Raw genomic sequence first — 72089 nt, 5'->3', positions numbered from 1 at the left:
GTGTGGGCTCGTAGCTACATCGGTAAGACAACGGGCTCTCGATTTGTTACGCTATTAGTTCCAGGTTCGATTCCTGGCGGTGCTAGGAAATTCTTTTAATTGTTCGCGGGAGTTTTCTGTTGACACCAACGGTCGCGAAAGAACGCAGTGTTCCCTTTGAGGGTGCTACTCATATCTAGGCGTTCTTGATACTGCCCTGAAGGGATGAACGCGGAGGAGCTCTGTGACGCTATTCCAGAAGACCCGAGCTAGCTAGTTCCCAAGTTTCCAGCTGCTCGAATTAACAAAGTAGGGTTATTGTAACATCCGATAAACCTCGAGCGAAACTTGAGAAATCGCGCGCAGCACGCGTGGCATTATGAGCGCGGACAGTTGAGGCCGCTCACGTTAAAAAACGGCCGCCCGGCGGACGGACTTTAACTTTTTCGCGCCACCGAGGCGGCCTATGGGTGGAGTTCAAACCCTTGCTCTATAGGATACTTACAGGGTTTCATAGTGTGCGGCGCTCAATTCTGTGCATGTATTGGGCATGAACCGGGTCCAAACCTACCGGGAAAACAAAATGAACAAAAAAAAAAAACATTCAAAGCACCGAAGCAAACACGGCAAACTTATAGTAGCGTAAGTGCAGATTACAAAGGGGCGACCAACGCGGTAGGATTTGAAGCGCTTTCTCTGACAACCGCAGCCGGTGCACGAACGAAGAAGCGAGCGGCGGTGAAAGATGCGGCGAACTCGAAACTAAAGCGTGGCAAACTGTTCGCATGGCGACGCAGTGAAACATCCCCCTCGCAAGGGGCACGATCAAATGCAGAGCATTTCCGGGGGTGCACGACGTTAAGTAGTTTGCGTTACGTTAATGTTGTTGCACTTGTGGCAACTGCTGACGAGAGAGCGCTCGTCAGCAGTAAAATTGGCAGCCTCGGCGCACGTTGAGTCCGAGAGAGGGGAGAGAGTGTCCTTGAAACGTGCCTGGGCGCGCTATCGAGTGTTGATCGCACCGATAGCGAAACGCCTGAGCCGGGCATGTCGAGGCGAGCGATGCGGACTACTACGGACGCCTAGAACGAGTGACATCGTGAGTTAAAGAAATGCTGTGCATTTAAAAGCACGGCTTGTGCAAACATCCGCGTGCGGCGCCGTCTAGAATCGAGTTTTAATGTGTACTCTCTTGGGTAAAGCAGCCAACTCCGCTCTTTCGTTTAAAACTCCGGCCTGGCACCAGCCTTCTTTCGAAGCTGCGCCATGTAAACGCGGCGCGGGGCGGGCCCGATTTTCTCGGTGTTCAGTTGTTACACTGAATTGTGTTGGCTACATGATTTGAGGGTGACTCCGCTGCAGCTCAGAGCAAGCCCAAACCAAGTAAGCGAAGGAGTTCACTGTAGCGAGGGGAACGCGCCCATCTCATGACTGTTAAATGTGGCCGACTTCGTTTACTTGCGGAAGGCGGGTGTCGTGTCAGAAATCGCCCATTTCAGCATGTCATGAAGCTGTTTGAACATTCAATAGTATGTTTTAAATGTTGAAATCGTGTCATCAGTCATCGATTGCATTTTTTCACTGCGTATGAAGACGGCTGCTGTGCGTGGGAAAATCTTGGTGTCTTGGCCGCTCGTATCGTTCGGACTAGAGCGAACTCTTCGTTCGGACCAAACACCCCTGCAACTGTGGCAGCATTCACTGACGGTGGCCTGGGGACTTCGCTCATTGTTTGCTGTTAAGCTTGGGGCATCAAAAACAAGAGACTTCGTGGCTATGACGCTACCCCACCGCTAAAGTCGACGCCATGGTTAGGTGGGGCTTCGGCCACTCCGCCGCGTCTGTAAACAGTCTTCATGGGTGTTTTCATTGACACGAGAACTCGGAAGAAATTCGGGATTGATTTTGCACGGCTGTGTTGAACTCATGAGGCTCGTGTTGGGCTCTGCTGCGACGTAATTCGTTGTTCACTGATGCCTTAACAGACATATTTCTATCCCGGTAGATCATTTTACCGTGAGCTATAGTGGCCGAGGTTGAGCAGTTTCACGTGGCTCTAGGAGAGCTGTGCTGCGCATGCGCAATGAGCAGTGATGTCTCACGACGCGCAGCTGGCGCGTCGGAGCCGCCGCCACCGTGATTGGACTGGATTGGATTGGATTGAATTTGAATAAATTGGATTGTACTGGACTGGAAATCGTTCTAGCAGCAGTAAGCATGATAATCAGCTAATCCTAGACAACCAGGAAACCTAAGAATAACCAGCTTAACTATAGATCACGCTACGTATAACCTTGCATAGCCGAGCTAAGCCAGTGCTATATTTTTTCGTCAGCGGAGTAGGAATTTCGAGCTCGTTCTCGTTTTCGACCGATTCCCTTTCCGACGACTTCGAGACGGCTTCCGCTCCATGACCGCCGAGGAGCAAGTGTTGTGTGCGCTGCAGTTTTACGCGACGGGCATTTCCACGGAGTCGCTGGTACCAGCAGCACCAGCTGCTGCTGCCACTAGAGAGTCTGCCGGTATGGACGCAATAAGGTCGCTGCAGAGGTGTTTTTCGCGTTTTTAGGTGGTCCACCGGACATGGCTTCCGCAGGTTCTACCTTGCATGTCTACGTATGCAGCCGGAGCGTGCGTTTCGATTATCGTCTGCTCGGAAAACTGTTTCGAACGAGGCGTTGCATGACCGTGCGTTTCAATGATCGTCCGCGCGGCAGATGGTTTCACTTCAGGAGTTGCGTGTCGCACCGATCTTAAAAAGCGTTACTGACAGGATATTATACAATAAACGGCGTACATCTGTTATCGGAGACGATCTCTACGCATTTTAACGGGTAGCGTTGTCGTCGTTTGGCAAGAAGCAAAGCATGCAAAGCTTGTGAAGGGGAGAGTTGAGACCGAAAGTAACAGCGTGATGCCAGTAGGAGGGTGAGCGAGAGCGTGAAGAGGGGATTGAACTCTATAAAAAACAATCACTGTCGAGAGCTTCATGTAAAATGAGCAGTAAAGAGCAAAACGAAATAAAGAAAGCGAATTTGAAAAGTTGTAGTTGTCGCTATCCCTTTCTTCGTAGGCCATACCCACTTGGTAGATCTGCACGAAGTTGGGGGCTTCAGGAGCTAATGTTTTTTTTTTTTCAAAATTGTGAAAACCTGGAATTGGAATAGTCAAAATTGCAGAATATTGTGTGACAAGTGAACGTGATGGCGCGTGAGAAAGACAGGTGCACAACTGCCAGGCAGAACCTGGATTCTAGCGACGCTGTTGCCGGAATTTTTGCTGACGTAGTTCACTACGAAATGAAAGAAAAGAAGCCGACGCAAATGCGGTATAGCAAAAAAAAGGCGGTGGTACCAAAAGACAAAATAACGAAAGCGAGGACGCAAGTACAATGTATCAGTAAAGTTGTTGTTAATAAGTATCGCGAACCTTTCACCATGTGAGCAAGTCAGCGGCCTTAAGTGCCCAACAAAACTATGAATCGAAAAGCGGATGAAGGGTTTTCATAACGTAACACCGAGTCGCAATTTTTTTATTGTGGCACGCTTCCATCACCCACTTACTTTTTTGCGATTCGGCCTTAGTTACGCGACTGCTTTGTCTGCCAACGACGGCGAAGCGGTCAGAAACAACTGCTTAGGACGACAAATTTCAAACAAAAACCTTATATGAACGCCTGAAACAAAAGATAAATAAACTTTGTAGTGAAATACAGGTTAATAAAATAAAAGCGCGAGAAAGCGAAGTAGTCGGACTTGCTTGCCCCTTGTAGCCAGCAGTGCAACAGTGAAGCGGGAGAACGCAATGAAAAATGCTCCTCGTCCTAGTCGCTCTTCCTTGGAGCGCGCTCCCGTGGACCGTTTGCGTAACCTCAATAATCCTCAAATAGCATGAATAGTATTTTTAAAGCACTTGAAATACGTCTCGAAATATTATCATCATGTAACGTGGGCGTCGCGAGAGCTCATGTCTTCCGAGTTCCGCTCAATCTCGGGCCTTTTGGCATAGCACCCTTGTTGTCTGTCGTATTCGTGAAATCATTGGTTCGTTTTCCTGTCACCCCGTCCTGTCCACGGGGGGGGGGGGGGGGGGGGGGGGGTGCAAGGTTGTTTTCTTTGAAATCGGCCGCACATAACCACCACCACGATCACCCGCGTTTTACTATACTGCTAGCAGTCCAGTTGATAAGCATTTCGTTGTATCCATTAAAACACACTCTTTGCCGTCCTCTTTGATTGGACTAGTACAGTAACCACAATTGTGAACGCATGAGCATAGCTCGTAGCAGGACGAGGTAATGCGTTCATGTGAAAGGACGTGGTACCTGCACCAATTTTATGCTGGAAATGTAGGAGCATTGCAGGCTGGGGCTCCAAAACGGCTCAAGGCGGACAATAAAAATGGCTGAACAAGTACGATGCGGCTATTGACTGATGTGGCTGTGGCTTCTTCAAAAAAAAAAAAACGTACGTAGCTTGGCCGTACTGTTTGTCACTCTTGCTGCAACAGGTACATAATTACAGGCTGGGTCTTTAGAGTAAGAATGCGGGCACTATGCGCAACGAGAACTTCAAAACTCTATCGTCTAAAGGCTGCACTTAAAACTTAGATTGCGGTTCAAATGTGGAGGTGGATGGGGTGGAGGAGCTGGTTCCATGTAAGCACTTAAACTGGAGCACAAACGTAAACCATCATAAGCTCCTCGGTCTGGTTTTGTTGTAGCAACAGAGGCCGAAACGAGCCACAGCTAGTGAAAAAGAAGACGAGTAAAGGAAATCTCTCGCACCGCAGTCATGGTAAGAAAAGTGAAAGCTTCCACTCTGGGAAGCTGCCGTTACTTTGCCAAGTGTTAGGGAGGGCCCGGAAAGGCTCCATAACGAGTTCGTCCCCGCCTATAAACAGTGGGTGTTGTCCGCGACTACAAACACTGCTGCACACGATGGTAGGCGGCAAAATGATGTCACGACAGTATTCCGGGCATTAGGGGCACTTGACAAGCTACTGACTTAGGATGGGCCGGAAAGAAACATTTCTTGCGGTAACCTGAGTGTCGCAAAAAATAAAGCCATAATGGCGGCTATTAAGGGCTGCTTGAAGGGTGGGGAACATAGTTTTATTTCCATTAGGGCGTGTGGGTGACAGTAGCGAGCGCACGTACATAATAGAGTTGGGTTGCACCTCGGGATGGCCTAGAGTCGCGCAGAAGCAATTGAAACTCAGTTCAGGAAGCATTATCTCACTAAAATCATGTTGTGATCTTATGGTTATCTTTTGATAGACTACTTCAGCTCATTGACAAAACAGACTACTACTCCTTCCCTTTGTCATTGTTCTGAATTTTCGCATAACTCCAGTGTCGCAGATTGCTTTTGATTCTGTAGAGTGTGGGTGATAAAACCTGTAGTATAAGGTGAAGTTCCCTCCATGAAATCAGTTCCAAGAGCCAGCAGTTGAAAACGCGGCTTAACGGCACATATCTGAAATGTTCAGGAAAAGCCTTTGAATGTTGCCAGAAATTTCTTCCGTGTGCTTTAGAGATGTAAGGGTACTTAAGAGCTGTGGAACTACGGAGTAGCTCTAATTTGCAAAAAAACTGCTTGCAAACGAGCAACATAATTCTATGCGTGGGAGCCGTACGTTTTATAACTAGATATACATACCAAAGCAGCGGTATGTCGCGTAACACGCTACATAGCAAACACCTAGATTAACAGCTAGAATTAGATTGGTTTTCTCTACACTATATTGCATTTTCATGTTATCAGCCATTACCTGTGCAATTAAGCGGAACACGGGAAACCTGTACAGCTTTTTTTGTAGATTACAGAATCGCTCAACACTTCAAACGCGATTGTAGAATTCGGACTTGGGTTGTTTAGGAGATGTTGCCAAGAATACTGAAGAGGTGATTCGAGAAGCTTTCTCAATGGGGAGAAAACATCACGCGTCAGAGGATCAGAAAAGCCGTTTATTTTACGGCCAGCTGAGAGGACCTGTTTCGCCAATTATTGCAAATTTATACGAATCAAGGGGATAAGGATATGTATAAAACTTGAAATTAGATATGAACATCTTCGGGCTGAAGGATACAGATGGCACATGCAAAAATATTTGTATTTTACTTACGTAAGATTTAGTGGTTCGGCGAAAGATGCGCTTGGAGAGCAGGCAAATGAGTTCGCCGTATACTCGGAAACTCGACATGAAAAATTTTGTTAGACGGTTGAGACAAGGACTGAAGCTACGTGAATGCATCTTTTGCTTAAAAATGTTTTAGAATTATTCACTGTTATTTCATTTAACGCTTTTAAACTAGTTTCCCGGTCCCCTTCCTTGGAAGCATCAGGTATATTTCGGCTTTCGTCGCCAAAATGTATGCGGAAAGCAAGGAAGCATATAGAAAAAAGCCAAGCAATGTAAAACTACCCAGCTTTAAAACAGGCAAAGCTTTAGTAAAACAAATGAATACTGCAAAAGGTAGAACAGTATAATTATCTTGTACAATCATATACTAGAAAGAACTAACGGGAAAAAAATCTCCAAAGGAAAGTTACAACACAAAAGACACATTAACTTTTGTTTTAATACAGTGACTGGTGGCTTTGTGTGCTTCCTCGCCATTTAATGACGTCTAATGCAATTGTACATGCTCATAATTTAACACGTAAAGCACAAGCTTATCTCAGCCATTTTCTTCACAATTGTTGTCTTGTTCTCACATGTGGTATGCCACCAGATAACGTCTCTGTCCTCGCTGCCTACGGGACGAAAGCATAATTTTGACCCGCTAAAACCTGCAATTTGTCTATTCTGTTATTCGGCAACCACGCAAGCGAGTTTCTTATCAACCGTTACGAAGTTGCTGAAATTCACTTCAATGACGTGTGACGCAAGGCATCACATTCCGAGAAATTCGGTATGTGGGTGCCACGCTCATCCCAGTACCCTTGCATCGTTTCTACGCTTATCACGTCGAACTGGTGACCTAGACTGGCGTATTCGTTAACTGTATATGTTAGTCTAAATGATGCAAATCAACTTGTATCGTGCCTAAATATGAGTTGAAGATCCGGCAGTGGCCATCTGGGAAGTATATTTCAAACGCGAAGAATTATGCCACTCCGTAAAAAAAAAAAAAAAAAGAAAACCAGCGCAGAGCATGCATTCCTTCACTCCACTAAATTAAGTCTGTGGTAATATATTCTCACAAAGCGAACTTACAGATAAAGAATTAGATCAACCCAGTGCGCTATCATGCGTCCTATCACTACTAGTCAAGTGGTACGGGCTGGTGTTTCTGTCGGTCAACGCTTCGAAGCTTTAGCCTAGGAGGTTTTCAGCTGTAGGTACAAAAAAAGAACAGTTCAGCTCGGCCATATTCAGCCCAAATTTTATGTACTGCAGAAAATACCTGATCGCTGTGGTCAGCCTAAAGCTAAACAGTTTGGTTGTCGAAATGCGAACTTTGGTACCTTTTCGATATGACAGATACGAAGAAACATTTTTATTGCATTCAAGGCTGTAGGTGTGCCTTTACCTCAACTAATCGCAGGAGATTTACAGATTAATCTATAGGAAGGTGCAGCAAAGTAATAATGCAAAAAAAGCTCTGTAATTATCCCCCAAATTTTATCTCATTTCAGGCTCTTTATGCACTTTTTCTCGATCTATTGCCTGCTAATAAAAAAACTGTCTGCCTGTGTGTATCAATAAAAGGTGGTCGATTTTATGCCAGGGCGTCTGCTCTAAAAATACGCGTGTAGGGGAAATTGTGACCTTTAGCCATGAACGGAAGTAAGGATATCGTCTTGCGGCCGTTGAGTCAGCAAAGAGAAATTGACGCCTGAAAATCCAGCGCCCAATTGTTTCTAGGTCAAATGAGCAACGTCTCTTATGCAACTTATCAGCGCCTGCTTATCGATCGCTTGTTTCATGGAGTAACCCAGAAAACGGAAGGCGCACCGTCTGAAGGGTTTCCTAAGACGTCATCGCGCATTCAGGATGTTTCCTACCCGCCAACGTTTCCTTTCACAACCACTTCCTGCAACCGCATTTCCCGCTTTTTCTTGTCCGGCTTTGCTCACGGGGTAGAGAAAAGAAATAAGGAAGGAAAGAAGACTTGCCACTCGCTTTCCAGTTTTATAAGGTTACCTGGCGATTCTTAAGAAACGCTTCCGTTTTTCAATGAATGCATGGGCTGCACTCTACGTGTCACTGCTTGGCGCTCAACGTGGGTTCATTATTCATGAAGAAAGAAAGGTGTGTAATAGAGCCTCAACGCAAAAACAATTTATCCTATACCCTACAAAAAAATCTTTTTGGCTTTCCCAGCTACAGCGGCATGCCGAAACCTACGTAATAATAATGACACCATTCCACGTCATGAATCAAACCCTAATCAATGAATACGTGTTGGCGCTTGGAAGCGTTGTAAAATATACTTAGGTGCCGCAATGTACTGAATGAAAAACGGCTGAAGGGCATCAATCGAACAGATGAAGGTTTTCGTACCTGCACAAGAATCGTTATGCGGAAATGTTGATGTTATAGAGGTTCACAGTACAACTTTATGTTGACTTTATCGTGATAACTGTATCAAGGCGATTAGGAGACAAACAATGTCATTTATCAATACGCACTGTTAACACTTTCAGGTGATCACCGCAGAACGCGGAACAGGTTCCCAGAGGCGTTTCTCCAAGGCGCCATGCGGGCCGCCCGGACAGTACAGGGCGGTGGGGGCGAACGAGATGGAAGCTACGTCCGATCTGCCCGGAAACGCCGCTCTCACTTCCTCCTTCCCCCTTGCCCGGTTCTCCTCACGGGTGCGACCCCAATCGCGGGCGGCGGCGAAGTCGGTCGTTTCACCCCTGGCCGCGGCTCAGACGGGCCTATTCAACGCTGTGCCGCGGAAGTGAGCTCGACTGAAACCGAGGGCGCACTCCGCGGTTCCGAGGAAGCAGCGGCCGCGGCGGACACGGAGCAAGCGAGGATGGAGTCTTCTAGCGGTGTTACAGCGTCCGTCACCGAGGCATGGCGTTACCTGATGTCCAAGAGGGACCCCAGGACCAAGGACATGCTCTTCATCGGGGACGTTCGCTTTATCGTGGTCGTGCTGGGACTGTACCTCTACATCGTGTACCACGGCGGGCCGAGGTTCATGCGCAACCGGCCACCGTACAGCCTCAAGCCAGCCATCATGGCGTACAACTTTTCTATGGTGGTTCTCAACCTGTTCTTCATGTTCAGGTTCTTCCAGTACTCGTTCTGGTACGGCGGTTACAGCGTCTTCTGCCAGGGAATGACCCACTCGACGGACGAGAACTCACTCATACTTCTCGACTACTCCTGGTGGTACCTTTTCGTTAGGATTGGCGACTTTCTGGACACGTTCTTTTTCTTGCTGCGCAAGAAGTTTTCGCACCTGACGGCGCTGCACGTCTCTCACCACGCCCTGGTCGTCTGGAGCGGCTGGCTCTGGTTGGCCTTTGGGAGCGACGGTCAGGTGCTCCTTGGCGTGGTCGTGAATTCTGGCATGCACGTGATAATGTACTCTTACTACTTCCTGGCCACGCTTGGTCCCTCTGTGCAGAAGTACCTCTGGTGGAAGAAGTACCTGACCACCATGCAGATCACGCAGTTTGTGGTGCTCCTCGCGCACATCTGCATCCCGCTGTTCTACGACTGTGGCTATCCGGGCATAATGATCGGCCTTGCCTTCGCCCAGGGACTTCTGGGTCTTGTGCTGTTCATAAACTTTTACGTGCACGAATACATCAAGAGGAAAGGAATCAAGAGCGCCGCCAAGTCCGCCGCCATGACCGCGGGACAGACTGAAGTGGTTGGACGGCCTGTTGGAGAAAGGCCGAAGAAGGCGTAAAAGTGGCCAGGAGTTTTTAAAGAGTTGTTTTGTGTTACGATACTGTAAGTAATGCGTCGGGGACGCTTTTTCATGATTTGTTCACTCGGTACCGGCCTAATCTTTTTTTTGGCTCTATGGATCTTCCCCCCACGTGCAGTTTTTATCCTGGATTGTTGTACCATTTTGTACTGTATTTCACATGGCGGTGAGGCTTGTAAAATTAGGACGCTGAGCTGTCAATAAATCTTCGCAAACGGCACATAGAGCACACTGTTAGGTTTAAATTTCCGTCACAGCGGCACTTGCGGGTAATTCAGAGCTGGTTTACTTGAGAAGATCGTGATGTAATGCATTAGCTACTACGACGGTGCTCTTGCTGTAACGAGGGCTGTTAGGCTTCTTTGTCAATAGTTTACGTTTTGTGTTAATAAAATATTGAAATATTTTGGTTTCTTGTATTTGTTTCTAACGTTAACTTAGAGGAAAAAGATGAGGACATACATGCACAGTCAGCAAGTTCCATGGCATCAAAGCTACTGAATACAAAAATCCTTGCACAAGTGGGATAAGCAACCTTGAAATTTAACATTGTCTCTTTTCTACAGTGAAGGCCTAATATGGGAGCTGGGTATCAGAAAGAACCAACACCTACCTATGGGGAAAAACCGGCGATATCAATTTTCACATAATTTCTGCAACATTACATACGTAGCTCTTGCTTGGTCCCAGCACTATAGTTCGCAGTCGGGGCGCTCCGAAAGGAAGGGAGTAAGTATGTATGCAGTGATGGCGTATGTGACATCTGGTTCAGTGCGTCGTTTGTTTTTTGTTTGGTCTTGTCCGTACACATGTTTTTAGGAATTACGAACACTTCGTTTATTGTTTTTATGGCTACTACGGCGTTTCACTTGTTAAAACCTCCTGATGAAAGGCTTGTAGAAATGTGATTAAATTATCTACAGTATATACCCCAAAAAACCTGTCTTCAGCAAGTAGGCTTTAATCAGCTCGTTAACCACAGATATGCAAGTTAATATCAGAATGTAATTCCTGCATTGTCGGGTACACGAAGAACGCAATTTTCCATGTCAGCATTTCCAGCAATAGCTTTTCTTTAGAAACCCCGCATGGCGTAGTGTTGTAAATGTAGCACCACTTTCAAGTGAGGGAATATAAAATTTGATTAGAAGGTCCTTGATTGTCACTGTTCTTTTAGCAGTCAAAGTGGATGTAAATGGTTCATTTCAAATTAGACAGCAAATAAAGAGTTGCACATTCAAGTGCAAATGAACAGCGGTGCCAATGAAAATTGCATTGCCAGCGAAATCGCCCGGACGTTTATTTTGGTAACTAATTAGCTAATTAATTTCGGTATAATTAAATATGAAAGCGGTATATCGTGAAAGCACTTTACAACTGGTTCGAAAAGAATCAATTGACAATAATGGCGGCGATATCTAAAATATATCCTGTGTTTAGAAGCAATTTTTCAAAGGTTGATGACAAACGTTCGTAAAATACATTTAAATAATTCATGTGCACGTTCGCTCATGGCTTAACCTAGTAGAGAGGGGAGGTGAACAGCCCGTAAAACGTCTTTGTTTTCCAGAGCCGGTCATGAACCCCCTGATTGTTAAGCATGCACTCTATGCGCTTCGCCACAGTAGCGCCATGTTTTCTATATGCAAAGAGTTGGATGTCACGGCTGAACAGCGCACGTTGCTGTGGACCACACGCTGGTGAAGAAGCGCGACATTTGCTTGAATGAAAGCTCATTGAGTTAGAGTGATTCAGACGTCACAGAGACAGGGAGTTTCCGAGGCTTTAGGCCACATTTGTCATCGTGATTGACCTGTGGAGCACACGTTTCACGGATGTAGCACGACTGTATTGCGGTAATTTGCCTGTTGGCAAATAAGGCACGAAAGCAGCATGTTAGATGCACGGGCTTTCAGTGCTGTAACTTGGAAATACAGTTATACCCGGATGTAACGAACCTATATGTAACTAATTCGTGGATATAACGAAGTTTTTCAATTCCTCATTGCCACCCCCATTGAAGCCCATGTGCTTGCGACGTCTATGTAACGAAACGTCGCGGCAATTAACCTCGATGTAACGAAGTCGACCAGCTGATCAGTCGTTGTTTTTTGCCCTTTTACTCAAAAATCTTTCGGAGAAATGAACTAATTTAGCAAATGCTAGAACTGCCGTATGGAGCCAGCAGCAATTACAACGTCTGGAATCGCCTAAACACAAAATTCACCATGATGATGATGATGATGATGATGATGATGAACGAAGGGGCTAGCACCATCCCGTGGCTAACGTAGCAGTCACTTCCGGTTCTGCTTGTGTAGCCTGACACCACCCCAGTTAGCAAGTGTAACAACCCCTCACGTTTTTTTATTCGCCAACACCGCAAACTACCGCGCATTTCCAGGTGTGAGTGCGGTTGCGGTTCCTGCCTTACGTTTTGAGGTGCTAGGCCGTCCTGTCGGCATGCAGTCGCGCGTCTCTCCACTTCTATCTTTGGTGTCGGTTCGTCGCCGATGAGTGCTGCTGCCAGAAAAAAAAACAGTTGCGTTTTTTCAAAAGGAGCGCCCAATTTTAAATGCCTCTTTGCTGGCGAGAATGAAGAATGTTGCCGCCTTGTAATTGTATCCCAGCTAGCACCCTCTCAACAATTGTGAGTGTGGTAAAGAGCATCAAGTTCGCAAAAAGGCACCCTTTCAGCACAAGGTTGGTTCGGGTAACGCGTTAAGGCACCGAAAAAGGTCAAACGACTAAAGTGTTACTTAAGTTACGTCTGTTAATACGGGGTTAAGTGACCTTGCTTCTTTAGGGCACCGTGTAGTACTCCAAAGCGAAAGCAGGAGTCGCTACTGACGCACTTTTTTTTCAACGTTTATTGAAATTTAGAAAAAAACACGCAGGGGTCTCTTGCTAGTGCATCAGACCCCCTTAGGGGTAGCGATAAGTTAAGGTTCACGGCGGGTAGGGGTGGGAAATAGCAAGGGAAAAATAGTGGGTTGGGATATGAAATGCAGGAGAGTGTCCCACACTGCCTTCGCTAAATTAGGTGGGTAGGAGGGACGCAGGAGATCATTTAAGGAATTTGGTTGGAAGTTAGCGGGAAGGGTGTCTAGGAGAACCTGTCTTTCAGCTTGAAATCGAGGGCATGTCCAAATAATGTGTTCACCCTTCATGAATTTATTTAACAACGAAAAAGTGCGTCTGGAATTTCGCATGTGTATCCCCTGTGAAATTCCGGACGCACTATATTCGTTGTGAAATAAACCCATGAAGCGTGAGCTCACCTTCCCTGATTTTTAGCATTTTGGATTTGTTTCTACATCATGCCGGCGATCCTTAACTCGAAACCTGTAAATAACGATAACCTGGAGGTAATGAAAAATTGCGAACTTTTGTCGACTTCCTTGTATACATGTTTAACTGTACTTGTGTCCTTCGCAGGGAACTGACTGAAAATGTCCGCTGTTCCCCGCATTATGGGCCTCGGCGCTCATAAAAAGGATCACAATAGACAGAGCAACGAACAGTATTTAAGGATTGCACCCCCCCCCCTTCGTGGCCAGTTTGAAAGGTGGACGCAGAGGCCGTTTTTCATTTCAAGCATTAGAGCAGAAATCCAAACCAAAGTTGCCGTCGCTCACAGCTATCGGTTTTCGCAACCAGAAAAAGACAACTTTTACATTCCTTCGTTGATGTGGCAAATTTACTTGACGACTTCAATTACAGAAACTCCACATCACACCCCCAGGCAACGTGACGATGTGTTAATTTCTTACCTAGCTATAAGAAGCAGCTGCAAAAACTGCTGAACTTTAGGAGGAGGGGTGAGCTCTGCAGACGAATTCCGCGCAGAGATCTGAACGGGCTCTACCGCGCTCGATTTATTAAGGACCTCTACTTTCGCAGCGTTTCGTTTTTAGTAAGTGCCTTCAAACACAAATTGGACTAAAACAGTAAATTACCTACAACTGCGCCTTTCCTACAAGAAGCGTCTCTGGGTATGGCAACTATTTCCGTTTTAATCACCACGGCCAGACGTGGCGCTTATCGTGTAAATGGTTGCTTGCAAAACTTTTGCAGAACTTTTACAGCACATCTGTGAGCGTTGCCTCAGTGCCTGATTATGACTGTCTTGGCACCATCCCCGTGACCGATCATCGCTGTAGTAACCAGGAAGGCGTACGATAGCAGATTTAGTCGATGGGCGGGCTGTCGTTTTGTTCCCCGGAGTGACGTTTCTGTGAAATCGCTACAGTTGTCTAAGCGCCACAATAGAAGCGTTATTGGTATGATAGCGCGTTAGTCCTTTAGAGTCAACAGTCACAGTAGAATTGTGGCTCTTTTCGGCGATGCCCGCGAACCAATACTGCTTTCTTTTTATCACAGTCTTGTATGTTCACACGACATCAGTGAAGACGTCAATGTCACTTCAGTGTTTGACAAACAATAACGTCCTCTGAGCGCATTAATAACGTGATAGCACCTAAATGTTCGAACGCAATGTTTTCATAACGCCATCATACATGTATACCCATATTACTGCAAGATCGTCGAATTATGGTTCAGCTGCATTAAATTTCCGTAATATCGAATCGACTAATCGCCTGCAATTTTTAAATTTTCCTCCAGTTTCCTTTAGTCGATTTACGGAATGGCACATTTGCTCGGGCCTGATACGGTGTCGGAACCCCACGTCAGATAGGTTCGGGCCCATTTCTCCCCCTCTTTCCCCCTGAAAATCTCATCGCATCGCACATTTGCTCGCCATTGCTTGCGCACACTTCTGGAGCAATCCTCAACGGTAATTTCCAATGCCCAGATAATAACGTGTTGGCCGTGTCCTTGAACACTGGCAAAACTGTTGCCACCTCTTTGTTCCTATTAACGATGAAAAAATCTTTAACGAGTGTCAATTACTGCATCGTACGCTGCCTAGTGTAACATTTGACTGATGGCCTGGACGCTTACGGCAGCCAAGAGAAAATTGTGGGCTGATGGACCGATGTCATACCATGTGTTCAGCCGTATCAAGCTGCTGATTCTTTTCGGCTTGTCGGTGCGGGCCACCTACTTCGCAAATTCCACCCGTCACGTTTGTTTGCAGCCAGCGGGGATACAATAGGTGACCGAGAGAGCACCGTTGACCCTAGTTCGGGCAGGCTGTTTGTTCGCTCGTAGCTCTCTGGGTCACTGGTTGACGTGACCTGCGTCGGCTTCTATCGATTGCAGGACACCCGTAGAAAACAAGACAACAAAAATGGCAACATCTTCACTGCGTAGATGATTCCGAGGGTTCGGAGTACGGGGACTCGAAAGGACATCCAAGTTGCGCCCTGAGTGACATCCGATTTGCGCCCCGACCGTCATTCGATTTTGGTCGCTTTTCCTCCGTTTGCCACGCTTTCCTATTTGGGGAAGCTCGTTGTCTTCGTAGACGGTGAGCAGCAGCGTGACGCTTCTTACGTTCGTTTCCGTCCATGGCGGGAAGAGGGTGTGTGATTTCCGAAACCCGCTTATACGCGCGGTGCACCGCGGTACCATCTGATGATGATGATGATTGCTATTGGTCTCCCCTTTGAAGCGGGGTGATGACATGTCATCTTACCAAAAAGGACTAATATAACCAGGTTTTACACTCTTGGTTTAATACTAGCGCTGCTTAGGGCAGGCACTAAAGCTTATTAGGCCCGAAATACTTTCTTTTCCCTGTTACAGGTGGTAACTGTCCTAGGCAATATTCCCCTCTCTGCTTTTCGTCCACCAGCATTCTAATCTTCTTTTCGTCCGCTCGACAGCCTTGAAGTTAACTTCCTCTCTGACACCCTTAAATCCTAGGGCTTCTGAAAGCCCAATATTCCCTTCATGTAGATTTGGATGGATACCTTCACATTCTAACACTATGTGCCGCATAGTTTCTGTTTCTTTTCCGCAGACCCCACATACCCCATCATTTTGTGAATACTCGTGTTTAGGAGTAGCGCCATCTAGCGTAGTTCGATGCAGTCACTGTGTATTACAACTTGATCATGACCTGACTACACCGGTGTTTTTGCGCGTTTTCTCGTTGATAGGTTATGTTTGTGCCTGTTTTCGAGTGTTTTGGAGTGTTCTTGTGCACTGTTAGGTAGTTTCCACACAGATTTTCGCTTGATGCTGGTTTGCGCACGGATGGACGCGGACGGACATTGGGAGGTCCTAATGTACTCCTCACCGTTACAGGCGAGGGAGTAAGCCGTTTGACTCTCGGGTACCAACTCACGGTCGTAGCCCAGCGGGTAGGACGACTGACACTGACACTGTCTGGTCTAGCAGACACAGGCTCGAATCGTGCCGGTGCCTGTATGATTTTTTGAGATTCTAAGTGCTATGCGCACGGCGCGGACGGACATTGTGAGGTCCTAAGGTGCTCCGCACCTAATACAAAAGCCACCATAGCGGCATCCTTTGGCCGGAGCGTCGTACCTCCACATATTCCATAGATCTGCAAGACTACTTCAAAAGGTTTGAATCGTGGGGGTGTATGGTGTTTACTTTGTTACGTTCTTTTTTCGGTGTGAAATTGGAACCACTTCCCGTATTCTGCCTTCTACGGGTCCATTGACGCCTGTACCAAAATTCCTGCCGCTGATCTTATACTTGTTAACGTAAAACGAGGACAGGAAAGCAGACGGACGCGTTAGCACAAACAAGCGACATATAGGCGACAACTCCCGGTACGAGTGCCGCCTAATGGCGCCGTGACAGTGGACCGGGATTAGGGAACCGCGTACACAAGTCCACAGTCCACCAAATCGATACCACATGCTTGAAGCTCATGCTGCTGTTTTGTGCGAAGATGAAAAAAAACCTATTATGACTCCGTGCAGCAGCGTTCCACATTATAACGATATAAAGTCTCTCTGGCGCCATCTGCTGGGAGATTCGAAACTTTAAACCACATCACTACACAATTAAAACATCTAAAGGGGTGGTTAGCCTCGACAACTGACAATAAACCTAGCTGTAAAAGATAAACATTCTTATTGTTGCATTTTGTTAGGTTTTTAGGGGCAAATACCTAGTATACCTTCCGACGTCTATGAGGGAATTTTATGTTTTCCATTACGCTAATAAACTCGAGTTACGCGAAGGAAGAAGACCAGTAATCTTTCATAACACTTTGCACGGCAGTAATAGCCTAAATGTTAATCGCTGCTCCTACTAAGTATTGCGCAGATGAGCAGTATAAACCATGAAAGAAAAGGAAAACAGATAACTAGAGAGGGGATGAGTAGGAAAACACAGGGCAAGGACTGGATTCAGAACGCGCAAGACCGGGGAGGTTGGAAGATTATGAAGGAGCCTTCCTGCGGCAGTGAGCGTAATAGGCTGCGGCTGTCACTGGTCAAGATTATGATAAAAAAGAGGGGGATGATGACGCATATGTACACAAGCTTATTGAGGCTCCGTTATAGGTAATGGTATGTAAAAGCGAATAATAGCTAAATTATAAAGCTGGAAACGAGGGCTCGCCCCACAGGATGAAGTACAGTTGTAGGGTACTATGCGAATTTTTTTTACTACCATGGCAACGAAAGTCAACGTTAAGATGAGCGTTCAGATATACGCTGCAAATGACAAATTCGAATGCGTGCGAACTGGCGTCAACTTGCCATGACAGCTCGCGGCTTTATTCAAACCCGCGAAATGCCGTCTAAGGGCAGCGAGGCACTCAACGGTGCATTAGAGCACGCAGGAAGATCTGGAGGGCTTTCGTGACCGTCCCTTTCTGTCTCGAGTCTTTCCGCTTCTCAGGAAACGGAAGGAAGTTCAGAATGATTTGTTATACGTGTAAATAGCGGACACACTTCTGTTGTGTTTGTAGCTCTTAATCCGGATTGTCTTTTGCTGGTTAGTCGTTACTCAGTGGAATTCAAATAAAAGCTTCAAGGCATGAACCGCTCCGCGCGAAGCAATGGCGCGCTGTATGTGCAAATCTCCGCACCGGCTCCCTCTTGTAGAGAAGTGGGAAATTTTATTTCCTCTAGCTTTGGTTTTTTTGTATAACTGTCGTCTGCGAGGTAATTGTCGCCTGTCATCAACGCAGCAACTGTTAATCGACACGCAGCGTAAAATTATCGATGCCATTCGGACAAGTGCGTGGACTTGGATGTCATGTAATAGCCAAAATAATAATAAGGCAGAAAGAGAACCAAGGGTAAGGCGGAACGAAAGCTTTTCTGCACATTAGAACAATCAGTGCGATCAGAAGTTATCGTAGACTGAACAGCGATCCTGGGGTCGATTGTGACTATTCTAACCACAATCAAAAGAGTCCAAAAAGGTTTGAAATCAGTGCTCCAGGGCTGGACATGTTGAGTTGTCGGGTTTATTGAATTTTTTGAGTGAATAACCAAGCTTTGGTATCATTTTTTTTTCAGAGCTTTGTTTGCACTTGACCAGCGCCTGTGCTTTCATTTCGGCACTACCACTGTGATGTTACATCTGCGTAATAAAATGAGCAGCAAAAGCTTACCTGGAACAGCGGTGATTAACGCAGCCGTTATGTTGCGGGGGCTCCAAATTAAGTAACACACGTAAATTCCAAAGGATAGAAAGCGGAACAAACCAGGAATGTTGTGCGCTTTGCAGACCCTCTTTTGTTCTGTTTGCGCTGAAGCATCACAACGGATCGGGCAGTGTATTATCTCTCGCGTTCGGTGGGAATCACCTACATGGGCAGCTACAATCGGGAAACCACAAGGTTACTCCACTTGACTGCATGCATACATTACAGAAGTGATGTGACCTTTTGTAAAAAAGTGAGGAAAAGGTTGTTTTTTATAATGATAACATAACTTTCTAAGAGTTACATTTGTTTCCAGGGCGATCATGTGCCGCACCCCTTTAAGGGACACAAGTTTGTTTTATTCGCAAGATCTGGCATTCTGCAGAACCCTCAGTGCTTGTCCAGTAGCAAACGATGCTCAATTAAACAATTTGCGCCTAAATTTTAATTCGCTTGCTGCATCTTATGCTTCCAGACGACAGCAACGAAATATTCAGGGTAGGTATATAAAACGAGAGTAGTATGTTGACTAAGGCTGCAGGTATCCAACAAATTGCGTTTTTGATAACCATATTTACCGTCTGCCATCTGAGATGGCGCAGCAATACCGCTCGATGAGTGCTGCTCGCACATTTTCGACCGGACTTTGACTGGCTCATGTTTGTTATGGTCGATAGAAATTGGTTTCGTGAAACATCAGGTAGGACAAGACAGAGAGGGTCCCGAAATTGACCATGCCGCTTATGTAAGTTGGCCAGTGTCGTGTCAGACAGGTCCAACGCGCCCTACGGCTGTGTTAAACAGTGTCGACAGGCAAACTGCCGCACTAACTGCTTCAATGTTTACTTGTTAGTTCGTAACACTAAATTCAAGCGCCAATAGCTCGTTTTGAAAGCGTATGACCCCTGTTTATTTACCGTTGGATATTGGTGGCCTCAGCCAATTGCAATGAGCTGCCCATAATGCGTCATAAGTTCAGGGCGGAGAAGTAGCGAGTGAGCCGCACGCCTATTCACTGCTTTGCACTGTATGTAGCCTATCCGTGTGAAGTTTTAGTTAAAAGCGGTGTCAGTGTTATTAAAATGAGGTAATCTTTGGAATGAATCCAACTTGAATTTTGTGTTCATGGAGCCTTAATTAAGTCGACGTGACGGGAACCTAAACACAAACTTTTTTCTTGCACATGAACACCTTTCTCATCAGCAATTTGACAGACACACCACGCCCCAGCAAGCTTTTTTTTCTAAAAAAAGTTTAGTCCATACAAGCGTAGAAATTAATTGTTTTGTTCTTATTTTTTATACTTTAGTTTTATTTATTTTATTTTGCTTAATTTTTTATATTCTTGTTATTTTTTAGTTTTTAAAATTTCGCTCGACCAATTATCTTTATTTACGTTATTCTAACGATTACATTTTGAACTTTGACGAAATCGGCAATATTGTGGAAATGCAGGGCGTTACACGGTTCGCCATTTTCCGTAATAATTTTATACTTTCTCATGTTTTGTTTTTCGAAATTTCTTTCAACCAATCATCTCTATTTACGCAATTATCAAGATTACAGCTGAAACTTTCGCAAAATCTACAATATTGTGGGAATGCCATGCGGTTAAGTTGTGACATTTTTCGTACTTATTTCTATTTTTATTATTTTTATTTTTTCAAAATTTCGTTTGGCCAATTATCTCCACATACGTTATTCTACAGACTATATTTGGAACTTTCGCGAAACCTGCATTTTTGCGGAAGTTCCGCGCGTTACAGGCTCCTGGCTTTGGGGGTACTGGGCAAAGAATGCTACCCATTAAAATGGAGTACCGATTCCGTTTGCACCGTTTTCATTCGGAGGTAGCTTGGTGCCACAACGTGTTCCTTTCTTCGAATAAGGAGCAACTTATGTATTTACATTTTTTAGTAGTGTATAAAGCACTATCGTGAGCACACTATGCGCATGCGCTTCACGAAAATCTGCAAGCCCGACCATATTTAATCTGTGAAATCCTGCGGCGTTTCTAAGGAATGACGTCTGTTGGTGGAACACCAATGCTGTATTGTTAAGTGCTTTTAAGAGCTTTTAAACCTTCTTTTAAAGAGGCGTTGGGACGCCATGGTCTGCAATTCTTACGCTTTGCATACGCACATTGTCTCATTTCCTCTCACCTTCATTATACCGTCTGAGACGGCTTTTGAAATTGTTCCTTGGTACGCTTCACCTCATGGAAACAGACGGGGGACAGCCAGCTCGCCTTCTCACGCCGGAAGGCGTACAAAGACGCTGCATACATTACAAGGCACTTCCTTTAGTGCCGCCTCAGAAAATTCAAGTTGTTTCCTTTAACTCAGCAGCGGGAACTTGCCGGTGATGTCGGGTGCTTCCAGTTAGAGGCATTGAGGTTGGCTCGAATTGGAAGGTTCGGTGTATACGCCCATTATGGTACTTTGAAGGATACAAATGCCGTCCGTGCGATTTGCCACCCAGCAGTGATGACGAATGAAGATTGGCTTAAAGACGAACGGTTGAGCATTGTATGGTGCCGCACGAAATTATTCATTGACCGTCTCAAAGCTGCCTTGTCTCGATAAAGCTTTGTTAGAATACGGATGCAGTACGCAACGTCTCGCTGTGAGTAGTAAGCGGGTATGGCATTATTCTAAGGGAGAGAGAGAGAGAGAGAGAGAGAACAAACTTTTATTTTCTGCGAGACCTAAGTACAGGTCCTAATTTGAAAGTTCAATTCACCGGATCCACTCAGTACTCCACAATTCCCGTGCGAATCCGGTACACGTGTTTGTAGAGAGCTTCCTGGGCAGCCTCGATGTTTACTGTCGGCGTGGGAGACAGGCAAATCGTAAGTTGGTTGTGTGACCGCGTAAAAAAAATTAATGAGGTTAAAGATCTTTATTCAGCGTACTACTTTCACCCACTGTATACTGTGTGGAAGACCAGATGGCGTACATCGTAAGGGTTCATTGCAATTACGGTAAAAGCTCCGGTATGCGAGTGTTGTAACCAACAACAGCTTTCTGGAACATGGTATTACCGAAGCTGCCTGCTCAAGCGGCGGTAAATACTTGCGAAAAAGCCCCCATTACAGATGAACTGGGTGTCTCTAAGGCCCTGTAATTCGTTTGTAATCCTTGCGGTACTTATTCAACACCTGAGACACATATTCCTCGAGAGGTTGTAGGTAGCCAATCTCAAATAAGCACCGGATATCACAGACTAATGAGAAAGTATTCTCTCTCTGCCTTCTGTTGTTTAGTCCTGGTTGCAAGAAATTATTTAAATTTTTGCAACTGTGGGACGTTCCAGTTTGTCTTTAAGGCAAAGCAGCCATAAACTCAAGTACAAATAGTACCAGTGATTACATGAGGTTTCTCACATCGGAGGCGGCAACCATATCTTCTCAATCGGAAGACACGTAGTCGAAGTGCGCTTGCTGTCACCGTCAAAATATTTTTTTTTTGTTTTGATTTTTTTTCTTACTCTCAACGGCGACATTTTTAGTTTCCAGCCTGCTTGCCGGGATATCTGTATTCGACGTTTTAGTCAGCGCGTTCCCCTTTCAGTTCTGTTTAGGCTGGGACGTTGTTCGAATGCTGGCCAGTTTTACTGCCTTTTGTATAAAACACTTCACTGCTGCAGTAAGGCTTTCAGCTTTCCTCCACATTGAATATGTATTCAAATGACAACCTAAATAAGTTCAAGCTACAGCATAGAAACAAACTGCCACAACTGCCGTAATGACTGAGTCGCTAAGCCATTGTGCCGCTATTCCTGGCGATCCTAGTTAGGTATTGGCTGCGGCAAGTCGTTTTTCTGATGGAGGCAATAAACGAAAACGCTCTTGTGTCGATATTTTGGCTTTTTGAAGAATCCCAGGGTGTCTACATTGTTCCGTAGCAGCGCGACTCAATCCAGGAGTAGCTCGAGAGAATAAAACTACGAAAGGTTTTTTTTCCTTATCTGAATTACTAGCGCAGAAAGTGTTAGAATTGTAGGGACAATATATGTAAAGGCAGTGGCTATTTTGCCGGCAGCCAGCAGATTAGCCTGGGAAAAAAGTTGCCGGCAGTTCTTTCCCATTGGCTGGCCCAGACCACGTGATTATTCTGCCGGCATATTTTCGTGGGGGCTATTTTGCCGGCTGCCGGCACATTTTCGCGGATGCTATTTTGCCGGCAGCCGGCACATTAGCCCGAGAGAAAAGTTGACGGCAATTCCCCGGCAACGCTGCCCCTGGGCGCCAATGCTGCGGCAGCCGGAGATGTCAACTCGCCTATGCAATGCCCCCCTTTTTTTCTCTTTATTCTCTCTCTCTCTCTCTCTCTCTCTTTTTTCTTCCTCTCTTTCTCTTTCACATCTTTTCTATTACACCCTTAACCTCCTCCCAAGTCTTTTATCCCCTCTTCCCGCTCCCCCGCACTGGGTTATATGCAGGTGAGCTCCCTGCTGAGCTCAATAATATACCCAGTGCACTTTCCTTTCCTTTCTTCCACCAAATCACTTCTCTCTGTCAGCTTTAACGTTGGGGACTAGTTTTCGGGCTTTGCCAAGCTTGAGCAGAAGATTGATTGGTACTGTTCAGTGAATTACGCCGAGGTATAGAAAAAACGATTCGGCAAGATTGCGGAGGGCATGTCGAACTTTTACTCAGCCCGCCGCGAACCTTGACACTTTGATTACAGGCAGTGAATGTTACTTGGTGTTTCCTTTGTAGCATTTCAAGGAAAATCGCACAATAAAGAAATGATCAGCCAAAAAATCAAGATTGCATGGCTAGAATTCACGACTTTATTTCAGTGCAATGAAATTTTAAACACGAACTTCAGTAAAAACAATATTTCTGCATAGGATCATGCAAAGCAGGCAGACGTCCAAAAAACATCTAATTTTGCGTTCATATGCCAAACACAATCAGACAGATTAAAAACAGCGACTTATGCACAATCACTACACCGCCAAACTTTAGCTGTCGGCTGCTTGCTGAAATGCAAACACGGCAAGTCGTATTACAAGCACCAATCAAAGTGTCTGTAATGAAAGTGTCAAAGTTCGCGTCGGGCTGAGTCAAAGTTCGACATGCCCGCCGCAATCTTGCCGATTCGTTTCTATAACTTCACGTAATTCGCTAAACAGTGTACCAATCAATCTTTTCTCCTCAAGCTCGACAAAGCTCGCCGCAGCATTGCGCCCAGGGACAGCATTGCCCGGGAATTGCCGGCAACTTTTCTGCCGGGCTAATGTGCCGGCAGCCGGCAAAATAGCCCCCACGAAAATATGCCGGCAGAATAATCACGTTGTCTGGGCCAGCTAATGGGAAGGAACTGCAGGCAACTTTTCTCCCAGGCTAATCTGCCGGCAGCCGGCAAAATAGCCACAGCCTAATGTAAATGTCTTCAGGGACAGTGTCACGTATACTGACGTTTTTCCGCAGTAAAAAATTGAGTAGACCTGCCTTCTGCGGGGACCATAGCTGTAACGTGCGCCGGTAATAGCAACGTCTAGTTTATGTGCTATAGACAAAATCTGGAATATACCGAGGTGTTAATACTTTATTGATGCAAACATAATGTCCACGTTCTATTGTAACCTATGAGGACAGACAATGCGAAACAAGAGGTATGTAGACATGTACCGTGCGACTGTAATAGCAAGCTCGAATTTATGTGCTATATAAAAGAGACTGGAATATATAGAGGAGATAATACTTTATTGATGCAAACATAATATACACGTTTTATTGTAACCTATGAGGACAGAACATCAGAAACAAGAGGCATGTAGACATTAGGAAAAGTACAGAACTACAGCAACAATAATGGACAACTTGTTTACATAGAAATATTTCCGATTTGGGTAAGCGTGCTGCAACAGAACAACATACAACACTCACACACGGAAACACTTTGCGCTAGAGAAAAGTCCATTAAACGTAGGCATCAAAATCACGTATACTGTCTACGACGGACATGAGAGATGTTCTAGGTCAATAGATTATGACTAGCACAGAACGTCTATTCACCTTCATTGATAAAAGAGTCGTACAGGCGTGAAATATTACCACCCGCGCGATTACAAACTCGAGCAAGAAAGCTACGTATTAGATAACATCGTGACAAGCACTCGCATTAAGTTCTGGCGATGCCGAAGAGAGAACATAAATAATTTACCATCATGATATACCGCAAATGGCTTGACACAATGCCTTGGCATGCCTAAAAATAAAATCAATGGTAATTACATGTCTAGCAGGCACGTGCCCAACCCTGGCAGATGGCTCTTAGAACACAGGTGACTTCTTAGCGAGACCACACTATTTTCCAGAATTTTATGGCTAATTTTCCTAGCTTTACATTCAGTAGTTTTACCTATTGTGTCGAAAAGCAGAGCATTGTAATAGGACGGTGAAATGGATGACATTTTTGTACATAACACATCGCAAACACTTCCAATTTCCACTTTCTACAAGCTGGTGGCTGAACACTCAAATTCTCACAAATATTTCGCACAAAAATTTGAACCAACTTTTGTAAATCTTGTGGAGCTGCATTTCGGCGTTTTCAGTTATATTTTATGTTCACTCCCAACCTTAATGAAGGCTTACATGCTCACCGGGTTATTGAAACTTAGGGAAATGTGAGCATATCAAATTGGGAACCAGCTAACATTGCTCGTTGAAGTGAAACCGCACTGACAGCCGCTTCGATCCGATACCGGAACATCTGCCAAGGTAGTGAGCAGGCATTCACTCTTGAATGTTAATCTGACAACACACTTCAAAATATTGATCGTGCTTTCTTTGTGAAGTCCGTCTGCAACTAGTCTCTTTTTAGCGCGTGTGCCGTTCCATTCGTGACAGGCTTGTCCTCGGCCGTCATAGCTGCTGCCTTGGTGTTTGCAAGTCTCCTTGGCTTGATGTACGTCTGGTAATAGAAGTTGATGAACATTCCCAGCACAAAAGCGGCCTGTGCGATGGCGAATGGTGCGAGCATGTTCGGGAAGCCGCAGTCGACAAACAGCGGTATGGACATGTGCACGATGAACACGACGAACTGGACGATCTGAAGTTGGGTTAGGTAGCGCTTCCACCAGAGGTACTTGCGCACCTCTGGCCCGAACGTTGAGAGGAAGTAGTAGGAGTACATGATGACGTGTACAAACGTGTTTATGCAGAGTCCCAGCGCCGGTTGGCCCTCGGGTGCGAACATGGCCCAGAACCAGGCGTTGAACACGACCAGCACGTGGTGGATGACGTGCAGGTGAGACACCTGGTTGAACTTCTTGCGCAGCACGAAGAACACGGTGTCCAAGAAGTCGGCGTAACGCACCAGAAGGTACCACCAACCAGAGGCGTAGACTGCCGCGGTCTTGCCTTCGGCGCGGCCAGTCACCCCCTGGCACCAGAGACTGTAGCCGCCGCCCGGCAGGTAGGTTATGCTGAGCAGTTGGTAGAGGAAGGTGGCGTTCAGCACGACCATTCCTACGTTGTAGGCACGCACCAGGTTGGTGATTGGGAAAGGATCTCGGGTTTTCATCCACCGGGGCCCGGAGTAGCGTACAAAGTAGACGTAGACGATGATGAGAGGGAACACAAACCACGGACTGAGGATGAAGCCGTAGTGGCGTGTGCGAGGATCCCAATGCATCTCCATCTCGTCGAGCAGCTTCATAGGGTTAAGCATCGTCGTCATCTTCAAGCCGGGAAATACGCTGCGTGTGGGAGAAATAATTCAAATTAGAAACAGCTTTTCCTCCAATCAAAGCAGTAGTAACGATCATAAATCGCTGTTCTTTTTCGAACACGTAGGGCCGAAATATATTCGCGTGAGACATTAAAAGCACAATAGAAACCGTAGTGCCTATGGCTAACAAAGGTAATTACCACCCGACATATCTATTCTACATATGAATCTCAAGGTAGTAAAAGCACCGATACGCAGTAAACATCTCGCGTGAACAAAGTATTCCAGGCCTGGTGTGAATAAGACAGTTGTGCCACTGTCGAGAGGAAAAATATCATGGATTATGTTTAAGTATATCACCTTTATTGCTGCCATTCCATTCCCAGAGAATGCGAATACACGAACCCTCAGATTTACCCCCAGCTTGACTTTCACACCGTAGTCTCAGACCCCGTGTTGGTTTACCTCAATGATGAAGGTAATGGCTCTGGTAACTCACCCTGCCGCAGACCGAAAAGAAGATGCTTTTTACAGCCCACTAGTATTCGTACGGCCGCCGAAGAGTAACTGAAACGTTAATCTGTTCCCGCCTGGCTTCTTAATATCCGGACCGCCTTTGCTGACTCTCCTGGAACAATTTGGAGAAGGTGACGTGGGCGCTTGTTTCCTCCGCCGTGTCCTCCTCTCCGTACTGGATTTTCCGTTTCTTAGTATTTCTTGTTAATCCCAATTACAGTTGTCCAGAGAGAGGACCAACTACGTCCCCACCCCCCATTCTTTTGCGTGGACCAGTTGCAACGACGCTAGCTGCGAGACGTTTATTCGGCGCGCCTGGCGTGTAAAGAAATTACTTACGCGCACACGCTCACGTTTTTTGGTGCCCGTGGCCTTGTAAGATGTCGCTCCCAACAATAGGCAAAGACCGACTAAGACAATAGCGGAGGAAAGAGCGGTCGTCTGCGCCTTGACATAGATCGCTAGTTATGGAGTCGCAGAAACGAGTTGCATTCCCGGAGATCGCATAAATGTCGCCCCCAGTGATAATGTGGCGCGTGTGTACGTGTCACGAAGACGCCACGCTTTCTAGAGGGCCAAGGTACTTTTTCATCCAGGCACGTAAGCTGTCGTAGTGGATACGCGGGAAAGTCATGCCTTCGGGTTAACGGAGGGGTATGGCGTAAAGATTGCACTCGACTTCCTTGTGTTACCTCTAAGCTGACTTAAAACGCCGGAGTGGTTACCTCAAAAGCAAAATCGCTTTTATTCACCGTGTTATTCGGCCAATGAACGTGCTTTTTTTATTTGCGTCTTCATTCCTCTATGGAAAGGGTCCTCTGAGCACAGACGTCGGCGGTGCGCTCGGGTTGGTAGTCGCTAACCTCACAGTTACTGTGCCATAACTAGCACGTTACTAGATTTTATAATTGTTTAAACAGATGGAAGAGTGGTCAAGGGTTTTACTAACGCCGGCCTGGTCAGGACGATGCACTCGAATAAACCTTCAGCCACCGACCAAAGGAGGAAAAAAGATGTGTTCTTTCCAGCACAAGATCCCTACTCCCAAGCAAGTTGAAGTGATGAAGAAGCGCTGTTAGGTAGTTCTTAACACGTGCAGTTGGCAGCGGGTGTAATGATGTTTGGTATTAGACTGTTCAGATTATTTGCGTCCCCTCAATACCATGAGTTCCGCATTGCACTTTGCTCTACAGAAAAATGTAGATGCTGAACTGCAGATTTTTTTAACGTCTTTACCAAACATGCAACATAAGATATCCCATTCAGCATATATAACAAGCAGTAATACCGGGCCTCATCACCACATCAACTCTGTTCAAACAACCGTATACAATCTTCCCTACCCGGCACGACCACAGTGTCTCACGACGTTAACACAATATGTTAACAACACTGATGCAGCGGATTCCCGAAGCCTTCGTCGTATACGTGAAAACCAAACAAGGGTTAATATATCTTCAGACAACATCTACTTCCTCCAAGAAGAAATGGATTGTCATTCGTAACCTTACTGACTCATTTAAGGCCGAAAGTTGGGCTAGTTGGTTTTGATTTGAATACATTTTACTAGTGAAAACAAGACAAGGATGAAGAAACTCAAAACCCATCTCTTGAGAGAAAGATGATTAACACATGAAACTTTATCCCATGTAACATGCGTTTAAAGCAGAAGTCCAAAATCTGAAGTGCTTCGACCGTGTCGGTGTGGCGCATCCGGACAGACGTCGGCTTCAGGTCGCGAATCACCCGCGTTCGGTTCGGACCACAGTAGGGATTTTTTCTTTGGTGCGCTTTATGTGCCCCTAAAAAAACCCACTGTGTAAATTGTCTTTCCTGCAGTGTGTCTCCTCCGTAATGATTTATATATTGCACTCGGAGTTTGGGCTTTGAAGACTTCCGCCCAGACAAAGCTTGGTGTTTGAAGCATCTTTAACTTCAACCACGATCATCATCATCGTCAGAGAAGGCTGGATTTTCTGCAGTGCTTTTTAGGACAACTTCACCATGAGTGAGGCAAGTAAAGCTGCGCTTTAAAACATGCGCGCAGCACGCTCGCAAGACCTTTACTAAAAGATTTTCTTGGCCCAAGGGAAACATAAAACGATAAAATTTACAGAAAAGGTAAATTTACCGCCACAAGTACGAATAACCCAGCACCAACCGTGCGGACTCTCGGATGTGCTCTCGTAAGAAGTTGAACTCTTTCTCTGTAAGAGTGATATCTGAGCATACATATCTGCTTTCCTGTAGATATCATAGGCCTCGCCAGTATCTCGGTGGTCTGGCCGCGTCCACACCCTAACACACGAGCGGAATCAAATGCTGGTGCCCAGCCATCTTTCTACAGTGGTCGGCCAGGTGGTCCCCGCAGAAACCGGAGTATGAACGATACGTGTATAAAATAGGCTGGCGCGTAAATTACGGGCTAAGGAAAAACCAAGCACGAGTTTTGTTTCTTGCTTCGGAAACCACTTTGCTGTGTGGGAGCGCCGCAGCATTTGATAAGTTTTGGGTGTCAGGATGTATACGCGGCCATACCAATCCAGAGAGTGGCGAGACGCATCACATCCAGAATTAAGCAGATATGTGTGTAAGCCATCCTTCAATCAGTCTTACAGAAAAAGAGCTGATGTTTTACAAGGGGGCATGCGCCAGGCGTAGCTTCGCGTGTGTTGGGTGTTGCGTTGCTGCGACGGGGAAATTCCCGTTTGTGTTGTTATTACCGTCTTATGTGTCACGTGTCCGAAGTAAACTTTTTAGTTGAAGTCTAGGAAGCGCTCGGTGTGCACCTTTCTTCGCCCTTGTCTTGTCTTCGCTAATGAAACGTATACCTTCCTGGAACACCCGCCACGGTGGCTCAGTGGCTAAGGCGTCGCGCTGCTGAGCACGAGGTCGCGGTTTCGATTCCCGGCCGTCGCGGCCGCTTTTCTGTTGGAGGCGAGAAGCAAAAACGCCCGTGCGCACAAGATTTCGGCGCACGTTAACGATCCCGAGGTGGTAAAAATTAATCCGGAGCCGTCCACTACGGCGCGCCTCATCGCCTTCGTTGCGTCGGCGCGTTAAACCGTATACAATCAATCCATCGCTTTCTGGAACAGATATGACTTCCATGTTGCCCATATGAGATAAAAAGAAAGCTGCAACGCACGGTGACGCGCGTACACAACATTTTGCCAAACGAAATATTCCCGGTGTATTTTACCACATCGTGTGTGCAAACTGCAACTTGGTGTAGATAGGAGAAACCGGGTACTACGAAAAGTGCCTAAGCGAGCATTGTCGCGACGTAAAAACAAGGAAGTGATTTCAAATGACCTCGCCGAGCATGCACAACTGATGACTCGAGCCACGAGCGGGTGGGGAAAAGTACACGTTATTAGTCTGAAGGGGCGTCTGACCGAAACGTTATGGCTGAAATCATTCATAATAAAGACCTCACCCCACACCCTGACGATCGTTACAGTGGAACCGCGCACCCCACGTATATCCACGCCGCGTACCGAACGTGTTCAAAAATCAATACAGCTCCTTCTTTGGTTGAAGTAATTTGTGAACAAGGCCCAATGCGCCACCCCAAAGATAATTTATTCGTGTCTTTTTCTTGGTCGGTGGCTACAAGTTTATTAGGGCGAAAGCCTCACATGCCTCATGAAATGCGAAAAGTGACCATCGTCGGCGGCGCCAATAGGAATGGCGCCAGAAGACTCACGTGATTTCAGCGCGGTAACTGCGCAGTAGAGGAGCGCGGTGGTACTCAGCCGCGTGCGCTGACCGCTGCTGACACCACTGACCGCGGCTGTCAGTACACAGGAGCGCAGAATTGACAATTGCGCAGTGAAGAGCGTTGGTGCTAAAACGCCCTGGCCCTGCTAGCATGCCAGACCTGCCTCAAAGTTGTTTAGTGCTTAGCATAGGTAAATTATGATTGATTAGTAATTGAAAGTAATGATTGATGCGATTGATAAAGATATTTAACGCACCGACGCTACACAGGCGATGAAGGGCGCAGTAGTCGACGGCTCCGGATTAATTTTGACTACCTGGGGATCCTTATATGTGCGCCGAAAACTCGAGCACAAGGGCGTTTTCGCTTTTCGCCTCCATCAGAAAAGCAGCCGCCGCGGCCGGGAATCGAACCCGCGTCCTTGGGCGGAACTGTACAAAGCCTTAGACAAATTAATAGCCATGAATATAAGCATGAGACAAAAGCAGACTGACATTAATTAATGTAGACCAAGTTGGATTACGACAAATTATATAGAATAATGATAGACTAGTGATTGATGGCATTCATTAATTAGGTGGATTAAGATACATTATATTGTACGAGGATGAATTAGGATGAACTAAGTTGCAATACACTGTATAATAATGTGAATAGCATAGAATAAGACTAATAAAGTTAATGAAGGTGAGTAAAGTTATCTTAAAGTAGGTCAGGATAGAGTACGGTGGATTAGGGTAGAATAAGGTGAATTACGATGTTTTAGGAGTTTCAATACAGCGCGCTGCTCTGTGGACAAGTGGATGTGGTTCTGAATGTACTTGTCACAAAAATAAACCAAGCTTTCGCCTTCAACGCACGTAAGCAGACTTCACTGTCCCTAGAAATTTTTGTAAGACATTTTTCCCATACTATCACCCTTCATCAGGTTTTTGGAGCGCACAAGGCGTCGACGTATTTTTTTTTCTTTTTGCGCCTTGGGAACACGTAGATCGATCCATACATTCGTCCTTCCCCTTTCAGAACACGAGCAAAAAATGGGAGATATCGGTTGCAGTCCCCTTAGAGGTGTGTAAGCAGCAATGTTTTTTTTTTTTTAGTCCGGTTGATACAGATGATTTCCGTTCGTTTCCCGGCCACGGCGGCTGTTTTTCTGATGGAGGCAAAAAGCGAAAACGCCCGTCTGTTCAAGATTTCGGCACACGGTAAAGATCCCTAGGCGGTCAAAATTAATCCGCAGCCCTCCACTACCGGGTGCCTCATCGCCTGCGTAGTGTCGGCGCGTTAAACCCTGCAATCAATCAAATCAATCAGATTTATTTGCCTGTGGTAATTCTTCCCCTTCCTTCAACGGCCCTCGCTGAACGCCCCCGCATCAGGATAGAAAATCACAGAGCCCTTCCACCCTGGGATGACGGAAGTACAGCGAAAATTGCGGTCTAATTGGATTTGATATGTTGGGGTATAGCTATAGAGGGGATATGATATATGAATTATAAGGGCAGTTACCTGAACTCTACGTCACAAACTAAGGACAGGCACGACTGTTAGGTAGGGATACCAACGTTTTATTAGGCTTGGCTGCGCCATTCACAGCGCAGGCTAGTGCGAAGCACTGGTGGCCGTCGAGGAGCGCGAGGCATTGCACAAATTCATAAAGAGAGAGTTAGAGAGAGAGAGAGAGAGAGAGAGAGAGAGAGAGAGAGAGAGAGAGAGAGAGAGAGAGAGAGAGAGAGAGAGAGAGAGAGAGAAAAGCCGCACGTCGTGAGCATACACTACTCGGGAGAAAGAGGTGGCTGTGGTGGATAGGGGTGTAAAGGGATGTTGTGTAACCACACTCCCTCCGTATATGGCCATGCTTCACTTTGCAACACACTGTGTGGACACCAGCTTACAAGACCAATATGTCACTGATCGGCCTAAAGTCGGCTTCACTTCGAAACACAGTTGCATTGCTAGGAAAACATATTTCTATGGGAAATATTAGGAATATCAAAATATGGAGGCGCTGAGACGATTGTTTTAATATTTAGTATGTTTTCGTACGCTGAACACTCGACGCTGAATAAAGCGGTAGACATATAGGCAGCTTTGGTGCAATACCGTTTCCGTTTCTGCGAGTCGCACCACGTGCGCCACACGGCGTCACCGCTCTGCGCACGGCGTGCTTGCCCCCTAAGACTGCCTGGCCACCAGCGCGCCTGTGTGCCGACGCTTCGCCGCTGACCTCACTCTTCTTAAGAACTGAACTGCGCAGCGCACCGCCGCGGCAGATTTTTTTTTTTACTACACACGGGCAAAACCTGTTTGAGCCTTTTTGTGCTTACGCAAAAAAAAGGAATCAATGTGGCTTCAAAACGAGCAGCGAAGTGAAAGACAAGGGCTAGGAGTAATCTGTTCCTACATGTCTGACGATTTCCGTTTACCTCGCAATACGATGCAATCATTGTCATCATCATCATAACCACCAACACCACCACTACCACCATCATCATCATCCTATCTACGACCATTGCAGTGCAAAGGCCTCTCCCATATATCTCCAATTATATCGGTCCTGTGCTAACCGCGACCAATTTATCCCCGCAAACTTCTGGGTCTCATCTGCCCATATAACTTTCAGCCGCCCCCTGCCACGCTTGCCTTCTCTAGGCATCCACTCTGTTACCCTTAATGACCAATGGTTCTCTTGCCTGCGCATTACATGCCCTGCCCACACCCATTTCTTCTTCTTAACTTCTGCATCATTCACTCCGCTCTCTTCTTGTCACTTAATGTTACACCAGTCATCTTCCGTCCCATTGCTAGCTGACTCGTCCTCATTTTAAGCTGAATCCTGTGTGCCTCCAAGCATTACGATGTGTTCTGTATCAAGTGTCAGCTCTGGAACGGAACGGACTGGACATTATATATATATATATATATATATATATATATATATATATATATATATATATATATATATAAATATATATATATATATATATATATATATATATATATATATATATATATATATATATATATATATATATATATATATATATATATATATATATATATATATATATATATATATATATATATATATATATATATATGTATATATATATATGTATATATCAAGGTTGCAGTCCTTATTGCCAGTGGTGTTTGGCGTTTTTTAACAGTGTTTTTTATAGTGCCGAATGAGATATGATTGCCTTTTTTTTTATGCAGGAATAAATAATCGAAAATTCAAGTCGAGAAAAAATGCGCCGTTTTTTCCGGAAGCGGGAATCGAACCCACAACCTCCGCATAACGCGTGCGGTGCTCTGCGGAGGTTGTGGGTTACGGAGGTTACGGAGGTTACGGAGGTTACGGAATCCCTCGTCCCGTACGTCTCTGTTCTACAAAATATATATATATATATATATATATATATATATATATATATATATATATATATATATATATATATATATATATATATATATATATATATATATATATATATATAAATATATATATATATATATGTAAATATATATATATATAAATATGTATATAATTCGAGTAGTTTTGCAGTTTCGCAATGGGTCAGAAAAAAACTTTTAGTTGAAAGGCATGAGCAACTTCGTGGTTATCGTGGTTAACTTATTAGAAATTGGTCCAACAGTTTCGGATGTAGGAACTTTCGTCACGAATTCTCTTACTGAACACAAAACTCTTCTAGAAACGTTGCATGCGAGGGATTCATTTTCTCGTTCCTCTCGTCAAGAACTACCCTCAACGAAAATACACCAGAGAGTAAAGTAACACATCCGGCAACCATATCGCAGTTGCAGGGTATGGTGCTGAGAGGGAGAAGGTGAAGAACTAAGGAGGGAGAAAAAGAAAAGGAAGGAACCATTGAGACATGAACGGGGAAAGGGTGGAGAAAGGAGAAAACAGGGCAAGGGTGGGGGATGGGTAGCGCGGAGAAAGTCTTCAGCAGGTTAGCCGCGGCAGTGATGAAGAGGAAGACGGCAATCAAATCCCATCCAACGCATGTACACGGAGGGGGAGGAGCGTGGTTGTAACTAATGTCGCAGACCTGGCCCCACAGCTGCTGCGGGGACGAACGCATGACAGACCACTAGGAGGAGATGCGTAGAAAAGTTTTGTTTTCGTGTGGCGTTCACAGTCAAAAGATTACAAAATGAAATCAAAGTACGGTTGATGCAACCGCCGCTGGTGCTTCTAGGACGCTTGTCCTATGGTAAGAATTTGGAAAAAATAGAAGGTACCAAAGTAAGCCGCGCACGTCTGTGCCAACAATGATCCAGTAAGCTTGTAGCCGCAATCAAATTTTAAGTGAAAAGGCAGAGGAAACTCAAAAGCAACCTCAACTGGTGATGGCACTGTCAATGTAACTTCGCGGAGTAGAGGGGGGGAGGAGTCAGCATCGACGGGGGCAGAAGGGGGGGGGGGTCTTGGGCCTTACAACCTCGTCGTAATCGGTGTGCACGAGGAGAGACATTGCTTTTACCAAGAAAGTGGTGATAATTGTACTTTGAATACATTTTCTGCGTCCGCGTCATGGCGACAAAGAAAGACTCGCACGGTAGTCAGCGGTGCGCCGCGAAGTCTACGGCCCGCAGGGAATCCAGCGATTATGTTGCACAGGCGACTGGAGCGCCGAGTTCGGACAAGACGAAGAGTGGCCCATCCGTCCTCAGCGGCCACGCAGAGAAAAGTAAATGTACACATACAGATCGAAAGGCGTGAACCTGAAAACAAGGCCGTAAGCAGAAAACCGCTGCATTGAGCCACTGCTGTGTCCAAAAACAACGCGACAATGCAATACTAAGTGGAAGGGGGAATCCTGAAAACGCAATTTTGTATTGCAAGGAACGGCCAGACCGGCACTCCCATTCCACGTTGATCTCTCTCTCTTCTCTGTTGTCCCAACGTGGATATTAGGTAGCGTTTATTCCACACCATGTACAGCCAGCGGCTACACGGTGGAGTGCGCAAGCTTTGGGGTCTTTTCTGTACAACATTCACCTCAGTATGCCCGCAGTTCCTGATAGTGGGGGGTTCAGAAGCAAAAAGAATCTTTAAATAATGTGGGGCGAGGGCTGGAGCCACTAAGCATCCTTGTACGATTGTGATTGCCCGCTCTGAAAGGAGGCGTTCTGCGTGTCGATGGGGCAGCTAGCCTCCCTCATATTTATATCGTAACCTACGACACAGCTTTCTTACTACAGTTCCTGAAGCATTAGTTGCAACTCTTCTCTCATATCACGGAACAAGACGATGTCGGCCGTAAACCTTAAGTTGCTACGATATTCTGTATTTACTCGCTACATTGCAAAGTCAACGTTAATTACGCAGACCATCTCCTTCTAGAGGCGATACTGAACATGGGAGGACGACGAGATGATGCAGCATGCTCTTCCCCTACGTTCTCGGTTGTTGAGGTGTCAGGACAATGACACTACGCGGAAAAACGGACTACGTGAATCAGGGCGAAAAAATTCAGCCATGCCACACTGTGAAGGCGGGACACCAGCGGAGCTGTTTATTTACAAAGACAGGTCTTGAGAGAGGAAGTGAAAAATTAATGCTTATCATTCCGGCATACTTCCGGCCTGGCCGCTGTAACAATGATCCGGCAATTCAACCAGTTAAAATTTCCTCATGCAAGCGCGCATACTGGAAACAAAGGCCACCATCAAGCGTCCGGAAAACTACGTTTGTCGCCCAGCGCCACCTGCAGCATCAAGGTGTGAACGGATGCCTTATTCGCTTGTTTTGTCTGCTCGTAGAGGGCGCTGAGAGTTAGATATGATCATCAAAAAATAGTCAGGCACTTAAGCCTGCTTACGTGATTTTGAAGGCGACAGTCTAGCGATCCCTCAAAATACTTCTTTTCTGATACAACGTGTTTGCATCGCTGCGTTCACTTTCGTTTCTTAATCGTTTGGTGCGAATTACCTCCATAGGCGAAGCGGCCACACTTCAAGGGGAACCTTCTCCAGAATCAGAGCTCCCTGTAGCTGGCGTGCACTTACTTCACTAACGTGCTGTAACGTTTACTTGTCACGCGGCAGTTTGTAGGCCAGCTCTTGTTCCGCCATTGGCAACGTGCAAAAATAGAACCGTATTAAAGACAGGGGTACCACCGGGGTAAAGCACTGGGCTTGTAATATGTAGTCCCAGGTTCGGTTCCCACCAGTACCCAAATGTGTTTTATTATTTCATATTTGGGCACTAGGAGTTTTGGGGCACGGAAGTTAAAAATCTTCGGTAGTGTAGCAGCTGGGCTGTAAAAACAGCCGGCTCCAAGGTACAGTCAGATTCAGGACATGAAAGCGCTTCGAAAAATCTTGCGAGTGGGTAGCTTTACTGAAGGGTCCAGACGAGGACAAGCCTCTTAAAGATACAGGGGCAGCTGATCAAGAAGGATCACAGCACGAACAGTTGGAAGCAGGGAGAACAACCGGAAACGGGAGAGGGGAGGGATGTGTCAGCTAAACAGACCACGACGTGTTCTAGCCTTGTGACGTTAACAGCACATTCGTGCCAAGCCACGCGCTGAATAAAAGAGTGCGTGGCCTGGCTTTCGGTGCTGCACAACGACTTCTTGGCATGTTATCCAGCACGTGCGCAACAATTAGTAGAGCCGCAAAGAGTTAGCTCTAATGAGGTGTTTGTGAAGACAACCGCGTTACTCAGGCTACCTAAAGCAAAATTTGTGTCTTCGTGGTTGCCTGCAACCGAAATCAGCCAGTCATGATGCTTGTTTATGATACCGGAAAATGATGTTTAGAAACCTCGGGAGAGCACAGCGGTTTGAGATAGGTCGCGATTTAGTGGAAGTGGTAAGCGAATATATCTACTTAGGCCAAGTAGTGACCCCGGATCCCTACCATGAGACAGAGATAATTAGAAGGATAAAAATGGGGTGGAGTGCATTCGGCAGGCATTCTCAGATAATGAACAGGAGCCTACCATTGCCCCTGAAGAAGAAAGTGTATTACAGCTGCATCTTACCGGCGGTACTCACCTACGGGGCAGAAACTTGGAGGCTCATAGGAGGGTTCTACTTAAATTGAGGTAACATGATAATTGAGGAAGACGATAAGTGTAACATTAAGGGACAAGAAGAGAGCGGAGTGGGTCAGGGGACAAACGCGTGTTAAGGACATATTAGTAGAAATCAAGAAGAAATCGGTGTGGGCAGGGTATGTGATGCGAAGGCAATATTACCGTTGGGCATTAAGGGTAGCAGAGTGGATCCCTAGAGAAAGCAAGCGTGGAAGGGGGCGGCAGAAAGTTAGATGGGCAGATGAGATCAAGAAGTTTGCCTGGATTAATTTGTCACAGTTAGCACAGGACCGGGATAAATGGAGATGCATGGGAGAGGTCTTTGCCCTGCAGTGGGCGTAGGATAGGCTGCTGCTCCTGTTGATGATGATGACGATGAAAATGATGCTGATACTTGTAAGCCTGCTCACTGGCGTATCACTGGCCCACTGAGATTCAATTAGTTGGTCAGTGATCGGATATTTGTGAAAAAAGAGTGACCCTCCGGGGACGGTATAATGATCTTAGTCATTCATTCACCGGTTGCAAGTGTGACCCACTGTTTGGTCACGTTATCCACCACGACCCACAATTACCAGGTCCTCCAAATTGCTAGTGACAGTCTGTTCTTGGGAGCAACCTAAGAACGACAACAAAAGTTCCCCCTTCGCTCGAGCGCCCCAGACGGCTGTTCCTGCGTGCGGCGTAAAGAGCTCGTTACTGCACGTATTTTGAAAGTAACATGAGTCGTTTTTGTGAATTGTCTGACTTAATCTGCTTATAAACTACTGCAGTGACGACAAGCGACGTGGGAAAACGCAGATGTTATGTAACTTATTAAGCGCAATATTCTTTCAAAGCGCGCTCACACGTTGACACCTGGATGTTTTTATTCGACGCAGTGATATATTACATGAGCTACTGCCGTTCTTAACTTGTACCAGGAAACGGTGATGTACTCATGCGTAACGTTACCCCGAAAGTAGTGGTGACCGATAGGCAAACCACTAGTGAGGTACAAACTGGGTCACCCATGTGGCAGAAATTGGCCATGTGACCCACAGTGAACCACAAATTACTCATCACCAGCAACATCAGTCTACCATAAATCTCTAACCCGAAAAAGACTAACGACGTACTCGTGACGTAGCCATGGGCCACCCTTAGACCGTTGGTGGTTCAGGGAACCTAAGGGTCCGCAACGTGTACCCGCAAATCCCCGGTGGCTCAGAAATGACTAGGGACCACCAACCTATGGGTTACGGATAGGTCGCGGTGTATCGCGGAAACGCCGCGACCCGCAAATACTAGTGCCTCAAATAAAAGTATTACGAGGAAACCTCAGCACCCCTAGTCATGTTGTGATCGCGAAAGCATGAGTGACCAATCGCGAAACCAGCACGTGTACTCTCATTATATTATCATCATACTTGACGTTTTGTGTTTTTTCTTATTTCGGTTACCATATGACTTAGCACTTACAAGCATGCTCATCGCAGGCAAAGATAACATCAGTGGCCTGCGCCGGTGATGTGCTGATGTCCAACATCTTCGCTGGCCATCCATCTTCACAGTGTGGTGAGACTCGGAATTTTTTGCATACTGATAATCTTTTGGCCGTAGGCCATCGTCGATAGCATCCATTGTGTTCTGTCAACAACGACACTAGATGTTTTTTTTCTCACGAGGCACATAATGCTTTGGCCTGACCAGCACGCCAAGGGATGGTGCATGGAAGCGTTCCTATAGTTACTCGCATCAACTGAAACAGAGGAGTATACAGAGAGGCCAACGATCGGTGCAAAAGAACGTGGAATATATATTTTTGGCCGTGAATAACGTGAGTAACACGAATTAAAATGTTTTTTTTTGAACTCCTAAGTCTTGTTGCTGCACTCCATTTTTAGTTATGCTGGCACTAGACTGTTTATACTATTTCGGGAGATAATTTAAGGCAATTTTAAATGCATTCTTTGAGCCTTTTGCATTATCTTGAAATATATCCTGCTACGAGAGCGTGCTTTCTCTTGTGCATATAAAATAGCTTGTAAAGACAGCTCTAGCTTTAAAGTCGACCTTTGGCTTCTTAGTCGTAATGGGGCGGAACAACCAAGGCTCTACTCCGAAAATACGCACTGGTTAGAGAAAATTGCGACCTGGAAGTGCGCACTGGTCTACAATAAAAACGGATAACAGCGTCTCACCTTTATAAAGGGACTGGCCTTGTGCCACTACAGCGCTAATGAATGTGCGCGTGACGCTCACACACCCACGTGCGCGCATCAGCGCGTGCGTGTGACAAGCTGGACAGGAGGATTTAGACAAACGATGCTGCACTGGTTGTTTTACTCAGTGTCCTCAAGGGCGGTTCCTTAACGATAGGCATTATGGTTGCTGCAATAATAGGCGTGAGTGATATGTACTACTCTGTGTGATTAGTATTATATGAAGGAAGACATCGTGCTAAGTGTAATTTCAAGGTCGAGCCCTGAAGACGACACTCATAGTGCGAAGTCTGGCACGTGGTACGTTAAAAACAACCCTAGGACTCGAGGAGTACTTGGCCGTATTTTTTAACAGAACCAAAATGGAGACACTCATTACACGAAGTCTGGCACGTGATACGTTAAAAACAACCGTAAGACCCAAGCAGTGTTCGGAGGTACTTTTTAACCGGTGTCCGGTAGCTATTCTGCTACTCAGGCTAATCCACCCACTGTAGGTCTCCGCATCTCATGTCCCTGTTAAACTTCTATACGCGAATTTGTTTTGCGTTTTTTTCTTGGCGCTCCTTTTTTTCGAACTGCGTTAATCTCACGCCACCGTGTCCTCATAAAATGCGGAAGTTAGTTGGGCCGTAATGATGTGCATGAAGACCAAGGAATATATAAAAACGGCATTCCCATCTACCAGCACTGCTGGCAACGCATGTTCATGTCTGCATTGTTTTACACGAATATCCATTTGAAGCAATCCATAAGTGAATAACGAAGAGAGTAGTGTTTTTATAATTAAAAGTAGAAATTGAATTGTATTTTACGAATATAAAGGGAAACCACTCTTCTACGTTACAAAACATTCCGAAAAAAAAATGAGAGATAACAAAGAAGAAGCTGTATCGCATCGCTGGATTTATCGGCGGTAACAACTGCATGTCGCTATTGTGGCCTCATGTAGGAATAGGTCTTCGAGCTGAACGTTAGAAAGAATCGGTCACGGGACGGTTTATCGGACCGTTCACCTTTGAGTAATATTTTCTACTTGCAGGTGTGGGCTAATTTGCTTAATCTAAAGATTCCTCGTTGTAAGTTTACGATTGTTCAAACAAACTCTTGCAGGTCATAGAATACCACCCTCTCTTGTGAGATAAAACTAAAGACCACTAGCTTTTACGCAACTGAATAAATGTGTGATTCGCATTCCCTGATCAACCTTTGGAAGGATCCTTTATACTTGCAGCTTTCTAGAATTTTCAGCGGGAATGTCTTTTGTAGAAGTTCGTTTTGGAAGTCATGATGTTGGCTTTTTAATGTCAAGAGTTACTTTGATGACACTTTTCTTTTTGTCTTTTTAATCAGACCGAAGTCTTATTTCAAGGTATCCAAAAATACTAGCTTGTGACGGGGAGTTCGCAACGGAAGTACGAAATATTTATATATTTATAGGGACATGCCTCATTTTTTATTTGTATTTGTGTGTCAGCAATGGCTGCGGGTGAAAGGCAATCACATTCGAGTAAATTTTTACTGGTATTACATTACAGACACAACCGAGGTATGTACGGTACGATTATTGTTCATCGGAAGGAGGATTAGTTTCCTACGAGAAAGGCGTCAGAAAACGAGACACAGTCTCTCCAAAATTCTTTAGGGCCTGCCTAGCGGGGTACCTTAGGATGCTTGATTTGCTTGTTTGGGAGAAGCCACGGCTACGTAGCAAATAAAGAATACATTACTTACCTTAGCTTTTCAGACGATATTGTCATGTTTAGTGAGTGTAGGGAACACCGGGAAAAAAATGCTTTATTGTTTGCGCTCAAAAACCTCCGTCGTTGGAATAAACATCAGTACAAAAAACGCAAAGGAATGTCAAACGAGCAAACCAGGAATTCCCATCTTTTCCTGAGGTAAGATAGTGGTTGACGAGGAGTGAAATTTTCCGAGAGACTCAAGTTGCCTGACGTGCTTCGAAGGCAAAAGCCTGACGCACTTTTTAGCGGTTTTTCCCAACATTTATCGATCTTTTTTGTGTTTTCCGCACTTTTAAGCTACACTTCTCAGGAGCTGTTTTGAAGGGCTCCTGAACAATTTCCACAAACTCTGGATCTTCAACATGCGCAAAACTTTCGGTACAGAGGCGTTTTTTTTTGTTTTTCAGCTCCATCAGAGAAACGGCCGCCGCTTGCCGGATCACACCTGCGTCCTTGGGCTCCGCAGCCCAACGCCTTAGCCACTGAGCCCCCCAGGGCGTCGTTCGTTAAAATACCCTGCTCTCTGCGTTTATGGAAACATACACCGCCACTGCTCTTGCGCTAGTGAACAAATTTTGTTCAGTAGGAAGCATTATGATGAATGTTTAGTTTCCAAGTTTTTCTATATCAGCCGTGGTGTGGGTTATATTTAGGTTGTCATTTCTTACGTGAGTTATACCACCAATGTCCTGAAGCATTCAGAGAGCTGTTGTGTAACCTGGCCTACGGTTATACTACGATACATCTGCTATCTTTAACTTATCCAGTTATTCCTTCGCATTTTACACCTCTCACAGTTATGAACTCTCAAGCACTTCACCCGCGTCGTGTTTAGATACTATAGTCCGATCAGCAATACTTCCTGATCTTCCGCATGGGTGTGCGCAAGTGTATTTCCGTCGCTTTCACTGTCTCATGAAAGTTTGTTGTTATGTTGCCTTTTTGTGGTTTAAAGCAGGCATTGTTAGCCACATGAATCTGCGTAATTTTTAAACAGCGAAATATTTGGGTGGGCAATTGAAATGAACATTGCGGGCCATACACAAGTTTGTCTCATTTAAACGAATAATTTGCTCCGATCACAACGATGCTAACCTAAATAGTAAGTCCAGACGGGCGCTAGCTTCGGTCGCTCACCGAAGCAGCCGCCAAGAAGCCCTGCACTCCCGCCTTCTCCGCCGCCGATGCCCAGCCCCGCACCCACACCTCTCTCCGGAGGCGGGCCACATGTGCTGCGCATCCTACAAACACACACCTTCCCACACAGAACACAATTGATACACAGTCATCCACATCTCTTTACTGACCCTACCTGTCCAGCCTGAGGGGCACTCGACACTCACTACCATTCCCTCCGCGAATGCACCGTAGACCCGTTCCCCCCCCCGTTCCCTCCCCTCACCACTGGGAGTAGATGTTGCGTGACCCGGGGGAGTCAGGCCAAGTCCTGACCACCTCCCGGGCCCTGGCGGTCGCGGCGGCCCTGTGGGCCTCCTCCACCCCTAATACCTGATCCCGATGGACGAAAAAAGTATTCCTTCCTTCCTTCCTTCCTTCCTTCCTTCCTTCCTTCCTTCCTTCCTTCCTTCCTTCCTGACAGCGCGATTGTAGTGGCGCATATAGTTCTGTTTGATTGTACCAATTTAATGTTAGCGTGGGGTTAACACACTAAAACCTCGCTGTGTTAGCGAATTTTTCATTCCTTATCACGTTATCGCTGGCATTGTTTGGTGTAAAGGAGGTTATTTAGTACTTCTTACCTTTCTCGGCGAAAACAAGGTGCACATTCGGCCGGGATGCATATCTGAATTACCGAAAGCGAGTTACCGAAAGCTAGTTCTTTAAGAATGACAGGGAATTTGGTAAGCATCAAAAAGACTATACATCAATCAGGGAGAGAGAGAGAGAGAGAGAGAGAGAGAGAGAGAGAGAGAGAGAGAGAGAGAGAGAGAGAGGGAGAGAGAGAGAGAGAGAGAGAGAGAGAGAGAGAGAGAGAGAGAGAGAGAGAGAGAGAGAGAGAAGGCCCTTTAATGTTAATTTGTGAGGTCAGCCCTGATAATGTCAAGGATTGCTATGCCAGAGGGGTGGTGACTGCAATGATGACTGGTGAATATTAGACATTAGGGTTACAGCAGGACGAAGGCAAACAGGGAACGTTAAAAACGAGAAACAAGAGAATGCTGCTAGCCGAGTCCGGCCACAAAAAAATAATTTGAAAATAAAATCGTGAATGTAAACTCTGAATCAAAGTGCAAAGTAAGCGGTGAAAAAAAGTAAGAACACCAACTCAAGAAATATAAATAGACTAGCGGTAGTACCCGGCGGTGCCCGGGTGGGCCATTATATTAAGGACAGCAATTGGTATTTGTTAGTCGCCATATTAGGCTACTTCATTGGGAAGTGATACCCACTCGGGAGCGCCTGCCTGCTGTCAATACATAGGCTCCTACTTCAGGCGCGTCGTGGTAATTTGAAACGACTGTTACTCGTGTTTTACTCCAACTCTCGCTAAACAAATTGCACCAAGATGGCGCGTTTGAGCGAATGAGTCAGTGAGTGAAAAAGGTTTTATTGAGCCGGCGAAGTGGGAGTGGTTCCCAATTTCAGGAAGCCATGTGATGAGTGGGCAGCCTTCGCTCTGGAGGAAGTATTGTCTGGACATTAAGATCGCTGTTAGTCACCAGGTTCTCCCACAGCTCATGGTTTGGAAAAGTGGATGGAAGAAGGAGGAGCTTGGTTTGCTTTCGCTCTTAATATGGTATGAGGAAGAGTGCCAGGTTGCAACAACAGTTTGAATTCGGCAGGAGATTGCGCTTGGAACACATGATGGAGGCCGGCTGGGTGAGGGGTATTCTTCCTCGTAGGAAGCGCTATCTCAGAAGATATGAACGATGCTCATCGGGACAGTTTTATCATAAGTAACATGGGCTCCCTACGGGAGGCGCGAGGTTGCAGGAAGTCCCAGCAGATGCCGAGGGCTAACCTTTGCGCTTTTTACTGGTACATCTTCTCTTTTACATTTATGATATACTAGCGGTAGTACCCGGCGGTGCCCGGGTGGGCCATTATATTAAGGACAGCAATTGGTATTTGTTAGTCGCCATATTAGGCTACGTCATTGGGAAGTGATACACAATCGGGAGCGCCTGCCTGCTGTCAGTACATAGGCTCCTACTTCAGGCGCGTCGTGGTAATTGAAAACGACTGTTACTCGTGTTTTACTCCAACTCTCGCTAAACAAATTGCACCAAGATGGCGCGTTTGAGCGAATGAGTCAGTGAGTGAAAAAGGTTTTATTGAGCCGGCGAAGTGGGAGTGGTTCCCAATTTCAGGAAGCCATGTGATGAGTGGGCAGCCTTCGCTCTGGAGGAAGTATTGTCTGGACATTAAGATCGCTGTTAGTCACCAGGTTCTCTCACAGCTCATGGTTTGGAAAAGTGGATGGAAGAAGGAGGAGCTTGGTTTGCTTTCGCTCTTAATATGGTATGAGGAAGAGTGCCAGGTTGCAACAACAGTTTGAATTCGGCAGAAGATTGCGCTTGGAACACATGATGGAGGCCGGCTGGGTGAGGGGTATTCTTCCTCGTAGGAAGCGCTATCTCAGAAGATATGAACGATGCTCATCGGGACAGTTTTATCATAAGTAACATGGGCTCCCTACGGGAGGCGCGAGGTTGCAGGAAGTCCCAGCAGATGCCGAGGGCTAACCTTTGCGCTTTTTACTGGTACACCTTCTCTTTTACATTTATGATATATGACACCTGCTCGCCAGGTGCCAGTGTCCTGTGTACTGTGTACACTGCCAGTGTCCTGTGTGTACACAGGACTAGCGAGTGTCCTGTGTACTTCTTCTTCGTCCGCGTCTATTTTTCGCTAGTAAAATTGAGTCAGATATCAACTGGCTGGGTGGTTATTTGCGAAAGTGTAAAAACACGGTGTTTTCCCGAAATCCCTCTTGGCTCTATTGGGAGGGTGTCATTGAAAAATGTTGCATAACAGTGTTGAGATAATTGAGTAAGTTGCCTATCTCCAGGAAAACCAGTTAGATATCTCCGATGGCGGGCGGTAAAAAAATTATTCTGTGAAAAACAATTTTACCGCTTTTCACTCTCTCCGTAGTGGAATTTTTAAATTTTTAAAAAATGTTGACTTCAAACACCGTAATCAGAAGGTGCCCTTTCAATCTGTAGCCGTTTGAAAGAACAGTTTGGCTAGACGTGTACATAACCTGTCGGGCCTTTTTGGCTCATCAGCCGTGTCATTTGTAAAAACCAATTTGACCCTTTTAGCGGCGTCGCAGAACGAAATCCGTAAAAATGGTTCTGTGCATTTGTATGAGTAACATATTCTAGCAAAAATCAGTTGGATTACTGAATCGGTGAAAGATTTATTTGAGAATCTTTAGGAACACTGTTTTAGTTCCGGAATGCAAAATCCCCTCGCTGGTGTAGGTTAGGGCGAAATCCAAAAACTACTTTTTAGGTATTCTTAACGGCTACTTATATCAGCAAAAACCGCTTCGATATGTAAATGGGTGACCGAGAAAATCACGAATACGCGAAACCACAATATCGCCCTTTTCTTCGGTTCGGAGGGCAGTTTCTGGAAAACCCGCCTTGGTGAGCACCTACTCAATGACGCAAATATACTCGTGAAATTTCAAGTCTCTAGGTCTAACAGTTCTGGCTGGGCGTTGATGAGTGAGTCAGTCACTCAGTCGGGAACTTCTTTTTATAGGTATAGATGAACAACACGGCGCGAAAGAGCAGATATTGTTAGAAACTTGCGCTGTATATGATCTAAATAGATTTGTCCAGCTCAGCGTCTCGTAGGAACCGGAGAAGAACTTTCGTACGAAATCATTTTCACTAAGCTCACTAGGTTAAAAGTGTTTTCACAGTGATACTTTGGAAACGGCTTTTCCTATTAGTGTGAACATAGAAGTTTCCGTCACATGCCGGTAACGAGCACTGAAACTAGGGAAGGCCATCAAAGCAACTTTTGCTTCTCGTAGCCCGCATGCAGATCCAATTGAAGTGTAATGAGGCGTAGCAACGATGCGCTTTGACGGCCACTACTTACGTCATTGCGCCGGTATATTCTTTTTTTGTACAGGTTTTTGTACAGGTACAGTACAGTTTTGTACAGTTTTGTACAGTTTTTGTACAGGTATGATGAAAAAATACATGGTTTGCATTGTTTAGGTACGGTAGTTATAGTGAACAAGCTCTTTACTGCGTGCAAAACTATAGATATAACAGGCAGAGTTGATGAAAAGAGGTTACTGTGGCACAAAAGAAAACGGTGAATAAGAAGTTTTACATCCACACTCCCGGCAGAATGCTTCGGGCGAAAGAAATCACACTAAGAAATCACGCTTCCGGCAAAAGATCATGGCTTACATTTGGCATAAGTTTAACAGGGTGTAATAAATCAAAGCAAATAAAGGACCAAAAGTCCCTAACTCATTTAAAATACTACTAGAAAAACATCGTGGATCACAATAAAATACGCGACGTAAACAACCAATTCCTCCGTTATCGGTGAAGTGGAAGACAGAAACGGAACATTTAGACCGCCCAAATTATCTGTGTAGTGCAAAGTTCATTAACGCTCATGGCCGTTATTCGCTTTTCATATCCAATGGATTCGTATTCAGTTCGCTTTTATAGGGTTCGTTTATAGACGCTGCGATGGTACCTACCAACAAATTGTACCAACCAAATGAACCAACCGAGATTGGGATATATTTTCTTTACAAAATTCACAACATGAATGCGCAGCTAATAGAAACATTTTCCTATGGGACTGGAAATTCTTTGTGGGGTATTATTAAAGAAAAAAGCAAATTCTGATATTTGAAAACTTTATTAATGAAGTATTAAGAAATTCCTAATATTTTATATTTTTTTATTAAAGAGGTTTGATGCATGCGGTTCGTTGCAGAGTTCTTCTAGACAGCAATATAAACTATGACACTCCAAAAATTAAGTACCCAAGAGCACACGTGAGTGGTTAATATTGCACGCGGTAAACCGGGCAACTGGTTCTAGTGGATTTCCATGTTTACAGAACTTCCTGGGCTAAATAATACGGGTTAGCCTGTTGCTCATACATGTATGCACCTTGGAGCTTCTTTATTGCCTCACAAGCCACTATTCGTTGATAAGTTGTTGTCTGCGCTGTCAGGGCATCGCGAGTGAGTGAGCAAAACAATAAGCTGTCACATCTTTGCTTCGAGCCCATTGGGTACAGTTTTACGTTACTAAAGTTATTTTCGAACTGCAGTCAATGTAAAGAGTACGACAGCCGCCATCTTGTTGTTACATGTTTCACCGAGGTGGTTTCATCCCCAAAGGGACTATTGAGCGAATCTGACGAGGGCAACTACAATGGAAAGTATTTTTTATCGCACTAACATTTTGGTTATCCGTATTCTAGGGCGGTGGTACCCAAAAACCTATTTTCTTGCAGTAGCATTTTTTATCCCTACCTCGTTTTGGTGAAACTGCTCTGTTATGTTTAGGAGACCAAACACAAGGTTTCTTTGAGATTTGTTCGCACTTTTGACATCGTAGCGGTTTATAACGCATGCCGTTCTGTCATTTGCTCCCGGAGTTATTATGGTCATTATTCATTGATTCCTTTTGCGCCCGCTGAAACTTGTGAGGAATTCTGTGCATTAGCTTTTGACCACAATTATTATCGCGGCCAGATTGGGTAGTTTGCCTCTATTACGACTACATAGAGGAAATATTTAGGTGTGAAGAAGCTAAGAGCATGTAACTGAAGGTAAATCTTTCGTTATCACCAAGGTGAAGCCATTCATCGGTTTATTAGATGCACAACTCTGGGTTGGTCTCCCGGCTCCTTTTGCTTTATCTTCAGCGCTCGAACTGATTCGCGAAGCCACTCAATTAAGCTTGCCGTAATTTTGCAGCATTCAGGGTGTTTAAAATCCAAACTTCAACTTCCGTGTGTGGGAAAGCCACTTTAGGAAGCGTTGAGGAAGCACGAGACCATAAGCATTTGTTTTGGTTTCATTTCTTGGCATCCCTCATTCATGAACGCTTTATACTCTTTTCACTGGCTCGGATCGTGTAATTTTTTACGTAAAAATTTATGAACAAACAGAGAACAAGAAATGTCTGAGCATTTCCGATTATGATGAGATGTCTTGGGAAAGAACAGTCGACGAACAGAGGGACAGAGAAGTGGAGAATCATGATGACGAACTGGACAATCTGCACAGTCGTGAGGTACTTTTTCCACCATAGATACTTCCGCACTCGAGGACCGAACGTTGTCAGGAAATAATATGAATACATTATTGTGTGCACAAACACGTTCAGCGCTAGACCAAACGCCGGTTGGCCCTCAGGAGCGAACAATGTGTAGAACCACACATTCACCGTGACTAAGGTATGGTGGATGACGTGGAGATTGGATACGTGGGTGAACTTTTTGCGTAGGACAAAAAACACGGTATCAAAAAGGTCGGCGTATCGAGAGGCGACGAATATCCAGCCGATCTTGTAGTACCGCCTCATTTCTTCGGTCATGTAGCCGGTGATGCCCTGGCACCATAAGCTGTAGTGGCCACCGGGCAGGTAGGTGAAGGGTAGGATGGCAGAAAGGAACCAGACGGACACGGCTACCATGAGCAGGTTGTAGACACGAACGACATTGATGATCTCGAATGGCTTCCTGTTCTCCATCCAGCGCGGACCCGCCACCTTGACGAAGTACAAATAGCAGAACAGTAGCGGGAAGACGAAGAGCGGGTTGGTGACCAACGGGTAGTCCCTGGTTCGGGGGTCTCCCATCTTGACCATTTCAGCGGACAAAGTAAATAGGTTCAGTGTCAGGTTCATCTCCTCACACGCCGATACCACTTCAGGTGACCACTGAAAGCAGAAAAACAAACGGTGCATCTTTGAAACAATGAAAAAAAGTAATAGGGGTTTGTACTAGCAGTGGCTAGACTGTGAAAGCTTGACTCGAGGTATGCGAAAGCAGCAAGCTCATCTCCCCCGGGCAGTGCACGGACGAGCTGGTCCACTGGCTGCAGAATTTCGCAGCGCAGCTCAATGTATTGAGGGGACTCCACACCCCCTCAAAGCAGTTCTTGAGATATTTGCTATGATAGCGCAGTGATATCTGCTAAATGCTGACTGCTAGTATGCTACCGGCCGGTTTTTAACAAAAAAAAATTAAAGCGTCCCCACTCAATGTGAAAGGTGTGTAAGTGCGGAGCAGGAATTCGCCGAAAGGTCTATGGCGCCCTCTTTTTAGTAGTTTTAGTATGAGCCCGGCATTAATACCGAATGTAGTGACGAGAGGGCGCCGCAGCCTTAAAAAAGACCTGTAAAGAGGCACTGCATTGTGTTTTGATTATTTCGGGGTAAGTAATGCGTGAATTTACGATGTCTTCCGTGAACCATGGTGGCCGTCAAAGTGACAAGGGAAATGAAAGTTCCCAGTTGCGACTACGACGGAACCCAATTATGGCACTAAGAACGAAGAAATAAAATATCTTCTTACGTTCAAAACTGGTATTTTGATCACATTTGGAAAAGTATTGCTGGATTGCCTTGGGGTGCTACCGCTAATTTCAACCAAAAATTGTTTATTTTAAAGCGAAGCTTTTTACATCTATCCCCGACGGTTCTGTCGCGACCATTGCTGTCAACAGAAAACATCCGCGAACAAATAAACGAAGTTCGTGGCACCGCCAGGCATCGAACCTGGAATGAAGGGAGAAACGCCGTAAAAACCCGTAGTCTTACCGATTGAGCTACGAGCCCATCCGGATACGGGGAAGACAGACGGTGCACTCACCTACCACATCTGCGTGTTTACCCCTTGTGTTCTCGCTGAATTCCACGTGATAGCGTCACGCGGCCTTTCGCGCCGCTGTGCGCTCCGCCCACGGCGCATAGACCGGCCGTGTGCGTACCTTGCGTACGTGGTAGGAGTTAGTAAAAATTAAAGGAAATTCACACCCAACGCACGGCATCTCACTTCTCCGTCTCTGCGCCTTATCTTGTCACTACCGATGGCGGCGGCAGAGACGGAGGAGAAGTGAGATCATATAACACAGGGTTTGAGTTTCCTTTTATTTGATAAAAAAGTTTCCACACATGTGCCTCGCAATTATAACTCAACCAACCACCATTAGTGGATCATTCAATGGTGAACCTTAGCAATTAATATCGCTTTGAAGTAATAGAGCCGTTAATCGACCAGATTCAGGGGAAATCCCCAAGGTGGAGTAAGTTTGTGTAAAAAGAGTTGTAGCCGTATGGCTGCATTTAGGTGGATGTCAAACTTTCCTTTACAGAAACTTACTCCACCTTGGGGATTTCCCCTGAATCTGGTCGATTAACACCTGTCCTTCACTTTGAGTTGTTGATCAATTCGCTTTCGCGCTACTAACGACTTGCCTCCTGGATAGCTCAGTTTTAAAGATGACATAGGCAAACTGAAACATCAACTTGAGTTAATGGACGAAGAACGCTATCGCGGAGCGCTCGTTCGTGCGAGAGCTGAGCGATTAGCGATGGGGGAAACGCCCACCAAACGGGCGCTTGGAATTGAAAAAGCACGTATTCGACAAAACACGATAGATAAAATCGAATGGGAAGGACGCACGTCAAGCAAAAAAGAGGACATCCACCAGTTTTTCTTTGAATATTACCAACAGTTATTCGCGTATCGGCCCTGTAATCTAGAAACCTTTCGAAGGGAGTATCTCAGCTGCATGCCAATTCTTGAGGACGAAACAAAAGACAGTTTGGAACAACCCATATCTGTTGAAGAAGTGAAGGCAGCTATAGATAATTTAAACCCTGGAAAGTCGCCAGGCCCAGACGGGCTAAGCGCGGCCTTCTATAAGCATTTCAAAGCCGAGGTTTCACCAATTTTAACGGCAATGTTTAATGAGGCATTCCGAATGAAAACCCTTCCACCATCGTATGCATCATCGCACACAGTTTTGATACCTAAAACAGAGGAAACTGAAAAATTAGTCTGTCACTTCATACCGACCAATAGCGTTGACCAACGTAGACTACAAGGTTTTTATGAAGGTGCTCGCGCAAAGGCTGCAAACAGTTATCACAACCCTTGTTGGACCGCACCAGACGTGCGGCATCAAAGGACGCACAATCACAACAAACATACACACCGCGCGGTGTGTACTCGAGTGTTGTGACGCCACTGGAGATGCCGTTGCACTTCTTCAACTAGACCTTCAAAAGGCATTTGATTGCGTCTCACACGATATTCTGCTCTCTATTTTGGACCACATCAAAGTGGGAGCCGTCATTAGAGACGGAGTGACCCTGGCGTACCACAAGTGTACGACGCGGTTAATTATAAACAAGTCACTGGGAGCGCCCATTAACGTGCAACGTTCGGTACGCCAGGGCTGCCCACTCAGCCCATTGCTTTTTTGCATATACATTGAAATGTTGTGTTTAACTATTATAAAGAACGATCAGATCCGAGGTTTCCGTTTACATACGCGTGAAGTGAAACTCCTTGCCTATGCGGACGATGTCGCGGTGTTTTGTCACAACAAGGGAAGTGTCGTTCACGTAGTCGAAATCGTGAAAAGGTTCGGCGTTGTCACAGGAAGCCTGGTGAACTGGGTAAAGTGTGTCGGGTTCTGGCACGGCGATTGGCCAACAACCCCACAGTTTTTTGCCAACATCAATTGGGTTACTCATCCCGTCAAGTACTTGGGCACTCCACTGGAGTATTATAGAGACAGTGAGCCATATTGGCGTGCGCAAGCTCAAGAGCTGCGCGAGAAGGCTGACAATTGGAGGAGCTCTGGTTTATCCATGTTCGCAAGGGCAAACGTATGCAACGTATTTCTTGCCAGCAAATTGTGGTACGTGATGCAAGTTCTACATTGTTCGCGAGTGAATGTGCAGAAACTTCACCGCGTGTTCGCGGTGTTTGTTTGGGCCTCAAGTTGGGAGAGAAGTAGCCGAACAAATCTTTTCAGGCGAGTTCAGGAAGGTGGGCTAGGGCTGACCCACTTGTTCGTGCGACAGCTTGTTAACAGGTTTTTATTTTTTCGCGATGTACGCGATCCTTTTTTGAGGACTGTCTGTCAGTTGCGGCTCGGGCGAGTTCTGCCCAATTTTGTTGTGACGAGCGGCCGCATGAGTGGTGGTTTCCATGGCTATTTAAAGGAAGTAGTCGACGCGGTGAGGTTTCTGAGCGTGCGTTTTTCAAAAGGGTATTTGAGTACTGTTACACGGAGGAAATTGTATAATGATGTATGTAGCGTTATCCTTCCTGTTCCTATGTACCGAGCCTTATACGCTGGAGGCCCTGGGCAAAACGTTCTTAAGCGCGTGAAGAAAATGTTAGTACCGTCAGGGGTGAAGTCTTTCTTTTTTAAACTTCACACCAACACATTAACCACAAAGACATGGATGGAAGAAAGGGGCCTGTTTGTTCCATGGGGTACGCACTGTACACTGTGTAAAAAGCCAGAAACAGTAGATCACGTGTTCTTACACTGTTGGGAAGGTGTTTTCTTCTGGGACGTTCTTCAGAGGACTATGCGCAAGGAGCTCCCCCTGAGCCCACACGGTATCCGTTACCTGGCAGTGGATGACGATGATGGTATGCCATTGGACATGATAATGTTGTTGGGCCTCCAGAGTATTTGGCGAGCACGCTCGGCTTATGTCTACAGCGATGTAGACGCTCGGTCGTCGCGGGTGTATTTCGGGGAATATATTTCAAGGTATATAGAAGAACAGAAATTGCATGAATGTGTGCCGGAATGGCTTTCAAGTGTCGAGCCACTGGCAACGTCAAAACCCTTTTAAATGACAACGCCAGCCCTGGTCGGGTTGGTGGCGGTTTTTTTTTCTTTTTTTTTTCAGTTTAGTGTCATTCATGTGTTGAACCCTGCATGTATTATGTTGTAAAGTGCAAACCTGGCAATAAATAAATAAAAAAACCTGGATAGCTCAGTTGGTAGAGCGACTGCTCCGGTTAAGCTGTGGTCCGGGGTTCGAATCCTGGACCAGGACGAATTTTTCTTCAACTGCGAAGTTACCTAGAAAGCTGTATAGCTTTCCTTTGTAGCCGTATGGATGCATTTAGGTGGATGTCAAACTTCCCTTTACAAAGTAATAAAGGCCGTGGTTAAGTGCATTTCACTTGTCTCTGGTTTCAATCTTTGTAGAGCCACATGTGTGAATTAAGTATTGATGTATGGGTAATCGTTGTGGGTGTTTCTTACAGCTACGCCTTCAAACCACCTTCACAGGGTGGATTGGCGGGCATTTTTTGGCATTATAATGTCAAGTTTACGAACTAACATTCCGACATCCCGTACCAGATACTTTGCTGCGATTTTTGTCGACTTAATATCGAAATACACGGCGTTTCCTCTGACTTGTACATGTGTTATTTGTCAGCCACTCACGTACAACAACATGACGAATTAACAGAAAATTCACGTAGTTCAGTATAGCCCACGTAATCAGTGCCCCGCTGCCCCATTGAGATATCTTTAATCGCCGTCTGATTGGATGTCGCACTGGTGTAGGGTGTTTTCTCTAGAGTTGGGACAGGCACGTTCGGTCGACATCTTCAATTTTGATGAACATTTTATATATAGCCCTTTGTGCACAAGGGAAAACATACCTGAATTTAACTTCCTCAAAAACATTTTGCCTACCTAAAAAGAATTCCCTAAAAAGAATTCCCTAAGCCCGCAACGGTGGTAGGTGCGTTGGACAAGTCGGGCGGAATTCGAAACTTCACAACTGTAAACGACCGACTATTACAACTATTGCCGCATAATTTTTTCGGCGGAGACTTTGCCTACTGTCAAATGAGTTCGCTCGTATATTGATTTTATATTTGCAAGTAAAATTCGTTGTACCAAGAAATTACAAACGACATATTTTCAAAAATTGCGAAAATGTGGGGTCTTGTTTCTCTGCATTCTCTGCATTCTTCGTGCCAGTTTTATTTTATGTAGAAAAGTGGTTCATTATGAAACCCGCCGCGGTGGCTCAGTGGCTAAGGCGTTGAGCTGCTGAGGACGAGGTTGCGGGTTCGATTCCCGGCCGCGGCGGCCGCTTTTCTTATGGAGGCGAAAAGCAAAAACGCCCGTGTGTACGAGATTTCGGCGCACGTTAAAGATCCCCAGGTGGTCAAAATTAATCCGGAGCCCTCCACTACGGCGTGCCTCATCGCCTGCGTTGCGTCGGCGCGTTAAACCTTACAATCAATCAATGGTTCATTATGAAAAATGCGCTGCATTGCAGACCAGTTGCGCATTTTGATCAACTTTGAAAAACGATACTTAAAAGGCCAGCTTTGATTTTTATTAACTTCACAATTCAAGCCAACGCGTTCTCTATCGCAGACATGAAAAAAAAAACACGTTGCACTAAATTTGTAGAGGGCTAATTATGACCACAAGGTTACATTTTGCTATAGAGCGCTAAGTATGACCTTGGGGCAGTACTGCGGGGATTTAACGCATAGCAGGGGATTTAACGCATAGCAGTTTTAACGCATAGCAGGAATGCTTCCATGTGCATTGCTCAAGCAAGCGCGCTCACATTTTCTGCATCCACCTTTCAATACACTTCGCGCTGATTTTATGGGCGCCCCCTGTAGGCACACTCAGATTAACAGAACTGTTAGGATGACCTCCAGGCCTCTGGTAATAGACTATCGGTGTTTTGGATATGCGTCAAAGCAGTCCGGCATTAGAAGACCAAAATTTGGACTCATAGGAAGTGGTTCTTGAAAATATTGTGATTTTACACGGACACAAGAAAAAAGTAGACAATTGAAAGCGCAGTCATCTGTCTGGTTTCTTCTTGTGTCCGTGTCGAGTCTGCGCTACCGCAAGATGTTCTAGTCTATCTTGAAGCGTCGGGGAGGAGTGTTTTGGTGGAAAGCGACGATTCTTCCACCTGCTTCGGTTCAGCCAGATATGATCCCTCTGTTTCGTGGGAAAATGAAAAGCCGCACAACAACAAATAACAGAGTATAGATGCAGTCATAGATAACAAAAGGGTCCTTGAAAAGGCTTTTACAGCTGCGAACAGTTCCTGCGTGATCATTGCCTGCTGCTATTAAGGAAAGTCAATGACTCTTCAATGTTTTCAAGGGTACAGGGAAAGTGCAGTGAAAAGCACGTGTACTGCACCAATGATTTAAAAGTGGGAAATAAAGAAGCTTCTCAAAGAAACTTCTGCAGCGTGGGAAATCTGTATACTGTCGTGTTGAAGCAACTGCTCCGTAATGAAGCCGCCACTGCCGAGGTACGGAATTAGGGTGCGAGCGCAGTTTGCGCCGCTTCAAGGAACTCACTGTGGATTATTCAGACACATCGGCATCCGAGTAATTGTTTGCTACTGCACACTTAGCGGATGAGAAGCTGAAAAGCTAAGTTCAGCCCTTAGCGAAAAGTAATACGTTTGAAATACGTACGAGTACGCTTGAAGTGCACTTCAAATATGCTTTGTATTTGTAAATGTATTTTAAGTGCATTAAAAATTGCATTTTCTCAATTTTTAGTAAATATTGAAAATACATTATTAAAAATACAGGAAAAATACAGTGCTTTTAAGTACCCCCCAAATAGATTAAAAATGCACTGAACCTCACGAATGTGCGCTTAAGGCATTCAGAATATATTGAAAATGTATTTCTTCCCGCCAAACGATCATGGTGTAAATGCACTGTAAATATTATAAAAATACACTTACCTAACTACATTTAGAGCAGCACTCTGAGTATACTTTAAAAGTGTGCTGAAGCATGGAAATATACTCCGAATATATTCGAAATACATTTCAAATGCCTTTTACGTTTGTCGAACGAACATGGTAGAAATACACTCTCAATGCATGAAAAATACTTATAGAAAATACATTTTAAATGTATTCATAAAGCTTTGCCGAAATACATTTCGAGTACACTACAGGCGCTGCTTCAGTTGCTGAATTGTAAGATTCACGTAAAGCATATCTGAAGTGCCGGATAAAATACATCTCAAATGAAAAAACGTACTGAGAATTTCTCCTCGATGTTTACTTATAATAAAAGAAACTGAGGGAGATACTCTCAGTTACTGCGCTGTCTAAAGCAGACATAACTCTGCGTATTAGAGAGAAACTCGGCGTACAAATATGTAAGCGGCGGTGTTCCAACGCAATCGGCAAAGAAAAAACATCGAATTCAACGTGTATATATATGTACGAAAACACTTGCACTTTGCCAGCGTTGTTACGACGGTATCGCTGTGGAGGCTTGGAAAATTTTCTTTTCTGAAAAATATTCGCCTTAGATGGACAACCCTGGCTATGCTTGGGAGGGCGAGCAGCTCGGCGCCTTTCACTGCCGCTCACTACCTCCTCCTCTGTGCCCGGCACCTGCGGCGCGAGCTGAGCGGCGCACCCCGCCTTCACGTTTTGTCTGCCTTCGCTGCGTTTCTTTTGCCTGTCTTTCGGACTCCTCAACGCGCGGTCGTCGGGTGGACGCAGTCTGCTTGGACGGCGCGTTGCAGCGGCGTTGGCCGTCTAGCCAAGGTAAGCACGATATACCGGCTATTTGCGCGTACGGTGTCACACTACAATTAATTGACGTATGTTTGCCTTGCAATCGAAGAGTGCTAATGCCCTTTATAAAATCCGCACGTGGTTGTTAAGCTTACCTCCACCTGCGAGCAACATTTCCTACCGTAACTACGCCGTGCAAGGGAATGTACTCACAAATCAACGACAGCAAGAAGACGTAAAAAAATGGATTTTAGTGCTTTCTTTTTTGCGCCTAATTTTTAGCTCCGGCCCTGCTGAGTGGACGGGGGACTGTTGCTACGAGTTTCCTTGTAGATCGAGTACTCATTGAGGACTAACACTTGCATTAAACACATAACCGCCAGGAACGTTTTTTAGCACAGCCTGTTCACAGAAAGTCCGCCGTCCATGTTTACGCGCTTGAGAAATTTGCGAAGTGTATCCAGGGACGCAGCTTTCTTTTGTTTTCTGTTCGCAGCAGCCGCTCACAGCTGCGCATGTTCACAGCAGCCGCCGTACGGGGAAGGAAGCCAGTTTGTGGCATACATTCATCCGACTAATGCGCGTGGCCGGCCCATACGGCGGGAATCCGAGCAGCCTTCGCGATTTTTGTCGGTCGCATGTCGCCGTTCTGTCAACTAAAGCCATGAAAGAGTTTATGCCGTCTGTTTCGAAGTGACCAAAAGTGTTAAAAGCGACCCACGTAATTTTTGGTGCATGTGGCAGTAGCGAAGGTGCTTCATGCCCAGGGACTACAAATTATTTGTCCATCTAAGACAAACTGTATGAGAGTAGCCGCTAAGTTACAATCAGTTTCTGTTCCTACCGCCACCCAGAACCAAGAACCAGCAAAGGAAGGAAGGAGAAGGAATGCGGGTGGGGAGGGGGACTTCGAGGCAGGCAACCAGTTCCCTGCGCGAGACCCCTCGGTTCCCGGAACGGGTCCCCCGGGCGGGTTCGTCTCTTTTTGTTCCTTGGATTGCTCCCCCCAAAACTTCGCGAAACTTCAGGACGTTGGCCCCTTCCTCTTTCGTGTTTCCTTGCAACGTTTTCCCTCCTTGCTGTATTCATTTCGTAGCGCATTCACGAACACGTGTGCGCGTTCCGAGAGGCCCTTCGGCCGCTCGTGAGTGACAGACACGCGGAACCCGACGCGCTAACGCTGGACCACGCCACCGGAGAATTTCTGAAATGTGCCCAAAGGCACCGAAAACAGCATGGGCAGCTTGGCGGTTGTGTGTGTTTAGAAGCCTCAATTTCCCATTTGCGTCTAAAGGGTGTACTTAAACGAGTTTCTTTTAGGTGTCACGAGTATTTATGAAGCAACTATTTTTACTTGATGGTCCCTGAAGCTAACAGGTGTTTATATTTTTTTGTATGTTAAAGACGCGAGCATTTACAATTATTTTCCGCGTTGCTCCCTAATTAAATGATGACGTTGTCTGTGTACAGCAAAAAGTATAAAATTACCTGCTGGTGATGTGCGGCGGAGAGCAAAAAAAAAATTACATGTGTGTGCAAGCACAAATACACGTGTTCTGGCGTTGCTTGTTTTAATTGCTTCGGTTAGGTGCCTACGATATAAGAGCTTGTTATTTTAAGGACAGCGTGAAATTTTTCTTGTTTTTTGAAATAACCTTACTTTGCCGTTCCTTTGAAAGCATTGTTGAGTGCACACGCCAATTTAATGACATTTATGTAAGCTTTCTACTGCAATCCTGCCCATGCATTTTTAAATTGTTTCGCTGCGCACTATTTTTTTAGAACGTAATCTCCGAAGAAGGTGACGCCGAAATATGGAACACATAAACAATAATTGTAGTTAATAAGATTACTGCCTATCTTATTTTATTAGCGTCCTGGGAGGTCACAGACCAGTTTTGTTCTAGTTAGTTGGAAAACTAGAATTGCCACCGTTTCAAGTTAACTCAAGCGCCTAAGAAAGAGAAGTAGTAGCATAACTCTAAGAACTCTGTTGCATGTTTGGTAACGTTGTTATCTTAGCTCTGTCTTTTTTTTTTTTCCTAATTTTCGCTAATTTTTATCCCTAGACAATTTCCAAACATAAGCCTCCCCCCCCCCCCCCCCTTCCCGGCCACCATTCTTTCTTAAAAATGGTATTGAAGATCCGATGCCGCATGACAATATAAACTATGCTTACCATTACATAAATTGTCTTACGTCCTTCAAAGGGGCATTGTTTTCACGGCGGGTTTTTTTTTTTCTCTCTCTCAAGGGGAAACTAAAAAATCCTTGCTCGCGCGAGGGACGTTGGCACGGCTAGAGAAAAGGCCTGATTGATATGACATTTATTTGCCTCTAAAAAAAGTGTTTCACTAATATTTTCCCATTTTCTTTTCACTGCAGCTGCTGGTGAAATTTCCAGCGTGGAGAATCCGAAGTACGAGGACTCTGACGCACGACGCTTCATCTGCGCTGGCTGCCGAGGTGGCTGAAAGGCATTCATTCCTGCTACTTAGTAAATGGCGAAATTGGCCACTCGACTGAGGTGTACAATAAACAACTTTCAAACTGCCAATTTGTGCGCATACGTGCTGTTCTTTTGAGTCATTTGCTGGCCCGCATTCCGAGCATGGCCGGTTTACATTTTCACAATGGAGCATATTTTTAGCCTAGTGCCTATTAAACTTTTTGAAACCACAATATGATAGTTTCTAGTTGAACGTTAACAATTCCACCTAAGACACATTGCCATGGTATCTCTCAATGTATTTAGGTTTTATTTAGTATACACTAGTAACGCATTTTGAGTATATTTGAAGCAGTATTTTCTGTGCATTTAAAATGCATTACTAATACATTTTGCCCGTATTTAAAAGTACATTTTCTGAGCATTTTTAATGCATTTAAAATGCATTAAATATATATTTTTCATGCACTGCTTACGTATTTTTGAGGTACATTTTAAATACATTGTAAATGTATTCGAAATGCATTTGGAATGCGGACAAAATAATGCAGAATAAATACAAAGTTAATATATGTATTAAATGCATTCAAAATACATTAAAAATACGGCATCTTTTCGCTAAGGGAGCATTAAGAAATGTCAGCTCTAAGCCACCGCCAAATGGAAATAACTTTGTTGGAGTTCCTACGCCAGGCGAGAGCAAAAGGACTAAATTGAAGTTTTCACAAAAACAAATCAGATCGAGTATGATTGCCGCGCGTGAGTTAGCAAGCGAAGACCCAAAATCAGCACAACGACGCTCGAGGAAGTTGAAGCATTCATTTGATGCTTGATACTACCATAAAAGGCGCTGTCACTTGCTAAAACTCTACGTCCTCGTCGGTGCTAAATACTTTTGCAATAGCGCATGGCGCTACGAACAGCTTGCAGCTGTCGTGGACTCAAGGTTGCAGTGAAGACCCGGTTGTATACGGGTTCCGAGAACCAAAGATTGAAGAGAGTATGAGTTCCCTATTTGGCAAAGGAAATGCCTATAGTGCGAACAGAAGGATCATTTCCCGTCTCGGTTAATTCAACATTTTTTTTGCTCCCTAATGTAAAGTGTGTCTCTCAGTAAATGGAATTATTTATTAAATCATTATAATTTCAGTGGCCTAAAAAGGCCAGGTTTGGAATAGTGTGGTTAGGCGCAATCAATAGAATGAGCCACCAATCATCCACTGGAGAGCCACAGATTTTACATCGTATCGGGGGTCCGTGCATTTTATTCATGGTTAATTTAAAAAAAAAAAAAACATAGGAACTTCCATTTCCATTTCACAATATTTAGTTGTAATATATTTAGTTGTAACAAAATATTTAGTTGCAATTTCTCGCCTTACGTTGCAGTAAGAAGTTCGCTACACCCCCCTCTAGTAAATGCCCTCAGTACTGCGGCACGGCAATATTTAGCGCTATTTAGATCCAAAACCACAAGCATATCACATGTTTTTTCAGGCCTGCGATGGAGAACAACTTTGGCTTCAATTGTGAAAGTTAAAGAAATCGAAGTAGGCCTTCCATTTATATCGGTTTTCAAAGCACACCAACATGCACACCTGAACTGCAATGCTGTGAATTTTTCATAACACAGCACTTTTTCAACAAAAGTTAAAATTGGCCGAAGATAGGAAAAGAATGAAGCAGTATAACTTTAAAAAGTGAACTCCTTAGCTTGTCTAGATGCAGACAAACAAGAGCAGACATTTTGGGAATAATTAAAAAAGTGTCGAGTTTGTAATCTTCTATTAAAAAGCAGTTTACTTCATAATATATAATATGTATGCGAACTCCTTTGACAGTATGCAGAGTTTTCGAAGAAAAACACCCTGCCGCAGTAGCTGCAATTATTTTCGTTTTACAGCCGTAAAAGATTCGAATTGTGCAACTTGCCCAACACACCTCAAACCCGAGCCGCTTTTCAAAATGTTGTATGGGTAAGCAAATATTTTTTTCGGGAAACTACTTTCCAATATGTGTTCCCTCGAGCACAACGGGTTATATATAAAATGTTTTTCAAAAAGCGATGCTGACTGGTCCCGCCTGGCCCATCTTTGGTGAAAAGAATCAGCTTGGCAGTTTTCGAAGGTCAGCGTTATGGCATAGGTTACATTATTTCTCCCAACAATCAGGGGTGACGGAATCCGCCGTGGGGAGTTCGAGGAAGTTCCGATCGCGATAAAGAGGCGCCATTTCCTGCACCTTCGCTGCTACCAGAGCCATGAAGACAAAGTACAAACTCTGCTCAGTTTAAGAGAACTAGCCTTTGTAACCTCACTCGGATATATTCCTGCCAAAAAGATATTTGTAAGCAAGGAAATCTGCAGAAATACGGGCATTTTCTGCAAATGCGTGGCATTGATATGCCGCTTGTCTAGAGCGCGAGTTCTTTACAGCCAGGTTCGGCTAGGAGTAGACCAATACGTTGGGCTATTTTATTGTTTTAAAAGTTTTCTTTTGACTTTTTTTGCCATGATGAAAATTTATACCAATATAACTGTTCAGTGCAAAAGACGTGCCAGTTCATATTCCCTTGTCGTAAAGGGACCATGAAAACAAAATACTAGTCTGTTGAGTTTAGAAAACTTGCCTTTGTTACCAAATTTAGCTCCATTTCTGCAAGAAAGGCCGTTTTAACTAAATATAAAAATCTGCCGAAATTCACATATAATTGCCTTGCAATTGAGTAGTATTGTTATGCCGATTGTATGGAGGTTGCGTTTTTTAGAACCAAATTTGGCTATGAGTACCCAGAGACGTTGAGTTTTCTTTTGCTTATTTATAAAGGTATACCATTAGAGCGATTAGGTTCCTTTACTTTGCGTATTATGCATTTTTCAGAAAATGCAAGCGGAAGTGCAGGGTTTTTTTTGTTCTCGCCTTTTTTGTTGGTATTTTCAACGTTCTTTTCCACGCTTTTTAGTTTCGTCTTCGTTTTTTGGAAAACAGGTTTAAGATGCCCATTTCTGATTGCATCAGCTTATTCTTGTAAAATATTATTTTTTGTATTTATCATGTTTTTTCGGCTGTTCAACAATTATGTTGGACCATTCATATCCATTTAAGATGTAAAAGCGATTGTCTGTTACATTCGCCTGTTATGCATTTTTGTGTAAATCCAGGCCGTTACAGCGATTGCTTATTTCGCTATTTGGATTCGTGTTTCGAATGTTTTTCCGCTAGATATTTTTTATTCCTTGTTTTTTTTGAGGAAATGTGTAAGACGCATATTTTTATTTCGTCACATCGTGATTGTCAAATTTAATTTATCTATCTCTCTTATTGCTTATCAAACATTTTTTATCGATTATCTCCATTTTCTCTTGATATCGATTAGAGGTGTGTTACTTCTGTCAGTTGTGCGTTTTTGTGGAAATGCAGGGCGTTGGTTTTCTCATTTTGACTGTTCTTTAGTCGTATTTTCGACGTTCTTTTCCAGAATTTTCTTGTTTAGTCGTTATTTTGAAAGCAGACGTATGGAGTGCATATTTTTTTTCCCAGATACTTTTTCTAAAAATTTTAGTTTCACCTTTTCTGATTTTTTGGTTTTTCAAAATTCTGTTCGGGCAGTTATCTCCATTTAAGGTATCATAACGATTCAACGTGTCAATTTACCCAGATATGCATTTTTGTGGAAATTCAGAGTGTCACACCGTTTGTTATTTTCGCAGATTTTTTACTCGTATTTCGGACGTTTTTGGGTGAAGTTTTTTCATTTAATCTTCAGCTTTTAGAGGAAGTGTATATGGGGCATATTTCTCATTTCGCCATGTTATTTTTGTAAAGAACTTCTTCTTTCTTATTTTTTTGTTTTCAAACTTCTGTTCGACCACTTATCTAAGTTTACGTAATCATAACGATTAAATGTGTTACGCCAGTTATGCATTTTTGTACGTATCCAAGGCGTTAAGCGCGTTGCTGACTTTCGCAATTTTGTATTCGTATTTCCACGTTCTTTTCCGGACTCTCCTGTTTAGCCTTCGTTTTTTTTTTTTGGAGGAGATATATAAGACGCATATTTTAATTTGGTCATATCTATTTTGTAATTCTTTCATTTTTCTTTTATTCTAGGTTTTTCAAAATTCTGTTCTACAAGCTATCTCCATTTACGCTATTATAACGAATAAATGGATTACTTCCGCCAATTTTGTATTTTCCAGCGAATGCAAGTCGTTACACGGTCCTGGCTGTAGGGGTGCTGAGCAAAGAATGATACGCATAAAAGCAAAAAAAATATTTCAAATATTTCAAAAATCACGCTACTGTGACGTGTAATGGGCCGGAGTGACGTCATAGGGGCTACCACTAAAAACATTGTTATTAGTGCGTTAACTGGACGTTAGCATTCAGGTGATGCGACCAAACGTAACTTGAGGCCCAAATACAACCTCCTAGTCATTTTTTTGGTGGTTGCTTAGGTTGGCGTCCGCTAATCACATCAACAAGATTTTGTGACGCCATAGAGGGTCGCTGGAATGTGGCTGGGGAGTCGGCACTGCTGCAAACGTTTTCCTTAATAATCCAGTTTTTGTAAGTCCGCGATAAAATAGGTACCCCTTTTATACGAACAAAGCAGTATTTTTAATTGCACAAACTTGTATTTTGTTTTTATGGCCCTTGAAGGCGCTGAGGAGACAACGATTGCGCATGCGTGGAGCCCACGCCTCCGTATTGTCCCGTTGTGAATCCGGCCCACCCTGGCATCTGAAACTCCACCTGCATGTGCTTGCTTCCCGCGCCATGAATTGTTCAACTTCGCTCTACTTGTCGAACTCACTCGCAAAGTCGTGGGCGAGAGCTGCATTATTCGGAGCAGGAAAATTCGTATCGTGGATACGCTAGAAATTACTGGTATTTTTAAAATGACTGCACCCTCAGTTTCTGTTCTTTTTGGATACCAAGGTTTGTACTGTACATGGAATCAACATTATAACATTATAGGGGCCTCCCTCGGATACGTCGTTTCGAAAGTCCCGGAACTTGCAAGGCAGTAAATGAATTAAAATTTTGTGCTTAATTGCTAATTTTCTCGGTGAATAAACCGTCGCTTGTTTCCGGATCAGCGTAGGTGATATTAGAACTAAACATCAAGTCTTTTGAAAAACAAACCAAAACTAAGTTGTAGTTTTTGATAACCTTTTTAACCACGAGATGGTGACTTGAGTACATTGCATATTGGCTTCCCTTTTGTTGCGCACTCATTTCGATTTTTCTTCTTAGTATCATTTAGGTACTTTGCGCCCATGCACTAAGAACTTTTATTGCAAATATTTCAAACTAAGCGGAGTGAAAGGCCTGCTAGTTAGTTTAGTTCAAAAGAGAAAACCATACATAAAGCACGGCGTTAGGTATATCTCTGGCAGTAATTTCCGGACAGTTTATTTCTACTCAGAGAACTGTTTAGCAGGGAAGCTTCCAAGCCAACATTGTAATTTTAGTTGGTATTCGAAACCAGCCGTGCGAGAAAACATAAAAATTGGCTTGAAACAAATGACCCATTTCGGGATAGCCGTATGTAAGAGTAGAGCGTATTAAGGGACCTGCACTTATTCTGCAAATATGCTTCTATTGCGGTTTCTGCAATTGCGAAATTTGGCTTCCATATACAGCAGCGAATGTTAAAATCTATACCTTGATTGTGGAAAGGAGAGAAAAAGCTCTAGAGAAGAGAAAAAATATGGACGCACCTGGAGTCTTTTCTATGACGGCAGGGAAAGGTAGATGCTTGCAGCCGTCGAAATGGCAGGAGAGTTGGAGAGTTTTGTTAACTTCGCAAGGGACGAAAAACTTGTGTTAGGGCGCCTAGGCGTAAGTTGTCCAAGTCGGCGCTTTTTCTCGTTACATACTGTTACCTACCTTGTTTTATGGTCGTTGTGGTTTTTGTAGGGCAGGATGAAGCAAAAATAGATGCGGGCATCTCGTATCCCCGCCCGCTCCCCCATCTGCTTATTGCAAGAACAAAAAGCCGGGCACCCTAAAGAGTTTTGCGTCATGGCGCCTTCTAATAGCATGTACCGAGATGCGTTTGCTTGCACAAGGATGTACACGTAAAAACGTTCGAGCCTCTTCTACGCCAGCTGAATAGGCCAAGCGCAGAACAATAGAATAACAAAAGAGACAATTCTTTTCGGCGCTGAGATAATGGCAGAATGACGTGTGCGCACCGATTAGCATCATCGTTGGAAATTTGACGTATAATATAGATGGCTAGACACGTACCGATTAGGCTAGGTGAACCTAGCCATCAGCGGAATGCTTACGAGCTTTACAGTTAGCAGAGTTGCGTGGCTTTTTTTCTGGCTCGGCATTTCCTGCTTACCTTATTCAGAGCGCGTAACCACAAACAAAAAATGCAGCACTTTGTTCTTTTCCGGAAAACACGTCGTTGTTTGCCAGATGCGCTAATTAGGGCGGACCGGCCTAATTCTTCTTCAAGGCTGCCTCAACAGCAATGCCTCAAGAGCGCTGTACAAAACGCGGCTCGCATATTTAAACAATACGTCATTCGGTGTTCAGCCACTTGTGTTAGTGATGAACACATTACAACACGGAGTAACTAAATGAAAAGTAATTCCTCAGTTTCTTTTCGATATTTTTAATGAAACCGTGTCGTGCTGCTACTAATCTTTTAACGATGTGAACACGGAAAGCAAAATTTCAAATGCGCACCTTGGGATAATTGGTTTAAATGCAGGTTTGCACGCCGTAACGCTACACGCTTTAAGGTTATGATAACTATTAAAGCACAGGGAGTGCACTCACCCTCCCCCCCACCCCCCCTCACCCCTTATGAGCGAGTGGTGAGTGAGCCCCGTCATCGTTTTGGACTGGCTAGTGTGAGTGCGAGTGAGTGCGAGTGAGTGCGAGCCCCACGCGCAGCGAGCCCCGCTGAACATTCGCGAATGCGAGTGCCGCTCGTGGCGAGCCCCCCTCACCACTCGCGAGTGCGAGGGCAACTCGCGGAGAGCTCCGCTCACCACTCGCGAGTGCGAGTGCCACTCGCTGCAAACCCCGCTCACCACTCGCGAGTGCACTCGCGCGTGCACTCGTGCTACCCGCGCCATTTTCGGGGCTTACCATGGTGAGCGCCACTATGGCGTTCGTACTTGCTGTTGGCTATTCGTCACAGGAGGCGCTCGCTGTGATGTTTGTTAATGGCGGGATTGCTTTTAGCTTCGGAATAATGTCATCACTGAGCTCCGGCTATGGGGTACCCTAGAATCAATTCTCTGGTGGCGTGTTGATCCAGGAATATGATTTGGACGGCCTTCTGACGCCGTAATCCACTAATACTGTTCGGCTTCATGACTCATCGAAGGCCTGCTGCACACACACGCCTGTGAGGGGAGACGATGGCGAATGGTGAGCGTGAGTGAGTGCGAGGTGGTGATGGCGAGGGGTGAGCGTGAGCGCGAGTGAGTGCGAGTGGTGACGGTGAGCGGTGAGCGTGAGCGCAAGTGATTGTGAATGGTCACGACGAGTGAAGAGCGTGAGCGCGAGTGGGTGCGAGTGGTGAGGGCGACTGCTTAGCATGAGTGTGATTGAGTGGCGCCCACTTTTGACGAGGTATGCATTCAAGGCACAGCGAGGCCTCAAGATAGGCAATTACGTTTTCAAACGCTAATCCCTGTTAGAGTTTCAATTATAATTTTCTGATTTCTTAACAGCCTGAACAGAAAGGTAGGATGGGTAACGCTGCGTACAAGAAGGAAGGCAGGTCATGCAGCATGGTTACAAAGGAACGGACGAAAAAATGCTGCTTCTTGTAAAGTCACCGAAGGGAAGGAATTTGGCCTAGCAGTGTCTCAAAGTAATAATACATTAATAATAAAGGTTGCTGAGCCGTCCCGAGCCATAGGAAGTGGATCTCAAGCAAAGCTGTTGCAATAAATCACCTGCTAATGCGGGCATGCAATCATTTAGGTCTTTGGAGTAGTAGTAGTAGTGCCAACCCCTTTGTAGACAATACCAAATCCGAACACTATCTGCACCGTCTGGTTGGTTGAGGGAGAGGGAGGGTCCTTGGTTTCAGTGTCCTTGTAGCATGTGGCTTCAAAGTTGTCTACGATAAGAGCAAGGAAGCCGTCGTGTTTCGCAATTGCAACACTGAATTCTCCCTCCATAACCACTGGTGTTTTTGTGTGCCATGCAAGAAGTACTTCTTCCGTGAAGGTGTCGATATCTGTTCGGTATCCTCAAGGGCGGTGTTGACCGGGAAGGCTAGGATTCTCTAATCGGTGTTTACACTGCAGGTACGCGCATTATCCGTGATATTAGGCGTTAGAGAGTATGAGTGCAAGGTGCAATGTTAGTCGTTTGTGTGTTTCCGGACTTGCACGTAAAAAATTCCGGAGAAAGCGTTGGCTGAATTATTTCGGTGGCAATGGTGGACGCAGGATTTCATTTCGGATTAGGCGACACTGCCTTGCTCTCCGCAGCCCCCGAAGAACAACAGAGGACAACCAACAACAAACGGAGAGAGAGGATAATAAGGAGCGAAAAAAAGTGAAAACCAAAAAAAAAAGAGAAATGAATAAACATTTAAGAACATTGCAAAACAGTCGGTGTTCTACAAACCACCTACCAATATTTTTCCTCGTTTGTTGCTCAGGGACACTGCGAATGGCTGAGGGTGGGTTCAGAGCACAGTGTGTAAGCTATGTAAGCTGAGGGAATCCGATAAAAATACGGTAATCGTTATCAGATAAATGCAGGGTAAAGAGCTTCGCCTGTATTTCTCCCGGCAGGTCCAAAAGTTTTGGACGCGGCGCCACAGCTACCTCAGGTCACTTCTGCGTAAATTAGGCGCCTTTGTAAGTATTTACACTGCATGAGTATTGAGGTTTGCAGGGAATATAGAAACTCCGCAGGCAAGCGTCGGCCAATGCACCTTTGCGTGTATATACTACTCGATGGGTATGTAACAGTGTGTGATGATTGGATCTCGTGCGTAACAAAAAATCGCGTAGGTAAGCGTTGGCGAATATATCTCCCGGGGCATGTGCTTGGTCTTTGTTTGGCAAAATGCAGTGCGGCCCGTCAAGCGGCTGGTACTTGTTAACGTTGTTAGATTTGGGGGGCTTAAAATTAGGCAGAACTACAGGAATATTCCGTTGAACGCATTGGCCAATATACTTTCTCAGGAATGTGCGCGTGGGCGGTGGTGTAACACTGGGGTGTTATTGACTACACTCGAACGCAAGAAACCGACCAACAAGAGGCTGAAAGCTTCGTTGTAGAAGGAGAGCTTATAGTTCAGGCTACCGGACTTCAGACTTAGAGCACTTGCGAGGATAACTTGTCGGAAGGGGCCACCAGGAACCGGAGGCCTTGCACCAGGGATGGCATAACATTCTACACTGAAGATGTAGCCACGGATAGCGTTCTTTAGACAACAGAATAACCGACAGATCTGTATTTGCAGCCGAGTTGTTGCTTAAGTACACTTGTGGCTTTTGAGCGAGAACAAGACGCAGATGTTTCCAGTACGCACTGAGATACTGGTGCCGAAACGGTACTTACCGTGAAAAACAACAGGAAAAGTACAGGTATTCATTACCTTATTTACAGGGTGGTATTATTTCACAGTCAAGTAAACAGAGTTGTTATCAAGCGTACTGTATGTTTAAGACGAAAAGCAGACACCCCAAAGGCCTTGCGGGGGACACTCTAGGTGCTAAGAATATCTCTTGTGCAGACTTTCGTACGTGTATCACTGGGTGCAGAAGCGTAGCAGGTTGTTGAAGCCCGGCACAAAGTGTTGCGTGTACGCGATGTTCAGCCTCATACAGTGAAAGAACATACGTCAGGCTATTGGTGTGTCCATCATTCCTCTTGAATTTCCATCTGAGGGTCGAACGAATACAGGGTCTCAGACAAATGAGAGGCGTCAGCCAAGATCGATCGCCGAATGCTCCATGCGACACTGCTTAAGATCTAAGGAGATTTTTCTAGTTCAGAGTCCCGCAGTAAGCGAAGCAAAGGTGTAGTTCCCTCAGATCCATCATCACTGCTGGCCCAGGGAATGAGAAAATGACGGAGTTCTAGCCCGTCTCCGCGTACAAGGAGTTGGCTGCATTTTTTCGCGTGCAGCAGCGAATCGAGGGAAGATGCAGAGCAAGTGCTCTGTAGTCTCACGAACAGTGCTAGTCGGGCACAAGGGGGAATCGTCCCAACCTATCCTAAACTTAACGTTTCGCGTAAACGCTCCGTTCAGACGTAGACGGCGCAGCACTCCTTCACAACGGTCACTGAGGCCGCGTGGGCAGTGATTTTCACAATGGGGGTGAATAACCTGCAAAGGGGGATGGATACCTGCGGTATGGGTCCTGCCACTCCAACATTTGTGCGGTCCATCTAGTTTCAAATATAGTCATTACTGTCATCCCAGGAGAAAGGAAGCTGGGTAGTGTTGTGAAGCGAGTGGCCCGCACTGGCGGCGGCGTTAGATCTAATGCTGCCTTGTTTTCCCAAGTTCCGAGGCAGCCATTCAAGGACGGTGTCATGGCCTATGCGCACTGCCGTTGTTTCTGTTTAATCTACAATGCTCTCGATCTAAATTGATTTTTCTAGTTACCAGAGCACTGTAGTTGAACTCGTGCAGGGGAAACACCACGGCATATGATTTGTCGACGTTAGTCTTTGTGGGTCACTCTGCCGACGGCTTCTTCTGCGTTTGACTTGCCTGTAAGTTCATTGCGAAGCACGGGTTCGCTCCAATAAACGTTATGCCTCCAAGATAAGATCCCTGCATCGTTCTTGGCGGCGTGAAAATATGTTTGCTGAAGTAAATACACATTTTGCTGTGTGAAGAAGTATTATGTGCCCAGCTGATGAATAGAGACTACTGCGAGCTTCAAAAGAAAGGCTTAAAAATTTTTGCGCCCGCGTTATAGGCGTAATGCTTCGGGGAAAAGAAATCACACTACACAGCCGGCATACATTTTAATGAAATTTCGCATGGCGTAACAAAATAGCGAACAAAACTCAGGAACAAACATTCCGAAGTCATTCCGATTGCTGTGAGAAAATATCCCAAGGCGTCAGTGCGTGTGTACATGTAACAGCAGATCACAATAATAAACATTACCTAAAAGATCAGGTCACCACTTATCGGTGGGGTGGAAGGCAAAAAGGGTCATGTCGACAAGTGCGCTGAGTGCCTATAAAGTTTAGTTCCCCTTTCAAATCCAGTGGAAAGTTGTCGCCTTTGTCCAGCTGCTGTATAGGAGGTGCGAAAGTAGCTATCAACAAAGTCAACCAACAAAAATAGCAAAACTACGCTTAACATCTTGTTTACAAAATCTACGAAATTAAGGCATAGGTAATGGACGTCAAAAGAAATTTTTCCAAGAGGCTAGAAATTGTTGTTTGGGAATTTAGAAAAAATCTAATCTAAATATAAAAATCTAACTGAAGAATTGAGCAATTTCTAATGTTTTAGTTAAGATGTTTCAACTCAGAAGACATGCAGTGCATTATGCAATTCAGACAGACGGCGAGTTTAGCTACAAATTCAAAGTGCTCCACAGTATTTTGTTGAGAATGAAGTATTCGAGCATGCCTTCCGCTGATACGTTTTTGCCTGCGTTGTTAGGATAACGCGAGTGAATAGCAACAGAATCAATTATGACTTATTTTCAAGGCAGTGTGCAGTTCTACATTCATACGGTTATGCTGGAGCTCCAGTTCATTAAAACGTTCGTCAGCCGTCATTTCGTTGTCATCCATCTTGGTTCATCCCCAAAGCGCCCAGTAAACGACCCTGGGGAAGACAAAGCTAATTTTTTCGTCGCTTACATTTTGCTGGTGGGTATTGTAAGGCGGTAGAACCCAAGCACGCCTCTGTGTACAGTAGATTTTTTGTGATCGAAACCACTATCAATCTATCATATCAATCTATCGTAGCCTAAGCATTCTTCCGACTAAACAGTTATTTCGGATAAAATTATCAATAGTTATGTATTGGATTATTAATCATGACGCGCACATTGACGGCATCAACATTAATTATCTTTTAAATACCGATAATACTAGGTTTGCTCAAAGCCATAACGTTCTTTTGCACAAGGCGCGTACAAATTATGACAAATTTACCACTGCTTTCGCTGGCAGTACCTCTATGGAATACCATTCCCACTGAAAGTAATACATCGTGTAATGTTCGTTCATTTTTTTATCTCAATAAAAGATATTTGCTCGACGCACTTCATGACTTCCCATGACTCTGCGTTTATCTTGTCTGCATATTTAGCCTCATTGCTTTCTGCTTTGAATATTTACTCGTATTCATCTCTCCGCAAGTGCTGCTGTTTTATTTTTTTGTTATATTTTCTGAAGAATTTAAAAAAAAAATCACTGTATGTGCTAAATTGTACTTATACTTCTTTTGCGTTTCTAAAAATGGTATGCATATATATTGTCCTTAAAGTGTTTTTGCATTGTCTAAACTTATACAGAAAATCTGCTCTTGTTACAGCTAAGAAATAACTGCTTTCATTATGTAATATTCCCTAAATTTGTCTTATCATAGCAGGTCCCCCTGACAGTTTCTTTTTAAACTTTGGGACCTCCTTCTGTAGCATGTTTATTGTATTCAACAATACTGTATTTATTATTTTGAATAAACTTGAACTTGAAGTTGAACTTTTCCGTTCCATGGCTG

At 45.0% G+C, this 72089-nt stretch overlaps 3 pseudogenes across 3 annotated transcripts; 1 reads left to right on the top strand and 2 right to left on the bottom strand.

Moving 5' to 3' along the window:
• The first annotated feature begins 8843 nt into the window (after nt 1–8843).
• LOC144173355 (very long chain fatty acid elongase 7 pseudogene) lies at nt 8844–10159 on the top strand (annotated as a pseudogene).
• Nucleotides 10160–24122: 13963 nt separating this feature from the next.
• LOC144174951 (very long chain fatty acid elongase 4 pseudogene) lies at nt 24123–26763 on the bottom strand (annotated as a pseudogene). Of its 2 annotated transcripts, none has more exons than XR_013323554.1 (2): nt 26613–26763; nt 24123–26141 (listed from the first exon to the last, which is right to left on the bottom strand). The product of XR_013323554.1 is annotated as a very long chain fatty acid elongase 4 pseudogene, transcript variant X1 (transcript). The 2 variants fall into 2 exon arrangements; XR_013323555.1 differs by lacking the exon at nt 26613–26763 and adding an exon at nt 26474–26589.
• Nucleotides 26764–45874: 19111 nt separating this feature from the next.
• LOC144174950 (very long chain fatty acid elongase AAEL008004 pseudogene) lies at nt 45875–65340 on the bottom strand (annotated as a pseudogene). Its single transcript, XR_013323553.1, has 2 exons — nt 65113–65340; nt 45875–49284 (listed from the first exon to the last, which is right to left on the bottom strand). The product of XR_013323553.1 is annotated as a very long chain fatty acid elongase AAEL008004 pseudogene (transcript).
• Nucleotides 65341–72089: the final 6749 nt, after the last annotated feature.

This window comes from Haemaphysalis longicornis, unplaced genomic scaffold, assembly GCF_048455015.1.
Source record: "Haemaphysalis longicornis isolate Haplotype H1 unplaced genomic scaffold, Haemaphysalis longicornis Haplotype H1 scaffold_3, whole genome shotgun sequence".
Lineage (NCBI taxonomy): Eukaryota > Metazoa > Arthropoda > Arachnida > Ixodida > Ixodidae > Haemaphysalis > Haemaphysalis longicornis.
Note: the sequence above shows the minus strand (reverse complement) of the source record. Positions and strands in the feature narration are given on the sequence as shown.